Source organism: Ylistrum balloti, unplaced genomic scaffold, assembly GCF_031769215.1.
Source record: "Ylistrum balloti isolate Yb309-2 unplaced genomic scaffold, AGI_CSIRO_Ybal_v1 Utg370154, whole genome shotgun sequence".
In the NCBI taxonomy this organism is placed as follows: Eukaryota; Metazoa; Mollusca; class Bivalvia; order Pectinida; family Pectinidae; genus Ylistrum; species Ylistrum balloti.
Window position 1 is genome coordinate 59,689 of NW_026782153.1, and position 72,089 is coordinate 131,777.

Genomic DNA, 72,089 nt, shown 5'->3' on the forward strand with positions numbered 1-72,089 from the left:
TCCAGTAGTGGTTAGTTGTGACAGAAGTGTCCAGTAGTGGTTAGTTGTGACAGAAGTGTCCAGTAGTGGTTAGTTGTACAGACAGAAGTGTCCAGTAGTGGTTAGTTGTACAGACCTGACAGAAGTGTCCAGTAGTGGTTAGTTGTCCTGACAGAAGTGTCCAGTAGTGGTTAGTTGTACAGACAGAAGTGTCCAGTAGTGGTTAGTTGTACAGACAGAAGTGTCCAGTAGTGGTTAGTTGTACAGACAGAAGTGTCCAGTAGCGGTTAGTTGTACAGACAGTAGTGTTCCAGTAGTGGTTAGTTGTCCTGACAGAAGTGTCTAGTAGTGGTTAGTTGTCCTGACAGAAGTGTCCAGTAGTGGTTAGTTGTCCTGACAGAAGTGTCCAGTAGTGGTCAGTTGTACAGACAGATGTGTCCAGTAGTGGTTAGTTGTCCTGACAGAAGTGTCCAGTAGTGGTTAGTTGTCCTGACAGAAGTGTCCAGTAGTGGTTAGCTGTCCTGACAGAAGTGTTTCAGAAGTGTTGAAGTGTTATATAACCAGCTACTTTAACAATATACCATTTAAGTTATTTTACTAAACTTTTCAATTCAGAAATGGTAGCAGCATCTTTTTAATTTTGAAAAAAGTTTTATGGTTAAAATTTGAAGCCATAAAAAGCCATAAATAGCTTCATTTTGCAGAAATTCCGATCTAAACATTCTTTATAAACAGCTGAAAACCAGTGAACTGTGGCCACTATATTGGTTTTGGTTAATTGTGTTTATAGGCCATCACAGGAGACATACCCCAATCACATACCATGATAGTATATTTATGTGTTCAGAGACAATATTAAACATGGTTTTATACTTTCCACATCACTTCACAATAATGTTTGTTTGTAATGAGATGATCACCAAAGTGCATTGGAGACCCAGAATAGTGCCAAGAGTCCTGTAAATGTTTGATGGCTATGTATAATTGGTACTGTGAAAAGAATAGTATACCTATATTATAATTAGCTTGTTATTTCCATGAGGAATAACTAGTTCATAACTTCATCATTGGCGACAATATGACTAGATTTGTTTTGTTTTGCTGGACTTATTGCCCAGTGAACAGCCAGGGTCATTTTGAGACATGGTTGTTTTGTATTAGCTGGTTGCTTCCTCACTGAACAGCATATGGAAGAACCATTTTATGGTGTTCAGAGCAATTAGGGTAAAGTTTCTCGCCAAGGAAAGCGAACATTTTAACACAGATTGGTCATTTGCCTCAGGTAGTGAGCGTTGAGTTTAATAGCCACAACAGTAGGAAATGTTTCAAAACAAAATCAGCGAGAGTTCCATACAAAAATGAACATAACATACCTATATAAGGGAAAACAACATACTGATGATAGATCATGTCTGTTGGAAATGATGGCACTGCTTCATTGGTTTTAAATTTCATGGAAGATAAATCTTTCACAATCACAAGCATCAAATATTATGCAACATATTGCTTGATTCAAGGTTTTAGATCTGATGATGATTTTGAAATGAGATCTTTTATTAAATGGTCCGAGCGCTTCATGACTTTATACCAACTAATTTCTGACTTCCTACCAAAAGAAGGACACTATTTAGCAGTCACAGTAATAGGATTTGTACCAGAAATAGACATATACAGTGTTTTAATGAGGTCAGTGAACTTCACATAGCTCTAGTGAAAACTCTTGAGATAATTAATACTGTGTTATAAAGCATGTCATAAACGTCTTGTTTCAGACTGAAATCTGATTACCTTCAACCTTATAGAGCGTTGACATAATCAGATATCAGGCACCAGAGAGTCACTGGCAGAAATCTCTTTCACAGTTGGCTGTCTCAGACCATACTAAATGTTTAATTTTGTACAAAAACAAAAATTGAGTTTTGAAACTGTTTTTTACATTAAAAAGAAAATTATGTCCAAATGTTTCTTAAATTGGTCAATCCTTTTTTTATTGAAATACTTGAATAGTTATTAAATTTTCTTTACTCTCGGAATGATTTTTAGAAGAGCAAATGGACTATCTGCTGTCACATGGAGGGGTAATGCATATGTTATTTCAACTGTAAAGATCGGAATTTAAAGATTTAATTTCAAGCAAATTTCCTCTTGGAAATTCAAGGAATGAAATTTTTAGAATATTGTTTAATTGACAACAGAATTACATTGAATTGTGACACAGGATAAAAAAGGGAACACAGTGATGTTCCACCCTAGGTGTACCTGGATGACCTCTCTGGGGACCTAGACTGTATACCTCTTCTCCCTAATTAATACAGGTATTTTGATCCAGGTACATAATTCTTATCACCAGGTGACATTAGAGCTTGTATTACTTACCCAGCAAGGTTTCATTGACCCCTAGGAAAATTTGAAGGACATCCAAGGAGAAATTTGTTAAGAGCTGGCTCTGCTGCAGAAATAGAAATAGCTGAGTAGGCTGTTTTATCTTTGTGCTATAAACGATGAATAAATTTATCAAGGAATTTATCTGAATTCTGAATGTTGAGTTAAATCGTTTGCGCAAATAAGAGAATTTCACTGTCAAGTTAGCTATGGTTATGGTTAAAACCAAAAACACTGTTTTTTCTGTAGAATCAAAAATCATTTGTGATAAAATGGCCTTATAACCAACTTTTACGAAAGAAAATTAAACAAAAAATACAGTATGTTATGGTGTGTTTGGAATGCTTGGCAAACCTAGCATAAAACACACTGCTGATCTAACTAAGCCTTTGTTTCCCTACTTTTGGTGGTGAAATGTATTTAGTATGTTAAATTCCTCGGTCATTGTGAGATGTTTGAGAACTTGACAGCATGGTGTAAACCTGTCTGCAGATTTCATCATGTCCATATTTGTGTCCAGTTTTATGAAAGAGAAAATCTTATACACAGTGTCTCCGCACCTCAGCTGTCATTGTACAGTCAAAAAGAGTGCAGTGACACTGTCAGTGTTGAATCTTAATAGACAATAAATCTGAGTAACTCTGCCACTATGGATACCAAATCAGCAGTATTTCCAAGCCATCTGACAAACTGGTACAGGAAATTGTGTGATTGGCAATTCTTTGTTGATGAAGGCCTGAAATGGGGAGCAAGTGCTTGATTTTATGTTTAAACACAAATTCTCGGAAAGTTGAATTTCTTCTGAAACAACCGATTATAATTGATTTGATGATTCACTAGGTAAAATTTGTTTCTTAAAATTGAATTTTGAAGTTAAAATTATGAAATATTTATTGCCAGTTTTCGAGAGTTCGTTTTGAAAATTTCTTTTCTGTTTCATTCATTTTCTGTCCTTATTTCCACATAAATAAAATGGACTGTATTAACATCTAAAGAAAGGAAAGTTCATTACTAAGAGACAGGGGTGATAAGAGCTGTCAGAAGTGATATTAAATGTCACTAACAATATGTGTCCTTTCTATTTTTATCTCAGCTCCTCTCATTAAAAGTGAGGACTTCGGAGAGGTTAAATGTGGGGTCATCTATCCATGTAAAATAAAGCACGTTACACCCAGTTAGGACACATAGTTAAACTCTAAACATTTACAATAGTAAAATTCAGCAAGGAATTTAAAACTGACTTACAAATACTTAAACTGTTTCCAGATACATTTGATATGAATCTTGGAAAAGGATACCAGTGAATTTAAAACACCTGTCATTTTCATACCTGCCCTGGTACCATGGTTACGAGACTACCAGTATGTATAATGGACTACTATCTAGTATTGTAATCAGAGCCCTGCCTAGGATATCTTTCAGCAGCCAGTTAGGTAGGGTTTGTAGTACTGTAAAACCGGTCCCCTCCTCTCTATCATCATAGTAGATCACACAGGCATTAACATTGCATTGGTCTCAAAGGGGGACGCATACTCGTCTCATAAAGATGGATACCTCCGCCATTGTCTCATAAGGTACGTCTCATACCTGGACATTTGTCTCATAGAGATGCTTACCTGCACCCTCATTTCATAGAGATGCTTACCTCCACCCATATTTCTTAGGGAAATGAACCTGCACCAGTAGAATTCAGTGATTTACCTGAGTATGATTTACCTGTGGTAAACATTGATTACCGGTAAAATTTATTGATATAAGTGTGTACCTGATGATCAGCATCTTGTTCATATTTTGTGAATGTGATCTTGAGAAGAAGATTTTTCTGAATTTGACTCTGGATTACCTTGATATAAGGAGTAAATTTGTAGAGGATTTTGATAATCAGTGGACGAGTGAAAAAGTTGGGATATCTTTTTAGCAGGTAACATTCTGTAACACACTAACGCGTCACGTCTACCTAATCTTCCTAACCGTATCTAAAACATTACACTGAATACTCAGATCTTTCATTCAGAAATAGATTTAATTAAGGATTCTTAAAATATTTATATCACAAAATCAATTCACAAACTGTACCTGATATGAGTGAAATATGAAAGGACATTTATTACAGTTGGTTATAAAATTTCGGTGGAATGTGGGATTACTATAATATTTGTCAGATCAGCTGATCTGGTATTACAGATAAAATCTATTTTGATGAATTCCTTAGAAAAATAAACAAATTTAACGGATATACCAACCATTTAATGGCTGTTGATAGATATCAGAGGTATGGATCAGACACAAACCTCTAACTTAACAAGCTGGGCTTATTTGTGTGTGCGGGTAGTTCCACCCTGATAGAACATTATCCACACAGAACAACTATATTCTGTGTCATCTTAGTCAAATGCTATCTTATAGTGGACAACAGTTGATAATGATCCACAGATGTTATAAAATCTTACCAGCTTGAGCTCGAGGTAGTTACAAACTCTGTTTTTGAGGAACTTGTAGATTTACAAATTTTGATTTTTTGTGTGTGATATTTTGATGGTTATTGATGCATTCAGATTTATAGAATTCTGAACTTTAATGTATTTAGAAATAAATACAAAAATTAAACTTTTGAAATTTAAAATTTAAATTTTAAGCTTAATATGCTCAGGTAATACTCCAGGTGTGGTTTTCTGGGAGCAGAAATGTGGTTTAAATGTCATGTTTCTTTTCTTGCGTTCCATTGACGTGTTGTTTTAATTGGGGAGGTTTAATCAATATTCTTGTTATTCTTACAAATTTTGGATTGAATTATCAGTAATCCTGATCATGATAGTTAGATCTATGTATTGGTTTAGTGTGATTGGATATCTCTAGAGCATGTTGTCCTACACCAGTTATCTGATAGAAGGCTGTTTATACTATTGATGTGGGTTTGTGTTCACAAGTTTTCATATGGGTAGGAAATAAACAGACACAATGACGGTAAGTGAAATGATCAGAGCTATTTCTCAAATCATCAGAGCTATTTCTCTAATCATCAGAGCTAATTTTCAAATTATCTCAAATCATCAGAGCTAATTTTCAAATTATCTCAAATCATCAGAGCTAACTCTCAAATCATCAGAGCTAACTCTCAAATCACCAGAGCTAACTCTCAAATCATCAGAGCTAACTCTCAGATCATCAGAGCTAACTCTCAAATCACCAGAGCTAACTCTCAAATCACCAGAGCTAACTCTCAAATCATCAGAGCTAACTCTCAAATCACCAGAGCTAACTCTCAAATCATCAGAGCTAACTCTCAAATCATCAGAGCTAACTCTCAAATCACCAGAGCTAACTCTCAAATCATCAGAGCTAACTCTCAAATCATCAGAGCTAACTCTCAAATCATCAGAGCTAACTCTCAAATCATCAGAGCTAACTCTCAAATCATCAGAGCTAACTCTCAAATCACCAGAGCTAACTCTCAAATCATCAGAGCTAACTCTCAAATCATCAGAGCTAACTCTCAAATCATCAGAGCTAATTCTCCTGTTATATATTACAGCTAGGGTAGATCTATTTATATATTGAGTAAGATAAGATGGTCAGTTCTGGACATATCATTCTTTATCTGTGATAAACTCTTATAAGTCTTTGTTACTGTTTCTTGACCAAAGGATCAGGTTTGTACATTTCATTAATTTATTTTACAATGCGTGTGCTATGGATTTTGCCTGGAGCCTGTCATATTAAAAAACCGTATGTTTTTACTGCATGAGCTATAGAGAAATTCTCCCGAAGTAAGGAAGGGGCTAGATTTTTCTCAGGTTTGTGAGCAGTAGCATTTGCGACTTTTTCAGTATTTGAAAATTAAGGATGATTTTGAGATAATTTTCAGTCTGAACACCATGCTGACAGGCCTGTATCAGTAGACAGTGTGAATTGAACTTCAATACTAATTGTCCTAAGTTGGAGACCAATCAAGGGAGATAATTATTCTAGACTTTTGACAGTAAAACTTTAATCTTTTTCATTAGTGTAATCTATAGGTCACAATCTCCACACATCACCCTGTAATAGACACTGACTAATAGATTGGTTCATAATCTGACATTTTTGTGGAGAAAATTAAACTTTTTCAGCCATGACACATACAGTGATAACAATCTATAATGCCACTATGTTGGGATGCACACCTATAAACGGCATATCATCACTGTTATGAATGACATGAGGCCGACCGATGTTATCACAGTAGGAAAGTTCTCACGATTCACACTGTGATTTAACATTAGTCTTTAAACATTATATCACCTTCAGTGACATCTGGATTTAACGATGATACTACATGGCTTATCTGTGATAATGAACAGGGCACATTTACAACAATTTAATGTAAAATTAGGAAGAAACGAGCTGAAAATTAGAATTTGTGTTCATTGAATGTGAGATGCTTCAGTGGAAGTGATATGACTAAGTCAATCATGCAGAGGTGCAACATTTCATGAGAAATTAATATTTATGGATACAATTTACAGAAATGTGTCTTTTAAGAAATATTCACTTTTTCAATCACTACATTACAGTGTAAAAAGTTTGCATTATACTCTGGTCATGTTGAAATACTGAAAAATATCTTTTTTAATATCTTTTCTGTTAAAACATCTTTTGTTTTTTTGGAATATCTTTTCTGTCAAAATGTTTTTTCTGTAAAAGTATCTTTCTTTTTTTTAAGATATCTTTTCTGTAAAAATAAAATTTCTGAAATGAAAAGAAAATGATATTCCTGATCGTTTGATATTTATCTATGATCAGAAAAAGGATGAAACATGTTTTGAAGTTTTTATGTTGCATGATAACAATTTTCATCTAATGGGGACCATTTTCAAAATAAAAAAATCCATTCATTTTTAATACAGTGTACTTAAACTTCCATAAACTGTAGGAGAGTGAAAACAAAACTATTGTCTTAGAAACTTCAGGCATTCAAGTCCGATAGAAAACATTGCATAATAATTATCATGCTTTAACAATTACCCCTTCGAGAGCCTCACCATTGCTGCTACATACCTGAGAAGATGTGAAATATGAGCCTGTCCTATATAACAACACAAGTCTCTGCATTCCACATTCAAATCTCACTCAGACCAATGGCCTTGGACAAACAGAAGAATTCAAATAACACTGTAGCTATTGGTCCAAAACTATCAGATTGAGGTAGGTCATTTTCTAATTTGAATTCTGCATTGTTCTTCATCAGACAACAGGATGCTTGAGGTTTGGGAATGATATTCTGTAAAAAAGATTCCTACTTCAGTCAAAATAACTCGACACGAAAATACAACCATTACAGTTGTGATAATTTTATATTCTACAAGTCCCAAAATTTATCTTTACTTTTGGTCTCAGCTTTGTAAAGTTTGGTTTGAAATTTTTAAATTTCCAGTGTGGTTTTTTACATCATATATACAACACTGAATCTCCACGTGTGTTTCAATGGACCCTCTTGTTAGTGCTTTTAATCTGTTTGGGGAAGAAAAACACGATTCACCAACAAAGTTCATTAGATGTACTGTGAAGTCTTTTCTCCATATAAGGATGTGATTAGGGTTTCAATGGAAACAGTGTTATTGGGAAAGAAATGTCAATCACATTGCATGATATTTAAATAAGGATTTTTTTGCACCTGTCTTTGTGAATGGAAATGAGTTGTTCAATAGTTCCGTCGTGGTTATCAGCATTCCAGAAGGTGTGGCCGCACTTTTGATAAAGGACTCCTCCTATAGGGCATTCAGGTATACTGTATGTTGTCTGCAGTGTGTTGTCTGTTGGAGTTCAAATTTTTTCGGTGGAGGAATCAAGCACCTTTGGTCAGATTTGAGCTGATGACCATATAAGGACATATTTGACCATTCCTAATCAGGCCACAACATGGAAGATGACCATACACAGTTTTTGACCTGTTTTTATAAAAAAATGAATGCAGTGCATTGAATGATATTGATATGGTATTTGATGCAAGGAGTGTATACAGGTACCATCAAACTTTTGGACATATCTGTCTTCAAACTATTTATTTTCTGTGTGGATGATACTATTTATTTCTGAAGGTTGTTGTGATGTCATGTCTGTATCACTGGTGATTTAACATACTGTTACAACAGTGTTAAGACATTTAAAATGAATGGATTGCTTATGTTGCCAAAAATATGCAACTGTTGTCTGCGTCCAGTGAAATCCCACGTCTGTACTCCTGATAATAAGGTTTGTGCAATAATTATGAGTATATAAATGTTTTGAAAAGAAATCAAGAGAAAAAAATGTTTGAAAGATTTAAAATCATAATGACGTAACTAAAAAAAGCAATAAAGATTTCAAACGTACTAGATAAATGTTTTAAGATTTTGAAAAAAAAAAGAATAGAATTAATATCATTGTAGATATTTGTATATATGTTCATGAGAATGTTATCTTAAAAAAATTAACAAAACCATTGGAAATTTTATTTTTTCCCAAAATAAAGCATGTTTCAAGGGAGATAACTCTGACAGTAATGTGATAAAATGTTTGTTCTGTTTCCTGAAGACGTCGGGTCTTGGATAGTAGACAAACATTGATTATCTTTTTGTTTTATGTTCATAGCAAAAGCATTTACAAAACCAGGTTGGTTAACATTTGGAGTAAAGAACCTAAGTCAGTGTCTCTATAGAGTTTATCTGTCACATTTATCACTATATAATTATGTGTGACTTACATTACACTGAAGTGGTATTAATGTCTGCTTTTCATTATACACACCCAGGTAAACAGATAAGATATCATGTATGTAAAGGTCAGAGGTCATAAAGCTATACAGTGCACAGGACAAGGTTATTATAATGTGTCTTTATACATCTACTCTGAAATGCTTACAAGCTGAGTGTAATAATATTTAGAAATCAAGACCAAAATATCAGTTCATTTTTTTTTAAAAAAGAAGGAAATTTTTAATCAGTGTTATTTTATTGTATAACATATAACCCATCAGTTGAAAATTTGATACCCAGACTTTCTAGACTATTGTGTTCATATGATTGAATAACTGATTGAACAGTGTCATATCTGATCAGTCAGAGTTAAGGATGTATGCTAACAACAGATCAAGTTAAGGGTGCAAGCTACTGACTATAGTCAGAGTTAAGGGTACAAGCTACTGACTATAGTCAGAGTTAAGGGTGCAAGCTACTGACTATAGTCAGAGTTAAGGGTGCAAGCTACTGACCATAGTCAGAGTTAAGGGTGTATGCTACTGACCATAGTCAGAGTTAAGGGTGTATGCTACTGACCATAGTCAGACTTAAGGGTGTATGCTACTGACCATAGTCAGAGTTGAGGGTGTATGCTATTGACTGAAGTCAGAGTAAAGGGTGTATGCTACTGACCATAGTCAGAGTTAAGGGTGTATGCTACTGACTATAGTCAGAGTTAAGGGTGCAAGCTACTGACTGAAGTCAGAGTTACTGACTGAAGTCAGAGTTAAGGGTGTATGCTACTGACTGAAGTCAGAGTTAAGGGTGTATGCTACTGACTGAAGTCAGAGTTAAGGGTGTATTCTACTGACTGAAGTCAGAGTTGAGGGTGTATGCTACTGACTGAAGTCAGAGTTAAGGGTGCAAGCTACTGACTATAGTCAGAGTTAAGGGTGTATGCTACTGACTATAGTCAGAGTTAAGGGTGTATGCTACTGACCATAGTCAGAGTTAAGGGTGTATGCTACTGACTGAAGTCAGAGTTAAGGGTGTATGCTACTGACTGAAGTCAGAGTTAAGGGTGTATGCTACTGACCATAGTCAGAGTTAAGGGTGTATGCTACTGACTGAAGTCAGAGTTAAGGGTGTATGCTACTGACTGAAGTCAGAGTTAAGGGTGTATGCTACTGACTGAAGTCAGAGTTAAGGGTGCAAGCTACTGACTGAAGTCAGAGTTAAGGGTGTATGCTACTGACTATAGTCAGAGTTAAGGGTGCAAGCTACTGACTGAAGTCAGAGTTAAGGGTGAATGCTACTGACTGAAGTCAGCGTTAAGGGTGTATGCTACTAACTGAAGTCAGAGTTAAGGGTGTATGCTACTGACTGAAGTCAGAGTTAAGGGTGTATGCTACTGACTGAAGTCAGAGTTAAGGGTGTATGCTACTGACTATAGTCAGAGTTAAGGGTGTATGCTACTGACTATAGTCAGAGTTAAGGGTGCAAGCTACTGACTATAGTCAGAGTTAAGGGTGTATGCTACTGACTATAGTCAGAGTTAAGGGTGTATGCTACTGACTATAGTCAGAGTTAAGGGTGTATGCTACTGACTATAGTCAGAGTTAATGCTACTGACTATAGTCAGAGTTAAGGGTGTATGCTACTGACTATAGTCAGAGTTAAGGGTGTATGCTACTGACTATAGTCAGAGTTAAGGGTGCAAGCTACTGACTATAGTCAGAGTTAAGGGTGTATGCTACTGACTGAAGTCAGAGTTAAGGGTGTATGCTACTGACTGAAGTCAGAGTTAAGGGTGTATGCTACTGACTATAGTCAGAGTTAAGGGTGCAAGCTACTGACTGAAGTCAGAGTTAAGGGTGTATTCTACTGACCATAGTCAGAGTTAAGGGTGTATGCTACTGACTGAAGTCAGAGTTAAGGGTGCAAGCTACTGACTTAAGTCAGCGTTAAGGGTGCATGCTACTGACTGAAGTCAGAGTTAAGGGTGTATTCTACTGACCATAGTCAGAGTTTAGGGTGTATGCTACTGACTTAAGTCAGCGTTAAGGGTGTATGCTACTGACTGAAGTCAGAGTTAAGGGTGTATGCTACTGACTGAAGTCAGAGTTAAGGGTGTATGCTACTGACTGAAGTCAGAGTTAAGGGTGTATGCTACTGACTGAAGTCAGAGTTAAGGGTGTATGCTACTGACTGAAGTCAGAGTTAAGGGTGTATGCTACTGACTGAAGTCAGAGTTAAGGGTGTATGCTACTGACTGAAGTCAGAGTTAAGGGTGTATGCTACTGACTGAAGTCAGAGTTAAGGGTGTATGCTACTGACTGAAGTCAGAGTTAAGGGTGTATTCTATCAATACATTAGTTCATAATGTATTTTTATTTTAATGTTATTAGATGTATTATTGTAAGCATTTTTATATCACCTATGTCAAAGTGGAAAAAAGAAGACCGGAAGAGAAGAAGATACGTTAAAAAGTTACAGTATGAAGCATAAAACAAAGTTGTAGGTGAGGAATTGTAAAGTATTAGTATGTATGATGTATTGATGAGTACACAGATATACAACCTCTTAACATACCAGAGAGAATGCTGGGTTACAACCTGACTTCCCAGGTATCTGTGTCATGTTCATATTTTTAAAACACTGATAGTGTATATCTATGGAGCATTACAGGGCTCCTGGCATCTGTGTCATATAAATGTTTTAAATATTGACAGTGTCTGTGTACAGAGGGTAAAAAGGGTCTTAGCATCTGTGTCATGTAAATGTTTTAAATATGGACAGTGTCTGTGTACAGAGGGTAAAAAGGGTCTTAGCATCTGTATCATGTAAATGTTTTAAATATGGACAGTGTCTGTGTACAGAGGGTAAAAACGGTCTAAGCATCTGTGTCATGTAAATGTTTTAAATATGCACAGTGTCTGTGTACAGAGGGGAAAAGGGCTCCTGGTATCTGTGTCATGTAAATGTTTTAAAACAACGACAAAGTCAAAGAATAAGAAATAAATGCGGTTATATCACCCATGTATATATATGGTAGGATGCCATAACATAATGTACAGGTGAGACAGGATGATAGTACAGGTGAGACAGGATGATTAGTACAGGTGAGACAGGATGATTAGTACAGGTGAGACAGGTTGATAGAACAGGTGAGACAGGATGATAGTACAGGTGAGACAGGATGATACTACAGGTGAGACAGGATGATTAGTACAGGTGGACAGGATGACAGTACAGGTGAGACAGGATGATAGTACAGGTGAGACAGGATGACAGTACTGGTGAGACAGGATGATTAGTACAGGTGAGACAGGATGATAGTACAGGTGAGACAGGGTGATAGTACAGGTGAGACAGGATGATAGTACAGGTGAGACAGGATGATAGTACAGGTGAGACAGGAGGATTAGTACAGATGAGACAGGAGGATTAGTACAGGTGAGACAGGATGCTAGTACAGGTGAGACAGGATGATTGGTACAGGTGAGACAGGATGATAGTACAGGTGAGACAGGATGATAGTACAGGTGAGACAGGATGATTGGTACAGGTGAGACAGGATGATAGTACAGGTGAGACAGGATGATAGTACAGGTATATACTTACCTGTGAGTGGGCTAGGTATGGTTACTCGTCATACACTACTTTACCGCTAAATGTTAATGAGTTACAATTTTGATGTCAATTATATTTTTGGTGTTAGTTTTACTTGATCAAAAGTCATACTAAATATAGTATTTATTGAAAAACTGACCCAGTTTTCGTGGCAGTGGCAAATGGTGTCAGATCTCCAAAACAGTTTACAAGAAATTTAGGGTCGTTTCTTCATGAAAACTAAGTTTTGTCGTGGCCTTGTTGCCAATAATTGATCATTAAGTCACCGTTTAAATGTGATAAAGAAGACATTTTTACCTGTTATTCAGTCCTTCACTTCATGGAACTTTGCCACATGTATTTTCCCTCAGTGTACAACCTACTAAGTGTCTTGTTTTAAAGAAAGGATAAACGTGCCCTGGCTATTGGCCAGAATTTTCCACAAACTCCATAATTGACTTGATTCAGAGCCATTTTCTTTGGTGACCTGCTTTACAGTGGCACTTTGTGTGTTGTGAAATTATTCAGTTATTGTGACAAAGTTAATGTGTTTCACATGAAATAAGATATCTCATTCACACAACTTGGAAAGGGTTATAGGGGCTATATTGAGTTCGGACTTTATTAAATGGTTTGTCCCCAGAATTGTGGCCCCTAGGGAGCCCAGGACAGTTGATAACAGTTTAGGTATGCATCCCCTACCACAGCATCACTCTGATCTGTTTTACACTTCCAAGTCCTCCTGCTGAGCTCATCTTTGTCCCATCATTGTTCAGGGACCACCAAATATTTGACCACAGGTCAGTGTTGATGGTCATCCTATTTCTGTGGGACACATCCTGTCAAACCTTCACAAAGGGCCTACTCAAAATACTGGGATTTGATTGGTTCATTGTTTGATTAACAATGGGGATTGCTCTGATTTCTCCATCCTGATTGGTTCTGATTGTTCTATTTATAACTGTCCTTGGGAATTTCTCTGGAATGTCATTCTTTTTGGATGCTGTTCAACTTTGTTATGGTGGTTTGTGTCCGTATGGCATACACTCAAGGTTGGCCTTCCCTGTGTTCGTCAGATACACGACAGACACGTTGATTATCATTAACCAACAAGGTGTCAAATATGTCCTTTCTCCTTTTATTGCCAAAACTTGTGAAAATATATGACCTGATCATGTTTTACCTGGCACTATTTTATTGATTATGTCCTAAATCCAGTCGCAGTTGTTCGGATGGTCCAGTCTATGTTTTACATATTGCTGTCTGCAATATACCACACAGCCCTGCACCACTCTGTCTCAGAGCTGTAGCAACCACTGAGAGGAGGAGAGGGCTGTGTGTGTTTCGGATGGTGGAGAGATAGACTGACTGAAGATCCTCTCTAACTCAGGAGAAGGAAAGAAATCACAGAAAACGGGGATTTAAATTTTTCTTTCCATTCTTAAGAAGAAATAGAAAGGAAGAAATTTTCCTTCTGTCACAAACTGTCAGTTTTTTTTGTGAAATAACATCGCAATAGAAAGGAAGACATTTTCCTTCTGTCACAAACTGTCAGATTTTTTTGTGAAATAGTGTCACAAGAAAAAGGAGACTTAAGATTTTTAATTCAAGTGACAAAGGAGAATATTTTTTTCAGTCAGCATTTCATTGGATTGAGAAAGAATCACTCTCTTTCTCTCCATTTTGAGAAGGATATATGTCTTTCTCCTTAACATCAGTAAACTGTCTCTCCATCCAAGAGGAGTTGATGAAGTCACCAACATACCTGTTAAGGAACTGAGTTATCACTGTGGGAATACCAACATAACTGACCAAGATTTCGCTTAACATTGATAAAGGACTTAGTAACGCGTAACTAATTCTGTATCACCCCTTGTGATAGCAAATAAGTACTGACAATTTCTTGTGGAGATTTTTTTTTACGTGTGTGAATTTATTGAATTTTTTCGGTAGAATATTTAAGGAAACTGCAACTTTTTGAAAGAAATAATCTATTTATAGATGTGATGACATCACAGACAGATTTTGCAGAGCACTTTGATGTGTCACATTACATATCCCAATTAAACCGATGAATTTCCTTGAATTTATGTTTTGTTCAATTTTATGTAAATTGAATATTTACACACGACTTTTGAAAATGGAAATGGACTTTTACACTATATTTACATCAGTGTTGTACACCAATAATTAAAGCCAGTTTACACTGACTCCAGTGTAAAGTGGGAAAGCCATATACCAGTGTAACAGTTTACATTACCAAGTTTCGACATCTTGACAAGAAACATGAAGCTTCCAAGTAACTTGTTCCAACAGATCTGCAAGGTAAGGTTAAGGTCATCATACACTGTTCTATAGGAAAGGTCAAGGGTTTTAGGTCAAGGTCATAACAGATCTGTAAGAAAGGTCAAGGTTATGTCACATTTCAGAAAATTATGTTGAATAAACTTGATGTTTTAGAAATATTGCAAAAAATAATTTCAGAAGAGCAATTAAAGTGATAGAGTTAAGATATCTCTGTATAAAAAGAAACATTAATGTTAAGTTTTACACATGAGTGTTTAAATATAAGTCATTGTTAAAAGTGTTTTTCCAGTGTCTTTCAGTGGCAGTCAAAAATGAGATTTAATCAAACCAGCTTGTTCTTTTAAGTTTTATCCCTAGAAAGAAAAAGGAAATGAAAGATACCTGTAATCTAGATGCATATCTGTACTTATAAGTGTTGTCATGGTAACATTGTCCTTATTTGGCTGTGGTTGAATATTTCTGCAGTGCACACTGTATTTTTTCCAAGTTCTTGGCATGTATAACTTTTAAACCTTATCCTCTTGTGGTCACTCCTCCCTATGTGACTGCTTGACCAAAGCTGGTGCCATCACCCTTCCCAACATTGTTGTGATAATGGGAGGTGACAGGCCAAGCTAATGTCATAGTAAACAGGTTGTGATGTAACATCAAACACCACAGGAATTAAATCACTTGAAACAAAAATGAAATAATGTGGTTTTGGATTTTTGTTGTTCTAAGAGTAAATATTTCTTTCAAAACAAAATTATTTATATTGATATATATATATTATATATATATATATATATTATATTTGTTGTCAGCTATACTACTGACATAGATGTATTGTCTGTAAAGTCTCTAGCAGTAAGTGTATGGAAAAGATACAAAACTATATATAGACACTGTAAGTAAATAAAAACAACTGATGCTTAAAACTGGGTCAGATAAATCATTGTCAGTAAATAAAAACAACCTTAAAACTGGGTCAGATAAATAAAGCTCTGATGTATTGTGAGTCTGGACTGGGTCTATTGTGTCTGGACTGGGTCTGTTGTGTCTGGACTGGGCCTGTTGTGTGGACGGGTATTCTGATTGAGATCAGTTTCTGGAGCAAGATCTTGGGGGGAAAAGCCTCTGATTACAAAAGTATGTCACAAAATTAGACTGTTACAGACACAAATATATCTCTTTATCCCTTTACCAATGACACACACAAAACTAGACTGTTACAGACACAAATATACAAAAGTATGTCACATATAATTGACACACACAAAACTCTTACAGACACAAATATATCTCTTTATCCCTTTACCAATGACACACACAAAATGATTTTAAAGATTGATAAGTTATGCTCTGTCGCATATTAAAAAATATAGTATCAGTTAATTATTAAATAGAGCCAACACCGGTTCACTGTAGGTATGCTTCTTAGGTGGTACCAACACTGGATAATGGGGTATATACTAATAGTTGTAATAACAAAGATATAGGATAGGGCAGTGTTGATTATTAAACAATATCAGAACAAAGTAAAATTATATAATCCTGATAAAGTTTGATCAAATATGTCTTGTTTTCATAAATCAAATATTTGGGACAAAATGTGTTATTTTTGGTTGAATCATGGCTTTATCTGTTAAAATTCTAACCCTATGACAAGACAAACAGTTGAATACCTGACAATTTAGTATCCATAGTTCTGAGGAAAGAATGTCTTGGTGCAGGTGAATTTTATCATTTCTTATGAACACAGATTAGAGCTATGTTGTAAGACTTGACCGAGATTACATGATGACAGGTAAGGGATAATTAACATAGTCGTCTTTCATACCTCAGCTTATTATTAGACAGCGAAATTGATATCGTATTTACCCAAAAACTTGTTTTTCTTGATTTTTTGTATTCCAAAACATGCTTAGTATCTTCAACAGTTGTAATCCAACAATGTTAAGGTGTTATGGTAAAACCCCAACATGACTCTGGTGATTAATCTCAGACAAGAGGGGGAAATCCTGTTAAACAGTGTGGGTTAAAGACAGGTTTTACCCACAGAACCTGTCTCTAACAAACAATATAAGGAATTGTAGGCTTACAGCTATAGATGTAAACAAATACTTTTTATAAAAGTCTTTAAACAAACAAGGAGGAATTACCTGGATTTGGGAGATTTGCGATTTAAATCTTGATGTTTTCTGTGTAACGACTTGGTTCTGTTTCATTCCAGTCACACGCTGTGTCTGATTAACAGTAAATTTGAATGTTGAATATGTTTAGAATTAAACCTGAATTGTGTGAGGATAACATGAAAGGTGTTAAAATAGTGATCTTCTTACACAAATCTGCATTTTATTAATGTAGAAAAATGTTTACTGAAAAATTACTTTGTTTGTATTTAAAGGTTTGGACAGTTAGATTGTGAAGGGTTAAATCCTTGACAATAATGAAGTGTCGATTGGAAATGTTTAAACTACAAACACTGACACATTGAGTCGTTCTGGTGACAGTTGATATCTACAATTTATTCCTAAGTTTTTAGAAAATTAAGAAAAAAATAAAGAAGATGTAAAACATATCAGAAATAACTGATCCTATTTATAAAATCTTGCTGTTTTAGAAATAATAGAATTTTGGAAAATTTTAGTTGGAGGAATTCTATGTGATGGATATTAGTCATCAGAAATAACTGATTGAAGCCTGTTAACATAATTTTGTTCATTTGAAAAATAATGACACAAATTATGAATATTCTATATATGAATATTTTGTTTAAATATAAACAGTAACTATGGTAATTAACAAAATTCAATTTTCATTCTTTTTAAACAATTTATGTTTAAATTCATTTATTTCGAAAATTTCTTTTTCAAACAGTGGCCATGAAAATATTTTTACATAATTTAAAGTTTGAATGTCCTTCCAGTTCTTATAGAAACATTTAGTGACAAAGAGACAAATATTTAGAACGATTATTTAGTGACAAAGAGACAAATATTTAGAACGATTATTTAGTGACAAAGAGACAAATATTTAGAACGATTATTTAGTGACAAAGAGATAAATATTTAGAACGATTATTTAGTGACAAAGAGACAAATATTTAGAACGATTATTTAGTGACAAAGAGACAAATATTTAGAATGATTATTTAGTGACAAAGAGACAAATATTTAGAACGATTATTTAGTGACTAAACAGATGTATAATTCAAATATCTATTAATTTGTGTTAATTAATGAAATCCTTTATATCTATTTTTAACACATACTTAATATGCTTTACTACCTAGAGAAACTAAATGTGATGAATTTTACTTGAATTCATGAGAAAATGAACATCACACACATTGATTTCAATGTTTGTGTTATTTTGGCATGCTTTTAGAACAGGCTTGAGTAATAATCCGGAATTACAACTCAAAAGGATTGTCTGTGTTTATTTAGTATAAAGGATGTTTATTTGGCAATATAGATCAAATGTTTATGTGGCAATACAGATCAAATCTAGGAGAAGAGGATGTTGTTGTAGTTGGCATTTATTTCATATATTGGATCAGTGGCCATGTTTGTTTTATAATTAATTGATGACTTCTGGTTTTGACTCCTCCAGACGATTGGTGTTAGTACTCACATCCAAACAGCTGTACTCTTGTGTAACGACATCAGCTGATCAACCTAATTTCTGCTAATGTAATTGGATTAAGTCAAGGTCCAGACTGGCTCAGTATGGATGTGTCTTGATAAAACAGATTTATTTAATTTTCACCTGAACCTCTTTGATGTTTCTAATTAATTATCATGGTGTCTTAATCCATTGGTACTGGAACCAAAATCTTGGTCTGAGGTTAGAAATATTTTCAAGACTTGTGATCTACTGTCTGGACTTTTTCCTGTTCTGATTTGTGTCCTATCTTTGATCTTGTTGATAATTACCTGTAATTAATTGTACAGGTAATGTCTGGAGTTAGGTACAGGTGTATTATGATACCTGTGGTGAAAGATTTCACACCTGGGTTTACAGGTAAGTTAGGTACTCTACCCTATTTTCACTGGTCGCTTTGACTCAACTTGTGGGATTCGTACTTGAGGTGGTCATTTTCACACCTGGCCGAGCCGGACAGGTCAATCTCATTAGGTCTGCTTCAGTACATGTCTGTATCTGATAAGGCCTGTATTTAATTGTACATGGTGTTTGTACCGAGGTAAAATATGTTGCTGATTTTTCTACAAATAAATAAAAAACGATTGAAGGATTGCTTCACTTTAAATCAACAATTTTAAACTCTGAAAATAAGTAAAAAAAAAAAAAAGAAAGAGAGAGAGAAGAAAAAAAAACAGTTTTATAATATTATCAAAAAAACCAGGGACATGTAATCTGTATTATACATCCCTGAAAAAACCATAGAATTAAGTGTTTTCAAATTTTGGCAGTAAAATTGAAAATTTACAGAATTGATACATATTGTAGGAGGGTATGAATATTTTAGGAAAAAAATCTTTTATTTTAATTGATGTTTGTGAGTATAATGAAAACATTTGAGTATGCCATCATATTTGTTTACTTAAATTCAAATATGAATTTTAATGGTCTACCAGATCATGTATAGACCAATATGTCAGCCTGAAATTCAGCCTTTCTTCTGGATGTTTTAAATCAGATTTATGCAAAACTGTATAAAATAAAAATCTTTGCACTCAAAAAAAATTATAGTTGAAATAATTAAGACTACATATAAAATAAAGGGGGAAAATCACCTGCAAAAATTGACTAAATTTGATTTCAAGATAAATCTAGATATTTGACTTCCTGTAGAAAAAGACATGTTGATTGGCCATGTTGGCACACTTCTTTCTAGATTGGTTCAATTATATCAAACAAAAGTGTGTATATGTTTGTTACAAACTGACCCATTGCCCCCCTGTGGCCATTTGTTGACCACTGGGCAGTCCAGACAAGTGGATTAGCCTGACCACACCCCCAGTGCCCCAAGCCTTACCCTAATGAGCCAGGTATTGTTGTAATGGTCATTTACCTGTGAACATATCAACAGAAGCTGTTGAAGTACCAGACATATCTCCTCAAAATCTTGATGACTACAAGCTTCTACAGATCTACTGGGAAAACTGCTTCCTGTCTGACAGTTTCTCTCTCCTATAAAACTAACAACTTCACAAGAAATTGTCACATTCTAAAATTTTAAGCAAAACACTAAACTCTCTTTGCCATTGGTGACTTGTCTCAAAAATTATCAGTGATTGTCAGACATAACTAACTTATAGCAGAAGGAAGCAATTACGACTTTAAAGGAAAGCTGTGAGTCTGTGAAGAAATATCAGTTGGGTTTGATATTTTGGTGTAAGGAAGACTATATTCTATACAATAATAGTGCTATTGATATAAGTGTGCTACATACTACAGTGCTTGGAAGTTTTACAGAAACACCATGAAGATTCCGACTAATGTATTAAAGGCTTTGAATGTGGTAGGTACCGTAAACATTATTATCAGATATTATTGCAGTTTTACCAAAGTCATTTATTTTCTTAAAAATACAGATCTTATTCAATTTTCTTTTTCTTGACTTAAATATTTTGGAATTATCTCTAAAAAAATTAACCAACTTTATAATCTTTGATTCATCTTCTGGCTGAAAATTTCACTATTTTAAAATATTTCAACATTTTAGTTTAAAAAGCAAACATTACAGTTTTATAGTTGATCTGCAAAATTATCTTGAGAGATTTTAAAATTAATGTCCTTTGGAAGGTTTCTGGGTTGTTTGCAGTTCTGAAAATATGAAGTAATGCTACATAAGTGTCCAAATTTGTGATTCATCACATTTCAAAGATTATAATGTTCATGTTGAAAAAATTCCAATTTGGATGGATAATTTGCCAGAATCGAGAAAGGACAAAATGGGGTTTTTTTCAAAAAATATCATTTATAAGATCATTTTTCATTCTACTGTATATTTTAGAATATATTTCTGCAGATTTATTTTAATCCAGGAATGTAGCTAAGAGCATTTATTGGGGCTACAGACAGGGGTTATCAGATAAACACACATGTAATATGTTTGAGAATGTGATGAAAGTTAAACCTTGTTAAAGGAAGGTGTAAACTTGGAAACTGACCAAGAATCTCGGCCAGGTATAGTCTGGTGTTACACATGTATGTAGGTAGATCTGACCTGATGTTTGGCTGATCGGCCTGTGTCACTGAGACCCGGGAATGTAGATTCCACAGTATAGATACTGAACGTTGTTACAGTGATCCAGAAAATGACGTTATATGTCAATTATGGGAATATCGTGATGAGATTTTGGAGATATTTATTATTCAATCTCGTGACAGGATCAACAGAGGTGACACCGTTTCTAGATAATGAGATGTTAAAATGATTACATGGGTAAAGTCGAAGTGTTATTGAAGTTTATAAAAAGTTTTAGAAAGTTGGATGGATGTTTTATGGAAAACTTGCAGGATTTGCTCAGAATTGGACAGAAATACCAGAATTTGACCCAAATTGTCCCGAACTGACCAGTGGATACTTCTATGGCCATGTTGGTCAATGACAGACTTCTGTCACAGGTACAAAGTCGGTCACGGTACCAGTATTTTACAATTTATCTGTCATGACTTCATGAATCAATACAGTTTCATGTCATCATTTTTTAACCTGATTCTCTTATATTACTGGTAGATTTGAAAATGTTGGGTTCCATTCTAAAATTTTTCGTCAATAATGTCGCTCAAAATCAGAATCCTAGAGAGTATCACAGCATGGCATTGAGATTGATACTCAGAAAAAAGTATTTTTCTCCTATCTTAATTTTTTTTACTGAAAATGTTATGGAAAGTTGAAACTTTCTAAAAATCATAAAAAACTACTTTGATGTTAAAAGGTTTATATAAGAAAATCTGTTTAATGTTGTAAAAAAAAAGAAAGTAAATGATAATAAGGAAAATTTTAAAATATATCAAAAATAAGTGAAACTACACTGCGAGATGGCATTCATGAGCTCATGAACGTTCATGAATCATTCAATGAACTTTTAAGAATACTGGTAGATTTGATTCACTGGTTAAGTAGATATAAAACTTCTGTGCGATGGCGGAACAGAAAATGACTTGAGGTCTGATGGTTTCGCTGTTTCATATTTTTGTTCCTTTGTAAAAGAAACACATTAAGTGTCATTAGAGAAGGCTGTTGGTGATCTGGAGAGCTTGCAATTACCCTAGTATCTGAAAAAATATTGGATTTTAAAGACTTTAGACAAAAAAGAAATCTATTTCATGACAAATGACTTGTAAAGGAAATTTTTTACTTGTCAAATTGTCTATTTATCCCAAGCCAAAAAATCTAAATTTTCTCTAGATTGACGGATTACAATATGTTTGTATACATCTAGTGTAAAACTATGTACAAGTTATTTGAGGAATTTTGTGTTGTAATAAGCCATTGTGTGTAACTTCGCTTTCAGCTGTGTATAAGTAAAACATCAAATATTTAGAATATATACCTGGGATAGTTTATGTAAATTAGTGATTTACCTGAGCTTTATGTGTGATTTACTTGTACATGGTAGAAGCATTTTTTGTCCACTAGGCGAAGGTCCAGTCATGGCTTATGTTGTCTGGATTACTTAAATAAACCTGTTGATTGAGTACATCAAAGTTAGAAGGGTATAACTTTGTGCCAGAGAAAAATACCTGGCACTCCGTCTGACACAGGTGTACATGACCTAAACAGGTGAGCTGTTCAAATCTAAATCATATTTTTTGAAGCAAATTTTTGTTCATTTCTAAAATGTTCACAACTATTGCAGCCAAGGTGACGGTCGATGGTATGTAATGAAGTGTACATGTCAATCATATAGCTTTATGTAAAGACAAGTTTATCAAAAATCCGTCTAAATAATTTGTTTCATTCATGTAGATACAATCTGATGGAATGTAAATATGCTTTTATTTGAATTTCATTTTTGTTCAAATTCCTGAGTAATCCTTTAGTGATTTTCGGTGTAAAATATTTCCAAGCATTAATTTGACAAAATTTTGATACTATGTGAATGGTCAGGGTGTTTATACTAGACATGGTTATTTAAAGGGAGAAACAAACCCAGTTGTTTTATAGAGTATGGGCAGGTGTGTATTTTATGCTATTTTTACACACTGTTACAGTTGCCCTATAATAAATACCAGTTCCAGTATCAGAGTCTAGTGTTTAGACCAAGAGAGCATCTCGTCTGGTCTTCATTCACTATGAAATTACAAAAATCTGGTTTATATATTTTCAAAGCTGTAGAATGCTCTAACTGAAAACTAAGTATAGACAAAGTCCCATTTGTACTGATCAGCTTAACATCAAGGTTTACACCTTTCTTGTTCGTAAAATTATTAAAAATCAAGAATTTAAATCATGGTCTCAGTAATGGGTTATTGTCCAAGTCTTTTTTAGTTACTTAGATACTTAAAGAAAAAAAAAACTCACTTTTCACAGTTGTTATTACAAAATGTAGATTAATCTATTCAAAAACCTTTGAAATTTCAACTATTTGCTAAATATTAGAGAAAAAAATAAAAGAGAGATTGCAGATTTTATACTGTTTCATACAAGGCCGACTTTACGTATTCAATTCACTATATAATGATATTATGTAATATTTATGTGACGCTCGATACTGTTAAAAATGCAGTTCTAAAGCGCTTTGCAAGCCATGTTTTAAAAACTTATCTTTACTATAAATATATACAATATACATCACATATCTTTGATGATACAAATAAGTGTTAAAACACAGTTAAAACACTATTTACACATCCAATGTACGTTTGAAGAGATGTGTTTTCAGTCAGGATTTATGTACTGTGATTGTGAGTATAATGACAGGTGTTATAGGACTAAGTGTATACCAAAGCTGTTGGAGACTTCATTGGAACAACACTTGATTACATATTCATCTTGACAAATTTCAGGGATGTATTTTCCATCAACACTTGTCCTTCTAAGTGAGGTTTTGGTGCAGGGTTTACTGCACTGGGTCTTCACTGGTTTTGTCATGCTTTGCGAACTATTTATGAAATGTAAAGTTTACTTATGGTATGTGAAGTTTACCTATGGTATATAAAGTTTACCTATGGTATGTGAAGTTTACTTATGGTATATAAAGTTTACCTATGGTATATAAAGTTTACCTATGGTATGTAAAGTTTACCAATTCTATGTAAAGATCCACATTATATTTAATGTTGATGGTCTATTACAAATTAGGTAGGAAATTACTTTATCTAAAGGTAAGCAACTGTAGGTATATTATCATCATTTTTTCAAGATAGGTAGGTTGTATAAGGCAGGGGTAAAGGGGGAGAGGGGGTAGGTAGTATAAGGAAGTGGAGAGAGGGTGTAGGTTGTATAAGGTAGGGGTAAGGGGAGAGAGGGGGTAGGTTGTATAAGGTAGGGGTAAGTGGGGAGAGGGGGTAGGTTGTATAAGGCAGGGGTAAGTGGAGAGAGGGGGTAGGTTGTATAAGGCAGGGGTAAGGGGGGAGAGGGGGTAGGTTGTATAAGGTAGAGGTAAGTGGAGAGAGGGGGTAGGTTGTATAAGGCAGGGGTAAGTGGAGAGAGGGGGTAGGTTGTAGAAGGCAGGGGTAAGGGGAGAGTGGGGGTTTGTTGGTAAGGTAGTGAGGTAGAGAATGGTGTAATATGAGTGATGGCATGCTCCTCTAATGAACTCCCCCACCCCAACCCCTCTATAGTACCAGACACCTCTACTTCAAGATTTAATTTACATCAGCTTTCAGTTAAGTGTATTCTGTAATAAATCTTCGTGGTCCTGACACAGACACCACTACAAAGTGTTGAGATTTATACAGCCCAAGTCCAGTTCTCACCAATCAGCCCTGTTTTACCCTGTGTAGGGCTTGTTTAGGCCAATAAATCTTCCCCATTAATGGGTGGGGACACAGACTTTGGGAAAATTAAGGGCTGTTTTTATTGGATATTGGACAGAACCACAAGTTACATATAAACAGTGGTGAAGCTTCTGCAGTCAAGTGTATGAAGTCAAGCACATCTAGAATTGTTTTAAACTTTCATCTTATATGTTTTTAACAAAATTGAAATTTCAAACTTTCGAAATTTAAAAAAAGTGGAAAATTATCAAGTGTTTTCCAGTTGGCTTCCTGTAGTCTCTTAAATGCACATTAAGGGCTAGTTTTGAAGTTTTAGATCAGTAAAGTGTACCTGTTAACCCTATGACATCTTGATGACTGATGACATCTTTGATATCACAGACTGGGAACAGTCCATTGGTCAAATTTGTCCTGAAAAGGGGTGACAGGTGTGACTTATAACGTATTGGGAGAAAAGTCCTTTTTGACTTTTTATCTTTGATGAAAGAGAACAAGAATAGGATTGGTGATTCCTGTTGTACACTGCTCTGATGAAATACATTAGGGAAAGAAAAATGATCAAAATCTTGTAGATTGATTGTACATTCAAAGAAATATTTACTTTACAAAATTGTCTTCTTTCCACATATCAGTCATTTTACTTCGACGTGTGTGTGAAGACTTTTTCTGAATCAGCAAACCTTGTAAGAGACATCACTGAAAAAAGGGGCAAAAATCCTTTCAGTGAGTTGATGGGTATGTGATGATATTTTTTCATTATGACGAAACTTTACAGAATCGGTTTAGAGATTTTAATGAACAATGTTTTTTATCGTTACAGGTTGGTGACAACGTCGTTTGGGAGACACACAAAGTGACACTTTCCCGCGTGCCGAGGTTCGGCTTTGGTATTGCGGTCAGTGGAGGACGGGATAACCCGCACTTTGCTAACGGTGACCCTTCTATAGCTATATCAGATGTTCTCAAGGCAGGACCGGCTGAGGGCAAACTTCTGTAAGTAACAATAATTTATCACCAATTTACCTCTAATTTATCATCAATTTACCACTGTATACCTTGGCAGTGTGACTTTCGAACTTTACCACTGATTTAACACTGACTGTATGACAATCAGACTTCTTACACTGATAGAACACTTCTATCTACTTACGATACATTAGATTGATGCCAGTACACAGTTTGGTCAATATTACAACAAACACATCCCTCTTGTATGATAATTAGGTCAATATTACAACAAACGCATCCCTTTTGTATGATAATTAGGTCAATATTACAACAAACACATCCCTCTTGTATGATAATTAGGTCAATATTACAACAAACACATCCCTCTTGTATGATAATTAGGTCAATATTACAACAAACACATCCCTCTTGTATGATAATTAGGTCAATATTACAACAAACACATCCCTCTTGTATGATAATTAGGTCAATATTACAACATCCCTCTTGTATGACAGACCACACATGATGAAGCAGACATTTGATAATTGATGACAAATCACTTAAAAGTTGGAATTTGTGTTGTAAATTTGTAGTGTAGTATTTATCAGTATAAATGTTTAATGATATTATCAAAAACATCATACAGACTGCAGTGTGTTTTGAAACATATAAGATACAAGTAATACATGATGATTTTTCAAAAGATATTCTTGGTTCAAATTCTTTCACAAAAACAATTTTAGTAAGGAACTTGAATTCTTAAGATTTTTCTCAGAGAAAATCGGGGTCATCATACATTAGTGAGTAATTCTTGTAAAAATGTGCAGACAATAACCATCGCAGAAATTCTGGAATAAAGACACATGTTGCTGTGTTATTGTGTATTACTGACAAAACAGTAGGTTCATGGCTACACATACAATACTTGTGTAAACAGATATATATCCCCTTCGGAGGGCCAGGCTGTCATAGAGGTGGGGGGGGGGGTGGGGGAACTGCTATTTCACTGTGTACTGTAAGGACGCTCAGAATATTACACTGCTATGTAATGCATTGTGCAGAAATGCTGTGATGTTCTGAAAGTGACACATGTGTCTATAAATAGATACACACAAATATTCTCATGTTTTATCTACTTGCAGATAATCTGAAATTTTTTCTTCTTTTTTTCTTAATTGAAAAGAAAACCAAACCTTTAGATGAATTTATGATTCAAATTTTGAGATAAATTACAACATGATTTACTAAGAAATTAAATATTTGTATGTAATTCAAGCATGTCAATATAGTATGACCAGGTTGGGTGTCAGGAATTCTTAGTTTTGACAGTTCAGTGTGATAGCACTATAAGTTAAGATGTCCATTATTGGCCCACCATATGTTTTCATATGACGCAAAGAAGCAAAATCCCATGCCATTAAAGATTATATGCAAAATGAAACATTTCTGACATTTGTTATCTTTGTTTAGTTAGAAACTTTTTAATGTCTTCGGTCTGCGCAAGATATATCAAATTTTCTATACAACACAGAATGGCATCGATCAATTTTGTCTGAAGAGATAACAGTTTGGCTATCATAGCTGTACGCTGAGAGATCAATTCTAGCTTTTAGACTAAAAATATATTTAGAGGAGGAAACTCCACTCTCGTAACGTTATTACATTATCGTCTTTTAAACACAAGTACATTGCGTTCCACTCGGACTGATCTTGTCCCTTATCACTACAGAAAATTGATGCCTGTTTTTAGATATGTAGGGATGGAAACTATTGTTACATGTTGTTCTGCATTTCAATGGTGAAACTGTTGATGATAAGGGATACAAGATGGAATTTCAATGTACACACACTGTAGTTGTATAATTGTGGTATGTAAAAAAGCTGTAGTTCTTTGTTGTTGAAATCATTTGTCATTTCAATGTAGTATCTTTAATTTGATGCCTTGATCTCAACATTAAAGTGATTAGCACTGATTTACACACATTAGAGAACTACATCAGACAGCTGTTTCATCCATCTCCTTAGACTTGTTGGAGATTCAAATTACCTCAAGTACCAAAATTTAGATAGTTATAAAAAATAAAAATGTAGTAAAAAGAGATGTACACCACCATAGTTCAATATTATTCGCTATTTTTTGATATTGGATATTTTTAGTGTCATATTTAATTTTCTAATTAAAAATAATGTTGTTCCCTCAGCAATAGGAATTAAAGTTTCATCAGAACACCTTCAAATAAAAAATCATGATTATCTCCCTTGATGATATACATATGTTAATACATTTTTTTATATTCATTCAAAATAATGAAAAAAAGAATGATACAACTTCACCTATTCCAAAGTCAGTAATCTAGAGTGGGATTGGGAGAAATATATCAAACTTCAAAATTCTTTAAAGAAAAATGAAATGAAAGGATCCAGCCTAGGGGGAGGGGGGTTGGGAACTTGTCAACACCTTTGAGCGGTAGTTTCTAGGGAGGTGATGTTGGCCTTATTTGTGATTACAGCTGTGTTTTGTGACTAAGATATTGGACATTTGGCTGCAGACAGTCCACAGCTGATCCATACATTCCTGGCATGGCTCCTTCATGATAGACACTACGTGTGTCACCTGTGTATTATTTACATAACAATGTATTTACATATTTAACGATTAATAAAAATATTTCAGGTAATAATGTTTGCTGTTACCTGTCAGAATTAAAAAAGTTATTTGCTATTTTTGAGTTACATGAAAATTTAATGTTATAAACTCAAAAATTTGGCTTTTCTTTCAATATTGCTGTGTTTTCCAAAAGTGATGACAAGATAAAATTTTGATTAATTCAGAATAGGAACGACAATGAAATGTCATGTGTTATTAATTCAGAATTTATGTGACGTTTTGAAAATGAAAGTAATTTGTTAATTTGCTATATTAATAATGATTTAACAAAGAAAAAAAGATTTAAAGACTTTGCAAACTTTTTAAGATGAAATCTAATTTAAAGCTGGTAGTTCAAACTGGAGATGATGTAATCCATTAGGTAATGAATTATAAAGGATGGAGGACACTTAGTACAAACATCTAACATTGTAGGCCAACTAATGAAATAGTTCTGTTTCCTGTCCCCTAAAATCTAACGGGAATAATCTACATACCAACAGGCCATACCATAAAACCATTTTCTTTTCTAAACCGCAACAATGAACTTTCAATTTGAGTAAGACAACTTCTTCTTCAAAGATATAAAACTTACTGTCATGTGTAACTTTCCGATCTTTTAACTTGTTGTTTTTGAATTGGTCGGAATCATAACAGAGGTGGGATAAATTGGATAGCAGAGTTTAATATTTTGGACAAAATCCTGTTTTTGCCAAAATACAATCATAGGGCTTCAGAGAAACCATGTTTTCTTCCCATTTCTTTTTGTAATATCTCTGTAGATCACAGATATGTTGAACTGCAGCTTGGAAAGGTTCAGTGATACATTTTAATCTCGGATAAATGAAGGGAATTGGTGAAGAAACACAACATTTGTTCCCCATATCCTCACAATGTTTTAATGTTACTGACTCAGTTGTTGAAGATAGCTGTAACGTTTCTTTGTTTTTATTACACAGCTCCAGCCTTCGTTATATACAGCTTCCATTAGTCTTTGTACACGAGATTGAATTTCCAAAACACACAGGAACAATTTGTAAAGATGAAAGGCATGCTACATATTTACCAATATTGTTACTTAACAGGCACCAGGCTCATCTTTTCTTCCTTGGTTAAGGGGCCTCGAAAAAAATGTATAATTTCATACAAATGAAAATCTCCTATAAAATTTGACTGAAATTCATTCAGTGCAAGAAGAATGAAAGTGACCATCAAACTTTTAGAAAAATCATTTGTTAAAATCTTTAGATTTAAAAACATTTCATAAGAAAATTCTAAGAGTAAGTATTTCATTAATTCTCCATAAATATTTGCGGATGTCTTCTTTTTAAATGTCCACAAAATAAATAGAAATGCAAATTACTTGTCAGTTTTGTCCAGTTTTTTTATTCGGTTTCAGTCTTGTAAATATCTAGCCAGCAAGCGATATCTCGTGGGTTCTCCCCAACACAATGCTCACATACTGTAGGTGTTTACTGAAGATTGTTTGATGTTGTAATGGACACAAACTTCGTTAGGGAGGTAAAGAAAGACCAAGACTTTTAACAGCAGCATCACGTTTGTTGTAGCTTAAAAAATACCTCTATCATAGGAAATTGTAGCATAGTGAACGGAAACATGCCATTAATGAAAGTTGTTTGTTAGACGAGAAAAATAGGATAGCATGGGATCGAAAATATCTTAGTCAATCTATTACGGTAGATGTGATAGAAATATCTTGGTCAAAAGCATTACGGTAGATGTAATAGAAATATCTCGGTCAAAAGCGTTACGGTAGATGTGATAAAATACCTTGGTGAAAGCATTACGATAGATGTGATAGAAATATCTCAGTCAAAAGCATTACGGTAGATGTGATAGAAATATCTCGGTCAAAAGCATTACGGTAGATGTGATAAAATATCTTGGTGATAGCATTATGGTAGATGTGATAAAATACCTTGGTCAAAAGCGTTACGGTAGATGTGATAAAATATCTCGGTCAAAAGCCTACAGTAAATGTGATTTTCTAGATGGCTGAAATTTATTTGACAAATATGTAATACAGTGAAAACCACTTAATGTCACATCTGTTAATATCACTTTCTGGTTAATATCACATACCATAATGAATTTTAAAACTGTTGAATGTTTCTTTAAGAGCGTTGTCAAATTGATGCAGATTGTAGAACATTTTCCAACATGAGATCAGGTAATTTCAAAATAGTTTCAATTTTTGTTTTTGCCTGTTAGGAGACAAAATCAGATGCTGCTTTCGTGTGGAATATTTTTCGTGCTTTATTTTTAGCTGAGTTAAAAGCTGAAGCCGAAGCCATGTCATTTGTTTCATTCTGTTTGTGATTATACACCCTAGTCGGTGATGTATGTGTCACGCCACAGGAAGGTTTGGTGAGGATTGACACAAATATCAGGCAGATGCGGGAAGGACCTGCCAGATAACGTAACAAAGTTCAAGATTAAAGTTTCTCGTATTGATTGTGTCGGAGGAACATGTCAGAAACCTTATTCCTACCTCATCTGCTTAATTTGGTTTGAAATTTAATTAGTGGCAGCTGGGCTGGGTACACTTCGATTAGAGCTGAATATTTTGTGAAAAATTCATTAGTTTTATCTTGAAGGCATATGATTGGGGTACGTAGAAGACGTCAGCCATTGTCTTGTATGTAGAAGAAAATTGGAAAGATTTCTGTGATTTCTATAAAAATTTCTATTTTTAGAACTACATTCATTTTGAAATCAGTCTGAAACCGTTAATTATACAGGTATTTTGAGGTAAATCAAACACCACTAGTTTACTAAATAATCCAAGTTTTGTGAAGCTATGGTCACAGAAATACATAATATGTCAGATTGTTGAAATTGGAAGCTTTTCTTAGACATCGTCGGATTCAAAATGCTACACATAAAGAGATTTCATAACTCTAAATAGCCTTTATAGTCATACCTGGTTTAAAATTTTGAATGCAAAAAATTCTACACAATTTTATAATTGAAAGTTAACGAAACTTTACAGACAATTTTGTGGCAAAGTTTTTCTTATTACTCTGTCAACATTAGCTGAGAAATTCACTTCATTTCAGAAACAAATTTATCAACCAAATCATCAATTCACTAAAAGTTAATGAATGAGCAGATTGTTATACATTTGATTATGTAGCTCTGTAATGTTGTCTATTACCATACACCAGCCTAATTAAGTTCTTCGTCAGTGATAAATTATGATAATTTTCAGGACATGGTATTTCTTAATTAAACTCGTGTAATTTCACCAGCGTCTACAGGTAATGTAAAGATAATAATGTTGATCTGTTGTGAATGTTTGCCGTCCTGGTCGGCCAGCGAGGTCTCGCCTTGATGAGTATTTCACAGTAATATGGATTGTTTCGGAATTTATTGTAGGGGCTCTGAAAAGTAAGTTACTGAAATATAGACTGAAAAAATTAAGAGAATCAAAGATTTTCTTTCAGGCCATAAAAACACTAAATTTTCTTTAAAACGTCACCATGTCTGATAGTTTGTAAAGTTGGAGAAATCACTGACACTTGTGCCTATGTATCATCTTCAACCATTTTTGTTCAATGATGATTTTCATGATGATGACTTTTAAGGGGAGAAATTTCATTAAGAATTTTACCTTCATCATTGAATTACAATTTCTCTCGTGAAAACTGTGATAGTGGACAGTTATTTGTATAACAAAAACTTGATTTTGTGTTTTTCAGAATCAATGATAGAGTGACCACAGTGAATGGAATACCACTTGATAACGTAGAACACTCAGCTGCTATCGCTGTCCTTAAGGAAAGTGGTAACACTGTCACATTGGTGAGTTCATGCACACAGTATTTTCTATTTATATTCCTTCAAAAATTTTTAAAAGGAATTCTGGGAGAATTTTTCCAACAAGGAATCCGTACATCATAAAAAGCTAGCCCACTAGTACACAGCTTTACAAAAAAATGTACTGCTTTAAAGAAGGGTAACAGCCAGCTTCCTGACTTTGAGGCGGTTGTAATGTTTGAAACTCTGGGCTCATATCCCCCTCGTCTGTAATAGGTCAGTGTGTTGTCTGGGTACATCATATCCCCCTTGTCTGTAATAGGTCAGTGTGTTGTCTGGGTACATCATATCCCCCTCGTCTGTAATAGGTCAGTGTGTTGTCTGGGTACATCATATCCCCCTTGTCTGTAATAGGTCAGTGTGTTGTCTGGGTACATCATATCCCCCTCGTCTGTAATAGGTCAGTGTGTTGTCTGGGTACATCATATCCCCCTCGTCTGTAATAGGTCAGTGTGTTGTCTGGGTACATCATATCCCCCTTGTCTGTAATAGGTCAGTGTGTTATCTGGGTACATCATATCCCCCTCGTCTGTAATAGGTCAGTGTGTTGTCTGGGTACATCATATCCCCCTTGTCTGTAATAGGTCAGTGTGTTGTCTGGGTACATCATATCCCCCTCGTTTTTGTTGTAGGTAATTCGTCGGAGAGTGGTATTACCTACACCAATGGAGACAGATAGTAACACACCCCTCAAAATAACGCTGTCCAAGCACAACAGGAAAGACGGTAAGGACTTATCCAAATCACACAATTCACACAAAACTGCAAACGACAAAGGTCATTCTATTTCATTTTAAAGATATTCACAAGTATTGCACCTCCTAGATATGACCAGGTCTACTGTGTACTATATCAGGTGGCACTTCTTAGTGATATTTGTATTTAATCTTAATGTAAGGATGTTTTAATTTAAAATTTTAATGAGATATACAATGTTTTTAAAAGGAATTCACATTTCATGACTCCAGTAAGAATTTTTTTCAAATTTCAGATTATGGTGTCGTGCTTGGATGTCAATACTTTATCAAGGAGATTGTTGGGCAGAGCCTTGCGGCCCAGGACGGTACCATCAAAGAGGGAGACTTTGTACTTAAGGTGAGACTACTGTAATATGTCAATGTAGTTTGTAGTGTAGTGTAGTGCCATTAGTTTCTGAGAAGTTACAAATAGTTAGGCGTGGACGTTTAAATTATGTGTTATTGTTGTAAGCCATGTTTTATAAACATTTTACTGTTGTAGTTTTATTGTAAATCATCGGAAATTTAAAATGAAGAAATAATCAGAAAGATTTTAAGTAAAATGCACCCAATGGGTATTGTGTTCAACTCAATAACAGTTGCAGAGAATAGATATTTTAATGGTGATAGTTTACTGGTGGAAATTTTGGGTCATTTTTGCGTGATTGATGAGATACATTAATTTCTTAGTACAGTCTAACTGATATTATATTATTTTTGACGAGTCTTTCTAATCCTGCGTCAAATAATATGTGCAAATCTTTAATTGTCATTGTTTAAACTTCAGTCAGTGTCAAGTTTTCGGTTCAGGCATGACTTCACACCGTTTTTTTATTTTACTAGATAAACAACACATCTGTTGAGAATTTGTCACTTGTGGAGGCAAAACGACTGATAGACAAAACTAAAGACAAGCTACAGCTCTGTGTGACAAAGAAACGATCGGAGGAGAAACTACACATTCGCCAGGGCAGTAAAACTGACGATGGTATGGTGGAGATTTAAATCTATCAAAATCTTCAGTCTCATCAAAATTAGTCTGTTAGGAAGTTAACTTTTTAATTTAAAGAGAAAAATTATTTAAAAAAACAAAAAACAGATAATAAATGTTACGGAATATGTATTTGAATATTTGTTTAAAGGGAGATAATTATTTAAATTTAAACAAGATTTTTTTTTTTTTTTTCAGAATACTCGCTAGGTTACGGCACTTTACAGGGAACTCTTCAATCCAAAAAGCAAGAAATAAACGACGTGAACTTTTACCGTTCACCGAGTCAAAACGACAATGATTTATACAAGGGAAACTACGACCCAAACAGCCTTCCTACAGGGGCGTATCCTTCTTCTGAGCATGCTCGGTATGACGGGAGATATGTCTATGATAATGAGGCACCACCAAGGCCTCCTCTTCCACAGGACACAGGTAGGTTGTAAACAGTTTAAGTAATCATGTGTTATTTTGTACGCTCTTAGCAAACGTCATCAAAAAGAGTCAATATATTTTGATTGTATCCTGTAGTGAAAACATACTTCAGCATTCATAGTAATTAGCATATACATCATATTTAGATGCTCCACCCCGACCCCCAAGTCCCGGTAAGGAGCTTCTCCGCCCTGATGACTTCTACGGCCAACCAAAGTCACCGACCCATGACCAGGACGGATATCTTAGTGACTCACAACGCAGACCTCCAATGTCACCGAAACTCCAAGACATGACGGATGTAGGAATGAAACGACGCCCACACGAAGAAAGATATGTTGGAAAACGGAAAGACATAACGTAAGTATTATTAAACTCTTGTGGAATTTGCAGCCATGGAAACATTTTATAATCTACATACTATTTGTATTATTTAATTTTGGAATAGATATCTAAGGATACTCTTGGAAAATTTTTTAAAATTTCATCCATTAAGAAGTTCTTGGTTTTTTATTTATGAAATAAATATTGAAACAGATTCTGTTAATTTTAGTCACTTTTTGTCACAGAAATCAACAGACTTGTCTTTTGTATTTTAGATTGGAGGCAGCATTTTATGTGTTATATTTTCACTCTTGGAAAAACAATTTTAAATTTCATCCAGATAGAAATTCTTGTTTTATTAGCATTCCCTGCTGAAGAAAAATTAATGAAATAACAATATTGAAACAGCTTTCAGTATTTTAGTTAATTTTTGTCCCAGATATCTACAGGCTTGTCTTTCGTATTTTAGGTTGGAGCCCCGTCATGTATATTTTGAGAAAGAGCCAGAGCTTGGACTTGGTCTGCGACTGGCTGGTGGCAACGCAACAGGGATATTTATAGCATCTGTACAGCCTGGTAGCGGGGCCGAAGTTGTGGGGCTCACTGAGGGGGATCAAATACTCATTGTAAGTTGGGTCCAAACAGGGAAATATTTGAGAATGTATGATTAATCATTCTCCTCATCTCAAATCTTCATCAACATCGAAATAGTTTGAATGGGGATCAGTTCAAGGAACTGTAAACTGATACCATTATTACAAGGAACTGAGCTAAATTCATGATAATGATTTCTACCGCTGATGGAAAAAAACCAAGGAACCAGATTACAATATCAATTTTTCCATTATAATCCAGTGCTTGATATTAAGCCCGCCCGTATATGTCACTGTTCAACACAACTGTTTTTTATCAATGATAAGCCCACTGCCTAATTTTGAGTCAGGTATATTTTGGTCCCCCGGGCCTGCGTGGAAACTTCAGGTATACAATATAATCTATATATAATCTCAATTACCTGATTATAAATATGTGTTTAATTGACAGGCTAACAACAAAGATATCCCAGGCTTGTCCAGGGAGGAGGCAGTTAGTTATCTGACTAGTCTAGAGGGGCGTGTCAACATGGTTGTTCAGTATCAGAAGGAGGGTAAGTGTGACCTTGTCCACCACGACAACCTGTCCTAAAAATTTTCACGTCCCAGTCAGTGATAATTATTCACAGCGGATATCGTGAACAGTGGTGTAAAATTCCATCGTTGGATTCAGTCTTTATGGGACCTTGCAGTGAAACAGTTCACTATTTACCTGTAAAATATAAACAATATCTGTACTGTTTGTTTACCTATAGGTTGTATACAATATCTTCGTTTGTGTACTGTGTACCTTTATGTTATATACAATATCTTCGTTTGTTTACCTGTACCTTGTAAACAATATCTTCGTTTGTTTACCTGTACCTTGTAAACAATATCTTCGTTTGTTTACCTGTACCTTGTGAACAATATCTTCGTTTGTTTACCTGTACCTTGTAAACAATATCTTCGTTTGTTTACCTGTACCTTGTGAACAATATCTTCGTTTGTTTACCTGTACCTTGTAAACAATATCTTCGTTTGTTTACCTGTACCTTGTGAACAATATCTTCGTTTGTTTACCTGTACCTTGTGTACAATATGTTTGTTTGTTTACCTGTACCTTGTAAACAATATCTTCGTTTGTTTACCTGTACCTTGTAAACAATATCTTCGTTTGTTTACCTGTACCTTGTGAACAATATCTTCGTTTGTTTACCTGTACCTTGTAAACAATATCTTCGTTTGTTTACCTGTACCTTGTGTACAATATGTTTGTTTGTTTACCTGTACCTTGTAAACAATATCTTCGTTTGTTTACCTGTACCTTGTGTACAATATGTTTGTTTGTTTACCTGTACCTTGTGTACAATATGTTTGTTTACCTGTACCTTGTGTACAATATGTTTGTTTGTTTACCTGTACCTTGTGTACAATATCTTCGTTTGTTTACCTGTACCTTGTGTACAATATGTTTGTTTGTTTACCTGTACCTTGTGTACAATATGTTTGTTTGTTTACCTGTACCTTGTGTACAATATGTTTGTTTGTTTACCTGTACCTTGTGTACAATATGTTTGTTTGTTTACCTGTACCTGTTCCTTTTGTACAATATGTTTGTTTACCTGTACCTTGTGTACAATATGTTTGTTTGTTTACCTGTACCTTGTGTACAATATCTTTGTTTGTTTACCTGTACCTTGTGTACAATATGTTTGTTTGTTTACCTGTACCTTGTGTACAATATGTTTGTTTGTTTACCTGTACCTTGTGTACAATATGTTTGTTTGTTATTTACAGAGTACGACAGGATTATGACTAGTCAGGAGGCTGGAGATTCTTTCTATATCAAGTAAGTAACTACAGACTTTCAAAAAATAACTGATCTTTAATTTTACCTGTCGTATTTGAGATTTTTCTCTAGCTTAAATCTCTTCAAATTTTATTGTATTGTAATGTTGTTTCACTTTCCAGAACACATTTTGCCTATGAACAACGAGAACAGGGAGAACTGTCTTTTACAACAGGCGATATATTCCACGTCAAGGACACTCTGTTTAGAGGTGTGGTCGGCTCCTGGCTAGTGACGAGAGTTGGACGCAACAACCAGGAAACACAGAAAGGCATAATACCAAATAAAAATAGGTAGGACAGTGGCCTAAAGATTTCATGTGTTTAGAGGAAATGTGGACATATGATAGCAACTTAGATATACAACACGACTGAGATATCAACTCTCTCTAGATATACAACACGACTGAGATATCAACTCTCTCTAGATATACAACACGACTGAGATATCAACTCTCTCTAGATATACAACACGACTGAGATATCAACTCTCTCTAGATATACAACACGACTGAGATATCAACTCTCTCTAGATATACAACACGACTGAGATATCAACTCTCTCTAGATATACAACACGACTGAGATATCAACTCTCTCTAGATATACAACACGACTGAGATATCAACTCTCTCTAGATATACAACACGACTGAGATATCAACTCTCTCTAGATATACAACACGACTGAGATATCAACTCTCTCTAGATATACAACACGACTGAGATATCAACTCTCTCTAGATATACAACACGACTGAGATATCAACTCTCTCTAGATATACAACACGACTGAGATATCAAGTTACAAACAATCTTGTTACTATATCTCTTCACACAACTTTCTCCATGAACTGATTTTACAAATTATACTTAGATAAAGTATAGCTATTCCTGACTTTGAGAAAACTTTTGATCCAAACTGATAACCAATGACGTGTAACCATGGTAACCGTGTACACATTCTTTGTCCTTCAGAGCCGAACAATTAGCTGTAGCTAAACAACAGTGCGAGGAAGAGAAAGAAAATTCACCGTCCAAGAGTCGTAGTCTCCTTTTCAAACGTAAAGCAGCACGCCGATCGAAGTCCCTCGGCAAGGATCATTGGGAGGATGTGATATTTTGTACGTATATTTTATAATTGTCCTTCACACATCAGTGTCACATCACAGATTACACCAATAGATTCTGTATCTTAATTCTGTAAATTCAAGACCAGGCAACTTTTTTTTTATTATTATTTCAATAGAAATATGAAATATTTTGCTAACAATGAATACTTTGAAGTGAAAATTTTATTTTCAATCAAAAGATGTGTAAGCTATGGGGGATTATTACCTTAACACACGATGTTATATACGAAAAAAAAATCACAAAACATCCACATTTTAGTTTTCAATTTTTGGCACTTTTCAACATTTAGATACCAAAGGTTTTATAGAAACACTTAAACAATCTTATCAAAACCTCACAATTCCACTATCTTTACATTTTAGCTGAAAACGGTGGTAAGTCTTTTTTGTCGGTACCTATTTGTCCATAGCAACATGTATTTGACCTTTGTACCTGCATATCATTTGCATCGTCATGTATATATATATCTTTGACCTTTGACATTGCCTTTTATTTCACCTTTGAACCTGTATTTTAAACCAATAGGAACCTTCATTTTTATTTATTTTTTATTTTGAAAGGTCTATGCTGCTGCTGTTCCTCTTTTGCACTTTATTTCATGCGTGCCTGCACAGCAATCTGCTAACTTTGGCCACCTTCATCAGTTCAGATTTGAAAAAAAGTCTCATTTTCTTTTAGTACTCTGATAAGATGAACCACTCCATTAGTTGTTAAAACTAGGTCTTATTTCATTACACATATTTCAAGATAAGACAAGTATGAAGCCTGATATTTAAGTCTGTCAGGAAGCTTACAATTTGTATACAATCTACTGTAATAAAACACTGAGTAAACATGTGTTCATAGTATTTAAACAAAAATAGAAACTGCATAGGCCTGCTATACCTTACAACAAATTAAAGGTGGGAATTTGAAGTAAACACCCCAAACCCCCCAAACTCCCCAACCCCAACCTCCCAACCCCCTGCAAATTTACAAAACAGGGCAAGTTAGTAAAGCAGTAATGGGAGTGCGATAACTAAGTAGTATGGGAAGGGAGACAACTCCAGAATTTTCCTCTTTTACATGATATTTGATTGTTTATGATTTTTACACTTTCATTATAGCAATGATAATAATTATTTTTCAGGTGATGAATAAATCTATACTAAACTCACGTTTGATAAACATATCTACACTTAATACTTAATAAATAACCCCCACTGTGACCTGTATAGACCATCACGGTTAACTCCATTCTTCATTTCTTCCATTCCATCATTAATTCTTTTCTTCATTCAGTCCTTTTAATGCTTATTCGTTGGATTTTACCTCTGCTGCCAGCTCCCTCTGTCGTCGCCCTGTTTCATTTTTGCAGTCTGTTTGTAATTTAGTAAAATTTTCAGCTAATCTTGTCATTTCAGACTGTCAGTAATTTCTGCAGCTTATAGATAGACATGCTAGCCAGTGTTAGAGGATAGTATGCTCGTTGTTATGCGTATACTAGAGATCAGATCAGGAATTTTGGTGATAACAGGAGACAAAATTGTCAGTACCTTAAGACAGAGGTTAGGATTTATCCGTCATTCTTTATAGAATTATCCACTAAAGTTAGGAGTGATATGATTCACCAGTAAGTGGTGATGCTATTAACTGAAGTTGATCCCTGAATTGAGAATATTGTCTACTATAACACTTATCGTCTTATCAACATTCTGATTACCGACAAACGCACTGGAAGAAAAGTAGAGTGCACTGGAATATGTCACAAAATTCATCATTGTCGTACTCTCTACTTCACATTTTGATGACACATTTAGGTATGTTGCTGTAATAAATTTCTCCGAAGTCAATGTCGATCATCTGGTCCAACTGCAAAGATGTTCACCATATTTAGGCTAGAATTAGAATTCATGAATATATCAGGGATTAGATCATGAAAATTACCCAATCAAAAAATGTGTTACATAACCATTGTTTTAGAATAGTGTTTAGTTGGTACACTAGTGTTAGTTAATACATATATATTGATTTATCAACATATGTTTGGTAATGTGATATACATCTCTGCTGTCCTCTGTCATCTGTTTATATCGCCGTTAAGCATCAGTACATATGGTGTTACTACTGTACGCAGCACAAAAATCTGATTTTTCACATCTGTTATCTACTCTGTCTGTAAAATTATGTTGAAACTTTTATTAATGTAATGAACTTGGAGAAAAGTGTCTAGAAATTCATTTCTTGTCGTATTTCTATAATCAAATTTCAAGCATTGTTTTCCTTCCTTCCTTTCTTCTTTGTCAATATATTCTATTACACTCTTAAGGGATACAGATCTGGGTCCATTTATTGTGACTTCAAGTCAGTATTAAGATTTTGGAAAAAATCACAGAAATCTATTTTTATTTTCATTCTCATAAATGAAATATATCCAGTGAAACGATCAGCATATATAGATAAAATATGATCTAAAAGTGAATCTAAATATAGCATCATCATCAGAATTCATCAGGTGGTGTTGTGCTTTCTTGATCCAAGATTTGAGATTAAAATATAGCTAGTTGTGGGAGTACAAAGCTGTATGAACAGTTTTAATAAAAAGAAAATGTTGAAATGTTCAACACGTTTATATGAGAATTTTTGGACACATTTCATAATACAGCGTTTTATTCGAGCTTGGTACATGTTTTACATACACTATAATGCACGTCACCTGAACACAATACATGTTTATATGCCTTGTTTGTACTGGGATTGATAGGGCTATATTTATCTACTGAAGCATGATTTGTGAAGGATATTATGGCATATATGGTCACATGTGTTGTCCAACATCCAAGCCTTGTCTGATTTATTCTCTGTGTGTGTTGTCAGTTACCATGTGGGGTTTTGTCTCGGGTTTACAGCCTCAAATACAACTTATAGAATTTTAAAGGGTCAAAGGTTTATTTCAAAATTTCAAAAAAAATTGTTTTAAAATTATATTTTATATGATACTGTCAAATTAACACTTTTGGTCTATAGAAATTTGGAGAAGTTAATGGATTTTAAAGCTTTTAGAAATTTAGAACAAATGGTCAGAATTGACACTTTATACAAGAAATCAGCCTGAAAATTTGTTAAAATGATTCGATATTCAGACCAGAAAAAGGATGAGGGAGGTTTTCTGCAGATGGGTTGCTTGATAGGTCAAATGTGTTAATTATATTTGTGAATTTTTTCCACACATTTTAACAATATGCTTGGAAATAGTTCTAATTCAACCAGTCATCCCTGTGCTATGAAGTAATATATTTTGATGGCATATATTGACAGTATTTTTCTCTGTTTACAGCGAGCCTGTCTACAAAGTTCCCAGCCTATGAACGAGTTGTCCTCAAAGACTGTAAGTACAGTAAAGAAATCACTTCAGTTTTGTTCATTTTATAGAACGAACCCAAGTGGTCAAATGTTGTGAACATTAATATTTTAATTGGTCAAACTATTCCACAAGAAAAACAAAAATCATTCCAACTTTTAAAGTTTAGACGTGTTTCAATTAATGGGAGGCAACTCTATTGACTGTTAAGAAAAATATGTAAATCTACTTTGAATCAGTTTAGTCTATGAATATCGAATAATATTTCATTTCCTCTAACCCTTCAATTAGACATGCCAGATTTTGTTTATTCGTTTATTGAAAGATACAGATATACAGAGATATATTATAAACTGCTTCCTGTTTTCAGGTGGATTTCAGCGGCCTGTTGTGATTTTCGGTGCTCTCTCAGACGTAGCGCGAGACAAACTTCTGAAAGAATATCCTGATAGATTTGAGTCACCACGTATGTTCTGATGTCATTTATACTGTGTGTACAAACCGATAATATTTCATAATTTTATGTAGTAAAATATTAAAAGTTTTTAAGAATTACAATTGTAATGATCTCAAGATGTTTTTAATTAAAGACTTTGCATAGTAATGAGGAAATTAAATGTTAATTTTGTTTTCTTTACAGAAAATGATACAAGTACTTTGAACGACGACAAGAAATCTAATAGATCAGGAATTATACGACTTGGTGCAATAAAGGATATAATAGCAAAGGTAAAATCTAAACCTGGTACCTTAAACAATGTTTTATAGATCAAGGCTTTTATAAATAACAACAATGTGTACAAAATATTGCTTTTGTGAGAAAATTAAATGTGTAAAAACAAAACAAAAAAAATGGAAAACAAATTGTATATTTACTATAAGACCTACTTAAAAACAACTTAACAACTTTCAAATCCCAATTTTTTTTATTTTTTTTTTTTACCAATCACATTTTCAGTGTTTGTAACAAAGAGGAAGATATTTTTATGCCCCCATGATTGTTTATCTGTCAAGTTCACTGTAACAAATGGAGCTGTCTATTTCAGAGAAAGCATTGTTTACTGGACGTAACACCACACAATGTTGACCGTTTAAACTACGCCCAGTATTATCCGGTCGTTGTCTTCCTGAAAGCCGAAAATAAAAATGTTGTTAAGGAAAGCCGTGCAAGGTTTGCTAAAGGTTCTAGCAAAAACCCAAAGAAACTTTTCGACCAGAGTGGGAAACTGGAGAAAATGTACCATCATCTTTTTACTGGTAGGTTTTCAATTTGTGTCAGTTTTTCAAATAAACCATCAGTTTCTATAATGATGTGCTTTTCAGGATTAATATATCATTAATAAAACATGAAATAATTTGATGTTTAAAAAAATCTTGTTTCCAATATAAAATAACAAACACTGATTATGAAAATTTATCATTATGTGCTTCGTATAAGTTTGTTTGTAATTGAAGTGAAATAATTGAGAAACATTTGTAAAAAAATAGTTATTTTCATTAAAATCCTTGAAACGATTCAAGTTTGTAAGAATAAGTCTTTGAAAAATTAAAATGATAACGTGTCCTTTCAAATGTGTTAAAATTACCTTACTTAAATTTTGAATTTATTTGACAATCCAATATAGAAATATTTAGGACTGAAGCAATAAGGATTTTAAAGTTTGAAACAATTCCGGAAATTCTGGTTAAACCAAATATACCTATCTAACCATTTTTCTACTTCCAGCTACGATAAGTCACAATGCTACTGATATTTGGTATCGTCGCCTGCTGGAGATGGTTGATTTACAACAGAAACAAAACATTTGGATGTCCGAACGCAAGGTATGTCTCGTCAAAGTCTTCATAGGGAATGTCATCAGACTCTTTATCATAGATCCATGTGTAGTGTGTATAATTACTTACTGGACGCAATCTGGAAGTTTAGATCCAAGTTTTGTTTGCGACTTTAAAATTTTATTCCCTTAAGAATTATGATATCAAAAGTTGGGAAAAAACAAGACTTTGTATTTAAAAATTTGTAACTGAAGTTAGAAAAAGTATAGAACTTTTTCTAGATTTCTCAAATACCATAATCATTGTGTTATGTTTATGTGCACTATCTTAGAATGAAACTTTGTTGAATAGATCAGGACAATATATAAGATGAAAGAAACAGAGAGAAAATTGAAATACCAACATTTTGTATGGTTTTATCGTAGAATTTATTTAACTGAATAAAATTAGATGTAGACAATTTTTCTCATATGTTATTACATTGTGTCACCTGTCTCTACACAGCCGGAAGATGATATCAGCGATGACTACTTGTTCCCAATGTCCAATCGCCTTAGCTTTGCACCATCCCAGCAGAGCGAACTCGACCTCAGTCGACCAGTAGATGACTTTGACCTTTCACCTATGCATAAGAAACGACTAGTGAGGTCATCCTCTGATCCCAGTGTAAACACAACGGACAGAATTCCTGGCATTCCTCCATACCCTGCACCTCCTGCATATCACAAAACGCCCGGGGTAGGTATAAATTAACGACCGATATTACTGTAACACCGTTCACCAGATCCTGGATACAAGATTTTTTATAACCAGCAGCTAGACCAAGGAGAGAAGACATTTATTTTTTCTATGTGTTACTGGAGTTTATTTACCTAAACAAAGTTGTCACATGAATTCATCTTTATAACATCTGTTAAATAAAAACAATAAAACACAATCTATAATGAAATTATCAACTTTGTACTGAATAAATAGCCTCATATCACACGTAGTTAGACAAGGTATGAACATGTCACCCTCATCAGAACACCTACTCTGCACCGAAAACCCAAAGAGAAAAAATTATATACCTTACAAACCTAAGAATATTATTCAAGGTATAATTATATAGTTTGTATGAAATTTCAGATGTTATACTTTTTTCAAAGTATTTAATTTAACTTTATGTATGTACAACTTATTGTATTTTTTTAATTAAGGTACAGAGAAACCCGGGTATGCTTGACGACAGAAGATATGTAGAGTGTAAGTATACTTTTGAGATAGATTAACATCAGTATAATGTCTCTATCAAGAACATCATTGTTTCAGGAATTCAGTTTGTTCCTAGTTCTCAGTGAATTATATCTGAATTTTGACTGATTTGAAATTTTTTTGGAGATGAAAAGTTATTTATTACATCTGAATATGATAACATGACAGAGTAAGTGAAAAGTGAAAAAAGATTTGTGGTAGAAATTTGATATAACAATACAACATATAACAACATGACATATAACAATATGACATGCACTATTTACAGTAGATGGCCTTCCAGAAGATCGGTATTATGCATCATATTATGCATCAGAGAACCGACATCACCCAAGCAGATCTCAGATAGACCCATATGCCACCATCACTCCCCATGAACGCATGTACCCCCGAGCACCACAGGATGGTATGTCTGTCACCTTGAACAATGAATATTTGATGAAATTTGAACCTTGCTGGTTAAGAATGCTTTATGAAACCTGGTAAACATAACCTAGAACTGAAAAGTTTGACAAAAATTATTTTGAACAAATATAATGGGTAAAATTGTTAATTTCTGTTGACCAGGAAACACTGGTATAGATTTCATTGTTTTTATTGGATTTCCTAAAACAACTTCAATGATTTGTTTGTCCTTATTTCTCCAGAGCGTTGGTTCAACCCTGCGTATGATGACCAAGACCACCAGGGAAATCGTTACGGTCACAGTAATCACCGGCGGTCTGAATCAGATCTCGCACATACATCTCGACCATCTACTTCATCCCTCCCTCCTCCACAGCCCCATCATAATGATCAACAGCATCAGCATCACCACAGGGTAAGCTCTAGAAAAGTGCTGTCAGATTTCTGAGAATTTACTGGAGTGTACTAAAGATTTCAACGATTGTTGTGTGAGACAAGAAGTTTTTCTATAAGTGTCATTTTCAAAGTGAAAATTCACAAAGGGAGATAAGATTATAAGCACAGATTTGACTGTAGTTTGAATAAAAATCAAATTTGTAAAAGATCTGAAAAAAATGGTGTGCTGTAAAAGTAATGAATTTAGCACAGTTGTCTTTTTGCACTTTGGTAATTTTTTGCAAATTAGCGCGATGATGAATTAACATTTTGCAAATCCATAATTTTTGCTACATACAGAAACTGCGATAAACACCATTTTAGGGTAATATTTTCAGCACTGGAAGTCCTTAAATAAGATTACAGCTAAATTGTGTAGTTTTTTGGCATTTATCTTTGCTCTGTATTTGACAGCTACCACAAGTTTTAATTTTCAGTTTCAAAACTTTTGAGTAGATTTGAAGAAAATTTTATTTCGAATTATCAATATAGTCTGTTTCGTTTGAATTGTTGCTTGTTTTACAATAATTTTTTTTTTTTTTTTTTTAGCCATACAATGATAACTCGTCATACAGCAGTGATTCCTACACAAAGTACACGTCACACCCGGCCAACAAACACGATGATTCCAAACTCCGAGAGAAACTTGGCGCCAAGGGATCACATGACCCATACCGCTTCACAAGGAGTACAGCCCATCCTGTCAGTACGGCTCATGTCGACAAATCAAAACTCTCCGATCTGTCTGCCAGATACAGGTATGACCAATCAAAATTGTTCGAGCTGTTGACGGAGGATTTGCCATAAAATCAAATTCGCATTTATAATTTCTTTTTTTTTTTACGGCCAGTGAAAAGAAATTTTAACTAAAGAATTATTTATTGAACTCGTGTTTCACCCCGATATATTCCACATTTCTAATCTAAAGTTTGTTCAAGTGAAAGTTAAATCATCGTAATGGTGAATTCTATTTATAGAAAAGATGACCAGGGTCAAGGAAGGAGTAAATCTGTGCCGTCCCTTCGGCCAGGGACAGCACCTCCAGAGGTCGGAGGTCACCAGCGCGACCCCAATACCAAGAAGGAACCCCCACCAGTGCCAGTGAAGACCTATAACCTGAAGGATCGAGGTATCGAACCTGACGATCAAAAAATCAGGAATTACGAAAATACTAACAGGTATGTCATGTGTGCTAAGTTTGTCTGTTTACTCCGTAAAATTATGAAAATAAAAGATTTATGAGAACCTCCTTATTTTTCATGTGTTTAGACACTGTATTGATAAATACAGGAAATGATTATAGCATAGGATTAATCAAATTTTTCATGAACAAAAATCATTCATTGTTAAGATATCGTACGTTTTTCATGTACTCCATGTACATTGTAGCTTAACAATTACTAAGATGCTTGTAAACACAGCTCAATAATCAATGTTATTTGTAAGTAAATTTGTTTATTTGAAAAATTCTGCCAATGGTTATTTTAAAAACACTTGAATGTGATCAAGTTTAATTGAGATTTACATTTAAATGTTTTATATGACGAGACAATACTATGAAATTCTAGTCAATCTGAAAAGTATGACACTATTATAACATATGACATTGAATTACATTATAATATTGTGTGATATTATATGACATGTGTCACTTAAAATTTTGGTATTATGACAGGTCAAAATATCATTTAGCATGACATGATATCATGATGACATTTATGACAGTAAGATATGATTGTAGTTTTGTTGACATTAGTCTGACATTGTTGTCGGCAGGGGCTACAACTACACCGATTCCAGTAACTACGCCGTAGTCAACAAAATCAAAACTGGCAACATGCGCAGTCCGCCATCACAGGATTATCATGATTCAAATGAGAATCCATACGATTATGTTGCGCCACGATCGACGTACCAACGGCAGCCACAAGGAAACGAGAGAATAATGACAAGCCATTATGCTCGACCCTATGTTGCCCAGGACCCGAACAATCCAGAGCCTCACACTGATCGAGGTCAAAGGTCAGGAGGACCTGGATCTCAGCGAATGTTTGTTAATCAAATGTACATGGACCACCAGGAATTACAGCGACTAAAGGCACAGCAAGATGGTGGCACTAATGGTCACCCTGGAAACATGGACGGCTATTCTCGAGATCCTGGGTATCCCAGCGCAGCGGATCGCCCGAGGTAAAGATGAAGCCTTGTTCTGATTGGCCGTTAGGTTTGATTGATCACCTGTGTGTTCCTAGTGCTAAAAATTATCATTCTTGTTTTGGTGCATTTTTGAACTTTGACTCTTGGAATGCCTGTAACCTAATAAGTCATTTTGATTTCAACTCTGACCCAGAATGCTGTAATCTAATTGGTCCTTGTGATTTGAACTTTTACCTGAATGCTGTTATCTAGTTGGTCATTTTGATTTTGACCTTTTGACCCCGATTGCTGTAATGCATCTATATTAGCAACTGACATCTTACATTTTTTCTTACAGCTTTTAAAAAAATTCTATAAATTAAAATTTATCATAATCTTGAAAGCATTTTGAAGATTTTTGTTTTGTTTATTTTTTTAACCTAGATGATGTATTTAAATTTTGTATAAATAAATAATTTGTTTATAAATAGAACAGAAATCTCCAAACCTTCTACAGCTGTTATTTTGATATTGACTTCTACTGGCCAGTATATGCCAAAGTATCAAAATAATGTTTTTATATTGTTAGTCCACTGTTGTTTTTTAAAACATTTTTTTTATTATTTTTTCACCTTTTAAACATATCGTAAGGGGAGATAACCCCCGTCTTTGTATTGCACAATTAGCTGTTAGCTGATGTAGTGTTCACTACTGATATCCTTATTATATAGGTTTGTAAACGGGAACAGTTTTAGCATCCAGCATGTCATATCCATGTATCCTCCAATAAGCCCGGTAATAAGCCCACCCATATCAACTGCTGTATAATCACCAACACTGTTGTTCCTTGTCCTGCAATAAGCCGCCATCTGACTTTCAGCAATAAATTTTGTATAAGGCTACGGGCTTATTGCCGGATAACATGACATAAGCCCAGCATGACAAATAAGCCCAGCATGCCAATCCTCGTTACTATACATTTCTTCTTAAAAGGTTTCATTTTATTATATATATATGTGGAATGTTTCTATTTTAAATTTGTACATGAATTTGATATCAAAAGCTTATCCAGGATGTCAAAATTATTTAGATTTATTTTTTGATGGTATTTTTGTAGTCAGGGTACACAGAGTGGAAAGGAAATGAGACTCTAGGATCAAAGCGAAACCTAAAAACCTAAAAACTCCCAAACTTGATAGATCAGATTTAAAGATGTGTTTTTAAATCAATCTGGTTTAACTGGAAATTAAAGAAGCATATAAATTAGGTCTTTCTTGATCCTTCAGCTTGTCATTCGAAATAAAAATTATCCACATCTGTATAGTTTATGTCAAGTATATCCAAAGAGAGGACAGAAAAGTGAGTTAATTATTTACTGAAATTAGCAGGAAAAAAATTCATTTATCAAAAGCTATTAAAGGTAGTTATATTTTTTTTATAAAATATATATAAGGATGGAAGATATAAGTTTAAATATGCAAAAATAAAGAGTTTATACTTAAAAATCAGCCATTTTCCGATACAGCAGATTCATATTTAATCCTTCAAAGTAAGACACGATATTGATAGACATCTATTTGTCTTGTTTAAAAATCTTCATAAATCAGTGTTAGACAAAAGAAACACCTTATCCTGTTATTGACGTATATCTTTACTGTTTACTTAACAGAAATATCTCGGTAATCATTTTTCTTAACTTTATGAAGACTTAACCGTTTCATGAGATCTAGAATTTGCAATAATTATCTCTTGTTCATGTTTTCTAATATTGTTTTGAATCTAAAAAATCAAGTTGATGAGATTCGTTAATTTAACGTAGTGTCAGATTTGTGATTTGTTCTCGTATCTTGGGAAAATCTTAAGAGGAGATCCAATATGTTACATGAGTGCACCTTCATCAGTCTTATCTGTATTAATCTCAAAAACTTACCAAATGTGTTCCAAACATCTGTACTCACAAAAAATGTGTTTAACTATTTGTTTATAAAATCATTCTCATTCATTGTATAATTTTTTTTTTTTGTGATCTTTATCGGAAATTCAAAAACTAATATGGAAATACTTCTGAACTGATAATCAAAGCTTTAGACACTTTTTTTTTAATTGAAATAATTTCAAATTGTGAAAAAGAATTCTTATTTGAACTGAAAGGTTTAAGAAAGAACATGAGAATAGATTCATTAAATATATTGTTTAATTCTGGAGAAAACTTTCTGAATCAACGAGGCTGATGTTGCTAAAACTTTCTGAATCAACGAGGCTAATGTTGCTAAAACTTTCTGAATCAACAAGGCTGATGTTGCTAAAACTTTCTCAATCAATGAGGCTAATGTTGCTAAAACTTTCTGAATCAACGAGGCTGATGTTGCTAAAACTTTCTTAATCAACGAGGCTGATGTTGCTAAAACTTTCTTAATCAACAAGGCTAATGTTGCTAAAACTTTCTTAATCAACAAGGCTAATGTTGCTAAAACTTTCTTAATCAACAAGGCTAATGTTGCTAAAACTTTCTTAATCAACAAGGCTAATGTTGCTAAAACTTTCTTAATCAACAAGGCTAATGTTGCTAAAACTTTCTGAATCAACGAGGCTAATGTTGCTAAAACTTTCTGAATCAATGAGGCTAATGTTGCTAAAACTTTCTTAATCAACAAGGCTAATGTTGCTAAAACTTTCTTAATCAACGAGGCTGATGTTGCTAAAACTTTCTTAATCAACAACTTTCTTAATCAACAAGGCTAATGTTGCTAAAACTTTCTTAATCAACAAGGCTGATGTTGCTAAAACTTTCTGAATCAACGAGGCTGATGTTGCTAAAACTTTCTGAATCAACGAGGCTAATGTTGCTAAAACTTTCTGAATCAACGAGGCTGATGTTGCTAAAACTTTCTGAATCAACGAGGCTGATGTTGCTAAAACTTTTTGAATCAACGAGGCTAATGTTGCTAAAACTTTCTGAATCAACGAGGCTAATATTGCTATTTATTGTAATTATTTTTAACAAGTAGAGATGTTAGTTGTTGTCTGCTAACCTCACTAACCGATACAGGACTCAGAAATGGAGAAATTAGAATGAATGAAAACCTTTGTAACCTTCTACAAGATACATGTCCTTTGTACTATTTTGTGTTTGGTTTTCTGTCTTCATTAATACATGTAGTGACGTTGACTTTTCTTTCTTGTGTTTTTAACCTGTTGTTGTCTAGGTAACTTACCTGGATTTGCACTGTTTACACCTGTAATCAACCCCTCTTTCATTTTGGACAATTTCAATAATTCAAATCTTAAAATTTTCAAAATCAGTCTCTGAGATACAAAAGTAGACCTTTCCACTAAGTCCTTCTGGAGAAACATATTTTACTTGTGACAAGTTGAAAGCTTTTTGGTTCAGTAGTTATTGTTAATAAATTCAAATCTATGATAAAAAAAATCTTCAAATTTAAAACTATTTTAGCACAGAAGCATGTATCTGAGGAGGATTTAATCTGTAAACTTTGTTTTATTTTGCTTTTTTTTAGATATTGACATATCATTTGTTTTATTGTAATTTTTTCTCTTTTCTTCTTCTTTTTCATTTTTTGTAAGAACTTAATTGTTTTGAAAAAAAAATCACAAGAAAAAAATTCATTGCTTAATCATACATGTATGATTGATATTTTAGGACAAAATGATTTTTTTCTCATTTGTAAAGATCAGTAGCACTATTAATATGCTTATAAATGACAGTTTTTGTAAAATTTACAAACAAAATTGTGTTCAGAAATATTTAGTATATTTACTTGGTCATGAAAATAAAAATAAAAATATATATTTATTTTTATGAATGAGTTGGACTTATTTGTTTGAACCAAAAAGCTTACAACTGAATTGCATGTGTATATGAGCTCTTGTGATTGATATTCTTCATTCCCTGTCACTTTCTCATTAGCATAACCACACCTACTTCATTAGCATAATCATTATCTCTGCATTGTTATTACCTCTCATTAGCATAACCACACCTACCTCATAAGCATAATCATAATATCTCAACATTGTCATCACATAAGCTAACCACACCTTCCTCATAAGTAGTCATTATCTCTCAGCATTGTCACTATCTCATTAGTATAACCACACCTACTTCATTAGCATAATCATTATCACTCAAATATGTCACTATATCATTAGCATAACTGCACCTACTTCATTAGCATAATCATTATCTCTGAGCATTGTCACCATTTCATTAGCATAGCCACACCTACTTTAGTAGCATAATTATTATCTCTCAGCATTGTCACTATCTCATTAGCATAATCACACCTACCTTATTAGCATTATCATTATCTCTCAACAATGTCACTATCTCATTAGCATAACTGCACCTACTTCATCAGCATAATCATTATCTCTCAGCATTGTCACTATCTCATTAGCATAATTGCACCTACTTCATTAGCATACTCAGTATCTCTTAGCATTATTATTATCTTTCATTAGCATAATCATTACCTCTCAACATTGTCACTATCTCATTAGCATAACCACACCTACCACATTAGCATAATCTTTATATCTCATTAGTATAATTATAATCTCTCATTAGCATAACCTCACCTTTGTCATATACAAGGAATTTGGAATTCCATGGGGGTGATTATGCGTGTTTAAATGTATTTGTACTTGTTTTATTAGAATTTTATAAATTTTTGTCCAAAACTGAAACTAAAAATTTCCATCCTACAAGTTGGCAAAGAAATATGCATGAGTATAGCCACACTTGTGTCATTAGCATAATCCCTTCCTGCATTAGCATAACGTGGCAAGGACAAAAGACTTTACCCTGATTGCTCAGGAAGATGTGATGGGCCTTCTGTATGTTGTTCAGTGAGGTCGCCACCAGCTAATACAAAGAGACTGTCGTTAAATGACAGTGGCTGTTCACAGGGCAATAAACCTGAAACATAACATGTCAGTTTCAGACTCCGATATACCATTTTGATTTGAAATTTTAGGTCATACTCATTACACAAAATATTCTGTCATAATTCACCTCCAGGAAAAATGTGAATTAGAAACACGGAAATTATTCAGCTTTTTGTCCAGTTGTTGACCTGTGTTTTATTGATGACGTCATTAGTTTGAAGATCATATTTGAGATGCTAACTTGTGGTTTCCTTTTTTTTTTAAATCTTTAACCCCAGTATGTTGAATGACCTTTGACGTCAGCATGTCAGATGACCTTTGACTTCAGCATGTCAGATGACCTTTGACTTCAGCATGTGGGATGAACTTTGACTTAAGCATGTCAGATGACCTTTGACTTCAGCATGTTGGATGAACTTTGACTTCAGCATATCAGATTAATATATTTCAATTCTGTCTTAAAATCTTGTCAAAACAAAGATCTAATGTCGATCGTTATCTTTCACAAAGAGAAAATAAAAATGAAAAAAACAGGAATGATATCTTATATCAAAAATCATGTAAACAATTTGTATAATTGTGAAGAAAAATCATAAATGAAAATCCCTGTTATCAATAGATATATAAAAACGGTATAGATTCTGTATAGAAAACTCTTTGGTCATAGGGATCGGACGAATGCAGATTCCACGGACACAGACGAGAGAGGCAGCGCATTTGAAGCTTACAAGAAGCCAGTTATGTCAACTTTTGGAAAATCTGATATGAATGGTCCATCATCACCCAAACCTCTACTGCAGCCTGGCAGGCAGTACAGGTACAGTATAGTTTCAGTGTGTTTTCAGTGTGTATTCAGTGTGTTTTCAGCATACATTCAGCGTGTTTTCTGTGTATGTGTGTTTTAAGTGTGTTTTCTGTATACCTTGTAGAATTACTCTCAGTGTAGTTGTACCGTACTTACAGAGTTTTCAGTATAGTTGTAGTGGCTTTCAGCACTATTTGTAGTGTACTTTCAGAAGGTACAGTGAATGTATAAACTTTAGTAGTGGGATCTAAGCTTGCTAACAGTTTGAGGCCTGGTAATTTGACACATTATAGGAAGTACGTACTGATTACTTACTTCTGATATGTAGTGTAAACTTCATACATGGATGTCTCATCGCAATTGTTGTGACTCAAATACATTTTTAAAAATTTAAATCCCTTGTGTTTTATGTATAGTATGAAAATTGTACAAAATACTGTCAGAAGTGCTAAACACTGGCATTAGTGACCTGTCATGATAAGGATACCGTAGTAAATCATTGTAATCATGGAAAAAGGATCAAAATATAGATAATGACAATCTCCAAATATGGAAATGAATGTTTGTTAAAGATTTTGATATGAAACAAGAAAATACAGAACTATAGATAGTTGTGAATTTACTTGAAAGTTCAAAGTTCATTTGAAGATATACCTGGTATATTGTACATGTATTGTAAGGATTTTAAAATCAAGGGATTATTTTTGGAATGATTATTATTGTGAGGCATTCAGAAACGTCCATGTGTGAATAATTTACGATGCTTTCTTTGACATAATTTGCATGAAGAAATTAATATTTTTCTCATGTTTTCACTAATATTTTTCTTTTCAGTCTGTTTCTCATTGAATCAACAGAATTCAATTGTTCATAATGTTAAAACATTTCCTAAAATAAAATTTATGTGAAAATATTCCATGAAAAAAATTGACTTTGATAGATCTCTAATTTTATCATTTAAATATAATTTAAGATAAGGTGGCTAGGTGGTTGTGTTGGCTAAGTTGTGATGGCTAAGTTGTTATCGTGGCTCAGTGGTTGTGATGGCTAAGTTGTGATGGCTAAGTGGTTGTGATGGCTAAGTGGTTGTGGTGGCTAAGTTGTGATGGCTAAGTGGTTGTGGTGGCTAAGTTGTGATGGCTAAGTGGTTGTGGTGGCTCAGTGGTTGTGGTGGCTAAGTGGTTGTGATGGCTAAGTGCTTGTGGTGGCTAAGTCGTGATGGCTAAGTGGTTGAGGCTGTGGTAGCTAAGTGGTTGTGGCTGTGGTGGCTAAGTGTTGAGGCTGTGGTAGCTAAGTGCTTGTGGCTGTGGTGGTTAAGTGGTTGTGGCTGTGGTGGCTAAGTGTTGAGGTGTCTGACCGTCTTTATCACTAGGCTCTCCACCTCTTGGTCACAAGTTGAAGGCCTACATGGGCTAGTTTCCAGGTCATTGATTTTTCTCTTGGAACTCTTTCATCCACTACCCAAACTTGACACATCCTTAAATGATCCTGGCAGTTAATCAACAATATAACAAATACAAGTTGTATAACCATATCTTAATGTTAACACTATCATCTGTGAAAGTTATCTCCCTTGACATCGGCAAATCGTCCAAGGTGTATTGATTCAGATCATATGTTACAATGTTGTGAAAGAAAATCTCTATATTTGTCAGCTGCCCAGCTTAATATACACTTTGTAAAATTAAAAACAGTAGGTAGAAAAGTTGTTTGACTTTTTGATGACATAAGAACCTTGAAGAGTTCCGTTGTCATTTGAGGAGCAGACTGAAGAGTTCCATTGTCATTTGAGGAGCAGACTGTTTAATGTATCTGATCTGTTGTAACTTATTTTTATCACTTTTTAACTGCTTGCACGACATATTCTAACATTTTTATGTACAAATTCTGATTGATCTCACAATTCTATGATTGCCTTTACTTTGTTGTATTGCAAATTCTGAAAGATAAAATGTATAATATGTATATATCTGAAGACAAGTAGTATATACTCATTTAGAGATAAAATTTTATTTGATTTAGTGATAAAAGATATAAAATTTTTCAAATGTAAATCATGGAAATCAAAATCACAGAAGTCTTCCTTGATGATGAAAAGACTTCTGGGCTTGTCTGTGTAAGGCTCCTGTGATTTGTGTGAGATCTGATGTTTAAGGCTCCTGTGATTTGTGTGAGATCTGATGTTTAAGGCTCCTGTGATTTGTGTGAGATCTGATGTTTAAGGCTCCTGTGATTTGTATGAGATCTGATCAGAATTTGACACTTTGTTTGGTGTTGGTTTTTCTTTGTTGATGTCCTGTGATTCTGGTCTTGTGTGTAGCCCTTTACCTAACCAAGCAGTGTACAACGATGAAACTAACCAGGTCATCTATGAACCACAACCTCACTCTGACCTCGGTGAGAGTGAGGCTCGATCTGACAGGTCAGGTGATGTGTCAGGTGACAGGTCAGCTGACCAAGAAGAGCGACAACTGTTTAATAGCGACAGTAGTGGGTAAGGTTTACTAATACCAGCACTTGTGTGGAGAATGGATTTGAGCTGTGCTTTTTCAACTTTATTTATATGTATGAGTTTTTAGATCTATTGGGAAAAGAGTACATACAATAAATTGTACAATATAGAAGATAACAAGTTGCAATATATTACTTGGACTAATAAGCAAAAACTTGGCTTGTGTTCAGTTCATCTTGAAGGAACTGATAAAGATTCAATAAAGTACAATAAGAGTTCTCTTGTAATGTTATCAGACCCAACCCAATGAAGCTGTGCCCTGTCGTCACTGACCCAATGAACCCTGTCTACTGTTGTCACTGACCCCATGAACCCTGTATACTGTTGTCACTGACCCCATGAACCCTGTATACTGTTGTCATTGACCCCATGAACCCTGTCTACTGTTGTCATTGACCCCATGAACCCTGTATACTGTTGTCATTGACCCCATGAACCCTGTATACTGTTGTCACTGACACCATGAACCCTGTATACTGTTGTCATTGACCCCATGAACCCTGTATACTGTTATCACTGTCCCCATGAACCCTATACTGTTGTCACTGACACCATGAACCCTGTATACTGTTGCCATTGACCCCATGAACCCTGTATACTGTTGTCATTGATCCCATGAACCCTGTATACTGTTGTCACTGACACCATGAACCCTGTATACTGTTATCACTGTCCCCATGAACCCTATACTGTGTCACTGACACCATGAACCCTGTATACTGTTGTCACTGACCTCATGAACCCTGTATACTGTTGTCACTGACCCCATGAACCCTGTATACTGTTGTCACTGACCTCATGAACCCTGTATACTGTTGTCACTGACCCCATGAACCCTGTATACTGTTGTCACTGACACCATGAACCCTGTATACTGTTGTCACTGACCCCATGAACCCTGTATACTGTTGTCACTGACACCATGAACCCTGTATACTGTTGTCACTGACCTCATGAACCCTGTATACTGTTGTCACTGACCCCATGAACCCTATACTGTTGTCACTGACCCCATGAACCCTGTATACTGTTGTCACTGACACCATGAACCCTGTATACTGTTATCACTGTCCTCATGAACCCTATACTGTGTCACTGACACCATGAACCCTGTATACTGTTGTCACTGACCCGGTGAACCCTGTATACTGTTGTCACTGACACCATGAACCCTGTATACTGTTATCACTGTCCCCATGAACCCTATACTGTTGTCACTGACACCATGAACCCTGTATACTGTTGTCACTGACCTCATGAACCCTGTATACTGTTGTCATTGACCCCATGAACCCTATACTGTGTCACTGACCCCATGAACCCTATACTGTGTCACTGACCCCATGAACCCTGTATACTGTGTCACTGACCCCATGAACCCTGTATACTGTTCTCACTGTCCCCATGAACCCTGTATATTTTTGTCTCTGACCCCATGAACCCTGTATACTGTTGTCACTGACCCCATGAACCACAGTTTAACTCTGACATCTCTGTACTGCAGGTTAGACAGTGGAAAGTCTATAGAAGAAGGTCATACAGTGGTTGCAACTGCCAGAGGAATTTTCGACCACAAAGGTGGTGTGTTAGAATCAAAGGAAACAGGTGAGTGAGATGTTTCACCCTATATACATGGCCTGATAGATATTTGATAAACAGGTATATCTTTTTTGCAAACTTCATTATTTGATCTAGATTTCATTATTTGACATATTTTGTCTCTCCAACAGGTGTGAGTATTGTCATTCCACTAGGTGCTATCCCTGAGGGCGTGCAACAGGAGATATACTTTAAAGTGTGCAAGGACAACAACATCCTACCACCACTGGACAGAGAGAAAGGTCAGTGCTGGTCAATCAGCCTACTCCCTGACCATAACATTCCAAATCTGATGTAGAGCTGACCAACTTATTCATGATTCTGTTTTCCATGGAACTTCAAAAAACTTCTTCTTCATAACCATAACACCTACAGTCATTATCTCTAAAGAGGGACTTACAAGTTTGTTTATCCATGTATAGTGTGTATTTGAATCATGTCTTAATTTGTACCAACATAAGCAGGTGTTGTATTGCAGTAAGGAGATATTCTATTTTTACCTGTACAGGTGAGACGTTGCTGAGCCCCTTAGTGATGTGTGGGCCCCACGGACTGAAGTTCCTCCACCCAGTGGAGCTACGTCTTCCTCACTGTGCCTCGGTCAATCCAGACAGCTGGTCCTTTGCCCTGAAATCCAGTGACTCTCCTTCAGGTAAGTTTAAGCTTAAAACTTTGGTAAACCCTTGAAAATCTGAACATAAAAATGAAAACTTGAATGGTATTGATGAATATCTGTAAGATGTTAATCACTTTTTAATGGTATTGATGAATATCTGTAGGATGTTCATGACTCTGTTTTGTGTTGTAGGACACCCCACACAGTGGCAGAACATGAACCTGGCCGGCATGGATCAAAGTTCACAGGGTAAAGTAGGCAAGAGTAGTGTGTCCGTCCTTGTGGATCACTTCTGATCCACGCACTGATTCACCTGAACGAACACCAAAAAGTCCACTCATTACACCAAAAAATCCACACAGTCCGTGGACTTTTCTCCACAAGACTAGTATTGTGAATATAGCTGACAGTGGACGTTCTAAATGGAAAGGAGGCTGATGTTCCATTGAAAGTGGATAAAAATGCTGTGCAGCCCCACTGAATGTGGATTGTATCAACCAGCATTGGATACCATAAGGAATTCCACACCGTGGATAACTTATAAAGTACACTGTTGATAAGACAGCAGGATATGTGTACCATACAGATCCCTCTGTTGATATTGGCTAATTTACTTTCTAGATGAACGCACAAGTGAACTACGAGGATGTAATACACTACACACAACTGATACAAAATACTGCATGGATGTTACTAGTCCAAAAATCACTTCACATCTTAGTTCAACCAATCGTGTGGATTTATTTCCTCATCCACAACAACTACGTAACTTATTTTATTGTCCACTCAGGAAATTCAATTTGTGGATGTATCGGCCAAAGACGATAAATTGTTACGCACTTTAGAGATTGTTTACAGGTCTTAACAAACAACAACTCAGTTCGATGGTAAAACAGACAGACCAGGCTTGTTGTTGTTGTAGAGTGCGGAAACAAGCGTGGCAGCAAAACGGACAACTGCAGTTTATATGTCTTTTCTGTAAATACAGTTATTCGATATTAAAGAAACCAACTGCTTTTAAAGTGAATTTAATTTTGCTGAATTTAGTTTGATAATTCAGGTAAGTTTATATACAAATATTATCAGTGAAGGATGGGCTTATTAATGAGCATGGTACAATGTGATATACGCACAGAACATATCATGTGATGTTGTAGGCCTGAACATCACAAGGTGATACTAGGGATAAAGGTCAGTCTGAACAAGTCTATACGATAAATAACCCAGACGTATCACTTTAAAACCAATTATGATGAAAAACATGAGGTATGTAGTTGGTAGAACAAGTTCTTAGAGATCTCATTCAAAACATTTGTTATATATGACTGTCAGCAATAGTTCTTGTATGGTTTGCCTTTATTTTTATCAAGCAATCTGACTGTCAGCAATATTTCTTGAATGGTTTGCCTTTATTTTTATCAAGCAGTTATATTATATTGCAATATATTTACACTGGAATTTGTACCATTGCTACCCTATTGGTATACATACAGTTGATCAGACCTAGCTGATGAAGGGAAGGCCATCCATTCTATCATACAAGTTTTATTATCGAAGTACTCAGCTAAAACGGCAGCAGATTTAAAGACTTAAACATAAATATGAGCCATTTATTTTTCTTGATGTGAAATTATAGACAATATATTAAAATTTGCATGATTGCAGTTGTTTTTAACAAGTTGAATAAAAAATTTTTTACTATAAAGTAGTATATATTTGGACATAATCATATTGTTATGATGCCTGGAGTTATTAAGTGTATAGCAGAGAATATATTTTTGCCGTTCTTTGAAGTTTCTGAAAATCCATAACAATAATAATTACACTTGTTTATTGATTGCAATTTTTTGTGGTTTTTTTTTTTTTTTTGTTTACACCTGTCAATCTTTTTGTGTTTGAAAAATGAATAGTAATTGATATAAGCTTTCAGCCTGTTTTCCGGTTATTATTTTATCGTCAATATTAAAAATCCTGATATGAATTTCTTTAAAAATGAAAATATCATTTCAACTAAAGATCTCTCAAATCTGAACTGATGACTGTTTGGTGTTTATCTGTTGTGATGAGGTTCATGTGTTATGAACTAGCTTCATAGTGTTGTGAACAACATGTTAGTTTAATCTCTTTGGTTGTGATTGATATTAAAGAGATGGTATGAATTGTGTGAGTTGGAATCACCATGATATTAATACAATACAGTGATCGGGTGTGATTATAACCATCTACAATACAGTGATCGGGTATGATTATGATCATTAGCATAAAAATAGAAAGGATTATTGTGTTTTTGTAAAGGGGTGTGGTTATCTTCTATAAAATGGTTTGATGTATAGTTATTCTTAATTCAAATTGGGGGGGGGGGGGGGATTCAGGGGAAGTAACTCTTATCAAAGACAGAATATAGTCTATGTGATATTGAAATGATCTGCAGTGTATGTTGAACAAGAGAGATATTTTAAAGTTTTGTTTATTTTGATGTTTTTCTGAACTAGTCTGTTTGATCTGTTAGGTATTCTCTTTCATATACAGCAAGTCTTACAACAATAAGCATCATAGCACCAGAGTTATGGGCCCTGGCTATGTATACAGTCAAAGGATTGTATGTGTAGTCAGTGGCCCTAATCATGTATATGTTTGAGTGTTACATGTGGCCCTGATCATAAATATATAAAGTTGGTATGCAGTTGTTTCCCTAAACTATGTATTTATACAAAGTTTGTCTCCATTGGCCCTGGATTATGTATATTTTTAAGAGTTGTGTACAGATTTATTGGCCCTGGATCTGTATTCAAGAAACTTTTGCTAATCATACTTTTCTAGGACCTACACAATGAAGATAAAGACAGCCCTGTGTTATGTATAATAGATATTACCTTAAGAGGCCCTGTGTTCTGTATACTTTTCTGCAGAAGACTTAACAAAGTATATTACAGTCCTGTGATAAAAATGATATTTTATAGTAAAAGTCATAAAATTATGAAAGTGAATGTATAAAAATGGACCTCCCTGTTGGAAACATTCATATTTTCATTGGTCCATAGAAAATATTTTCAGGTGTTCTTTTTTTTTTTTTTCAGTCAAGACATATATACAAAGTGTAACAATAAAATGAAAATTATCAATTTAATTTGTACAACAGATTTAATGATGAGGAGATATAGTTTTCTGACTTTTATTTGGCTGACAGGTTGTGAGAATTCTTTTAAGAATGTTTATGTGAGGTTGTGTTTTCTAATTTTCATGTGTTGTTGTGGCCTTATTTTACAGATGTACCATTTTGTAATGTTAGTACTTGAAACACAAGTAATGGTTTGGATGTGAATTTCTACAACTATCGATTTATTATTACAACCTGAAAATGTTTCATATTCTAAAAAAGAACATTGCAATTTACATAGGAAAAAATTAGAACAAAGGGAAGTAACTCTTATATTAAATGTCTTTCTATTTGTGATATTAAATGTCTTGTTAAAATTGTATTATCCTTTGTAATATAATGAGAATTGGCAGAAAAATAATTCATCTGTCTATGTCTATTTGTATATCATTACAGTTATAATATTTTCTATATATTGTTAATTCTTTCTAAAAATTGGATCTTGCCTTCAATAAACCTATATTTATTATATTAAATGCCCTAGTTCTAGATCATGGACTACTACAGTGTAGTAAAAATCGATCAAGCTGAACAATTTAAGAATCCAGGGTGTTTGATACATTAAATACGATTTTTTGTGACAGTGCTGAGAGCGTTAACTTTGAAAAGAATGTTAAGTATTTTAGTGATTTTTGTAAAAACACTATAACAGAGCTATGTTACTTAAAGTGCTGAAGTATGCTTACCATTGTTATGGTCACACCTCATAGTTCTGAAAAGATTTGATCTGATTTATAGTAAATATGGAGATGTTTATTCTATTGTAGATCAAACTGGTTTTACAGAACCAGCCATTGAAATGTTATATTTTACTGTACATTTGTGTCACTGTACTGCAGGCTTCAATTATTTCAAGTCTGTGATTGTAGTTTTTACTGATAATCTGAATATTCTATTTTGGAATATGTTGATTCAACCAGATCAACCAACCGAATGGTATAACCTTGTAACCTACACTTATAAAATGCAACACTGATTTGTAAAAAGAAATAACATTTTTATTTTGATATTGCAATAAAACTGAGAGAACAGAGAGAATAAATAAATCAGAATTGTCACATCTATGCAGCATTTCATATATTCAGTTGTGGGGCCTATATATTTTAAGTAGCTTCATGCTGGATGGGGCCCTACAGATGTATAGAACACAATTCTTGCCATTGTTAGGGGGCACCCAAGGGGAATTAATTACACACTTTAAGAGGCCCAAGCAGGGATAATCATGTGGAAAGCAATAAAATCATTTTTCATGTAAGTAATAAAGAAACAGTATTTTATATGTGCTGTTTAATCATACATGTCATGTAAATAATATGTACAGGGAGATAACTCCTTGTGATTTATACTGAAGAGAATAAAATATACAAATATCTCTGTTAGTCTGAGTTTTATATCTTCTCTATACATTATGATCTGACTGAAGGATAGAGACGACCATATCTGTCAACTTTTGTCCACGACATTTTCGACACTACACATTAATTGAGCAATTTAGTGTCACCAACTTGTCCAATTTTGTGCTGTCAACCTGATATCGTCCATCTTCTCAAATCATCAAAAGTGCTAGAATCACCTGTTATTTCATGACTTTTGATCAGAATTTGAAAATTTTCAAAATCAATATTATGAGTAATGTCACAAGTACATGGGAGTTATAGTGTTATGAGGGTATATTCACAAAGACCAAAACCGAGAAAGTTCATAGGAATTTGGGTCAAGTATAACAAATATCTGTAAAAACAATGTATTTCATACACAGAATACTTTGAAACATCATCACTATTCACATATTCTGCTTTAAAAATGCATTCAATACCATTATTTAGATAATAACCAATTTGCTTTAACTGAGGAAATTAGTCTCAAATGTTTTGTTGTCAAGAAATCTAACAAGGGAATATGGCATAGCAATACAACTTTGTCTCTTAAAATGTGTATCAGGAAAATTCAGTTTTATTTGAGAGATTGACAAACATACAGAGAGATGAAGGTGACTGTGTATTCATTGAGGCATCAAGCTCTAGTTTTTTACTAGTCACTTTTAAAGTTGGATCTTTTCCCTTCTTTCCTCTCCTTCGTTTCTGTTGTAAATTACATAAAATTTGAAAATTTCTCTTAAGAAATAGTGAAATTAATCTTTTAATGCCAAATCCAAGATGATTGCCTGTCAGACATTTTGTTTTTTCTGATCAGTCAAACGGGCACAACTAGGGACAAAGAAGAGAACTTGAGAGGGATCCATACCGTACTTCTAAAGAAATACTGATAACAATCGTTCAATGTAGAAATTTAAGATGGCCACCTGTCAGCCATTTTGTTCTTTTGATCCCTCTTAAAATTAGGGGCCAAGTGGAACCTACATAAGAAATTTGAGATCCATCTTGTGCTTTTCAAGAAATAGATAAAATTGTTTGTGGACAGAAAAATGTGAATAGTTAACCATGATGATGGAGGGATAATGTTGAGCTAAAAATTCTGTTTCCATTTTTCCTATAGCTCCCTACATTGGAAATATAACCGGAACCTGTTAATAAGATAATAAAATATGTTTTATTTCCATAATTTCATCATATTTGACATAATTGAACAGGAGGTAAAACATCAGTTTCCTCTAAATCTGTCATCTTTGTTCGATTCCTAATCACCAGTAGTAACATACATAACTTGTCATAATTAAATATTTGTGTAGTTTCACATTTTAGCAAATCATCACAGTGGTGAATCGGACACCCTGCAGTCATTGTTAAGTAAACATGGAATAGAAACTGTAATAGATCAATGCAGTCATATATCCATGTAATACTTTTTAACACAGAAAACCCTGACATTATCAGTACCCCAGGGAGGACCTCAATCATAACGAGACTATAGTCCTTGTACTCAATAAAACTACATTCAGGTCCAGTAAGGTGACCTGTACTCCTCTCTGTACAATTATCTTTGTGTATAAAGATCTCAATACAATCACATGTACTGTAATAAACCCAAATTTAGGAATAAAATCCATCACAAGTATGGACGAAAATGTTAATCCTTCATTACATTACTGTACAATGTATTTACTACATCATATCAACAACAGAATAAAGCCTTGTCTTCCTGTAATACATTACAACGAAAGAATTTGTTTGGTGATTGGGATCAATTTACCTCAGCCAAGGACCGACTCTACGTACCTCGGCCAAGGACAGACACTCCATACCTCAGCCGAGGACAGACACTCCATACCTCAGCCGAGGACTGACATTCCATACCTCAGCCGAGGACAGACACTCCAGACCTCAGCCGAGGACTGACACTCCATATCTCAGCCGAGGACAGACACTCCATACCTCAGCCATTAATCTCTTTTCATTTTATACTTCAGAAAGACAACTGAATATAACTATGTTTTAATCATTGTGTCACTTTGCACCAAATGTCATGAATATGTACCACACAAATCCGACAAGACAGGAAAATCTCTCACTGGGAAGTGTATTGTCTTGTGTATAAGAAACTGATGCACGTAATCAATTAAGAGAAAGATCTCATCTACACACTCTTCTGACTACATAAAGATCAAATAAAACCCTAAAGTATCAACAGTGAATGATCACCATGGTAACATTACATCAAGCTAGATTCTGATTCCAACAATTTTGTGTGGTTCTTTCGTTTTCTTTTTTTTTCCTAATTAGATTTTTAATTAAGATGTGTTGACCATCAAGATGATAAAGACTCCATGACACTGTTGGCTTGTTTTAATTCTGAAATAAAAACAAGAAAAAGGCTCTAAGGTTATATACAACCCGACATTAAAAGTTAAATTATCTCCCTTATCTACATATACAAAAATAATCTAGAACAAATCATTTTGTTAGTTACTGCATTAAAGACATATGGAAGTAGTTATTGATAAATGAAAGTGATAAATATAGGTCACTGTTACCAAATTATGGTTCATGTTACATGTCCACTTATGAAGTACTAACACAAGATGTTTAGCGAATCTGTGTGAAATTTTAATAATCTTAGGTCCTAAATTTCCTCTAGTTTGGTGAAATGCATAAAATATGAAGAAACATTGGTGTGACCATAATTCTCTGATTCAAAAACTAGAAAAAAGCAAAGGTCACTGTGACCTACTTTTATTGTATAGCATGCCTTCAAGGGCAAGAATTGCTGAGTACCTTCCTATGATGAAGCAATTTCAGCCTGTAACAGTTGTTACTATTTTTAGATGAAATGCTAAAGAAATATGGTTAAAATGCATTTAGAAAGTTGCTTTTCTGCTGAGTAAAATGTAAAACTTCCCCACAGGGGTAACTTACCGCTGAGTAGGACACGGAACTTCTCTGTTGATACTGTGAAGGAGATTGGTGATGTTGCACCAGTGTCTGGGTTCTTAGTGGTCAACTGTAACTGGACACAGGGAGAATTTACGTCCTGACAGAGAAAAAAAAATATCATGCAGTCCACTGCCTACTCTCCAATTGAACATGTTAACTCAAAAAACCTCAGGACATTGTCTACCTTCAGATAAAACAATACAGAATGTCTCTGATACAACTTCTATCATAATACATACCATGGATTTGAGGATCACGACATTGTCCACCTTCAGATAAAACAATACAGAATGTCTCTGATACAACTTCTATCATAATACATACCATGGATTTGAGGATCACGACATTGTCCACCTTCAGATAAAACAATACAGAATGTCTCTGATACAACTTCTATCATAATACATACCATGGATTTGAGGATCACGACATTGTCCACCTTCTGATAAAACAATACAGAATGTCTCTGATACAACTTCTATCATAATACATACCATGGATTTAAGGGTTGTTTATAAGGTTTACGTGCTGTAAGTAATATTTGACTTTCTTGAAGGAGATACAAAACAAATAGGGTACAACGAGATGGAATCAGAACTAGACACCAATGTCAAGTGAATAGAAAAAAACAAGCAAAGATTACTCATAAACATATAACTTACAATTTAATAAGATCAGCAGTTTACACATAGAAAACAGGACATGATAACTCATGTTTAACCTGCTAGAACTGACGACATTTTCCACTCTCCACCTTAATGAGATTACATGGAAACTCAACCTTTAACACCCAGAAAAGATGTCATAGTTCTCTCCCTCATGAACTGAGTCAACATGTACTCACCTTTAACTCACTAGAACTGACAACATAGTTATCTCCCTAATGAACTGAGTCAATATGTACTCACCTTTAACTCACTAGAACTGACGACATAGTTGTTTCCCTAATGAACTGAGCCAATATGTACTCACCTTTAACTCACTAGAACTGACAACATAGTTATCTCCCTAATGAACTGAGTCAATATGTACTCACCTTTAACTCACTAGAACTGACGACATAGTTGTTTCCCTAATGAACTGAGCCAATATGTACTCACCTTTAACTCACTAGAACTGAGGACATAGTTCACTCCCTAATGAACTGCATCAATATGTACTCACCTTTAACTCACTAGAACTGAGGACATAGTCAACTCTCCATCGCACCGAGTCAACATGGGATACTATAGAAAAACAACAAACACAAGTTGTGATCATCATTTTCATATCTGTATCTTCAATAAACTACCGATAATGTCCCTCTGACCCATTACATACTTCAAGTAGACCAAACTCACATTAAAGACTGTGAACACAAGATGTTCCTTATTACACCAAACAAAACTGGTCAGCTTCTCTCCAGGAACATTTCATTCAAATTCTAGCCATAATTATTGTTCCTACTCCCTTTTAATAAGTATCAACAGTGACCTTGACCTTGATTTATAACTGTCGTTCAATAAAGAGTACTGGTTTCTTTTCACATTTGAAATATCTGCCTTATTCATGTAATGTGAAAATTATGTTTTTGACCTAGAAATGTTTTTTTTCCAGGTGGTGGCCATGACAGCCCTCTTGGATTTCAGACCAACCTAAAAATAACAACACTTGATCAGAACCATTTTAGATAAGTTTTAGCTCATTCACACTGTTGAAACTTGAGAAGAAGTTTGAAATAGGTGTTGCAAAGGAAACAAAGATTACGCAATTATGTTACAAAATGACGTCCCTGGCTGCAGTGTCAAAGTCTTGACAAGATCAAAAAATAACAACACTTTGTTTGGCTACCTTTCCTCAACGGCACCAGTGGAACTGGAGAAGAAGTTTAAGATATCTTTTCCAAGATCGCAGCCATGGTGGCCATCTTGGATTTCAGACAGAACTGAAAAGTATTAACACTTTGATCAGGACCATCTCAGGATCATTTCATGCAAATTTTAGCTCAATCCCACTGGTGGAACTTGAGAAGAAGTTTAAAATGTCAAAAGTTTATGCATGGTGTATGGCGCACGTCGGATGAAGACTGACAAAGCATGATGGCTATAGGTCACCATGTGACTTTGTCTTAGGTGACCTGAATGTGTATTCATTTAGCAAATATCAGCCTGTAAACAACTTTGTATTGATTTTAATTTCAACAAAAACACATTGAGGATTTTCCCAACAGTTGACATGAATACACAAACTTGATTTTCAAACTTTCATCAGCGAGACTATGAAACTATGAAATCGAAAAAAAATGGAAAACTATGGATGTTTTCCACGTGAAACAACACAAAATGAAATAAAACAAACAGCAGGATACTCACATCGCAGACTAGTCTTTCTAAAATGAGTTTGTAGTTTATCTACACCATCACTGTAGGATTTACATAATGCTGCAGTATGTTCTGAAATCAGATGATACAATGTGATGAATAAAACTGCAAAAATAAGTGGCACTAGAGTAGTTGGTAAATTTGAGTTATTTCCCCTGATAACACTTTATATCAGAGAAGACAACCCAGCAGTTTCAATATGTATTTCAACATTTTTTTACAAAGGGGTGATAACTCAATATTTTGAGCTTAATTCAGATGTAGAAAAAGGAGGAGGGTAACACAGTTTTCACATCATATTTTAAGGCAAATTTCATCCTGAAGCCTGTCCTAGTTTCATAAGGGGAGGTAACTTGGTATTCTCACTTTGATTCTTTAGGGAAGGGGAGATAATTCTGTTTCATTGTTACTATTTTAGGAAGATAATACAACAGTTTGATATTACTGCACCAGCTAAGGAAGACACCATATATTCTTATCATTCTAAAAGTGATGTTTCCCAATAATTATCTCTCTTTGCTTTGGGAGATCAGCTTACCTTTTGGGAGACCTAACTGCTGAAGTTCATTAGAGAGGGATTCTCCGTCAATGCCATATTTAGCAGCACTGGAAAGCACGAAACTGAGGGCCGCTAAACTTGCCTTCACATCACCAATTTCTAAACCAAACATTACGTATTCAAAAGTGTGCAGTTTTCAATGGGTGGACTAGCATTTAACTGCAATCAAAAATCCCAACCCTAATACCTAAAAAGGTAACAGCCTAATAAATAATTAATTTTTCATCAAAAAATTTGCTTCATTGAATAAGTTTTAAGCTTAAAAACCTTTAATCTAATTTTTTAATTAAATGTCCTTATAAAACTCCCAAGAACATCGGGTCAGTTTTAGCTTTGCCTTATTGATGAATTGATTTTTAGCTCAACTAAATGACATTATATGAGTTAACAGGAAAATCTTTAACAGGGGACCTTACACCATATAGACAGTTTTACTTCTACAATATAAAGGAGTATGTTCAAGGTTCATAGAAAGTACTATTATACACTTGGGATAACTCACCAAACTTAGCATCGGACGTCAGTTTGTAGACTTTCTCATACTGCAATAAAGAAAACAAGGATTTCAATTTGATACAAAAACTTCAAATATGTTTTAACAAATGGAGCGAGGAGTTTATAGTGCAACCTGGCTTCACAGAAATTGCTTAATCTAAACTGAAATGAAAAGCCTTGTATCTTCCTACTTGGCCCCAACCTTCTGTCCCATAGGTTCATCATTTATACAAAATCAATTTCCCTTCACCAATGGATGCTTCAGACCAATATTCAATAATTCCAAAAGAATAAGAACAATTTATAAAACTTTGCTCACTCCATTTCCCCTATTGAGTCCCCTCAGAATCCAGAAACAGACTGAGTCCACTACCACTGAGCCACACAACAATGATACAATTTCCGCTTGGATAATAATAACTTAAACTTTATTTGTTTTAAAAAAAATTATTTCAACTTATACTAATCACTCTTGTTGGCCCAAATGTAAGCGCACAAGAAGTCTTATTGTGAGAGGAAACCAGAGTACCTGGGGAAAAACCCAAGTGGTCGCTGACCCTTACCTTTCAGGAATTGAACCCCGAACGGCTAGGTGAAAGGCAAGTGTATTATCACTGCGCCACCCGACCACCCATTCACTGGGATGATCGACAGTACCAAGAAAAATGGCAAACAAGAGGCCCCAGGGGCCTTAACTGTCATTTGAGTCATAATAGTTCTTGTAACATGTCATAGAAATTATTTTGTTGAAAAACGTAATAAAACTTGAAAACTTTGTACACAATGCAAATGTTAATTGTGTATACATTAACTGCTGTTCCATGCTAAGGTTTCTAACCAAGCTTGAATTAAAAAAATACTCTCAAGATTTTAACTTTCTTTTATAAGATCTTCCATCCAGGAACAGTAGAACATCTTTGAAATTTCAGTCAATTTGACCAATTTTTGGCCTCGCCATCAGCCCCTAGGAGTCAGTCAAGTTCAATAGGAGCAGCTCATCAAACAGTCAGCTTATACAAATTAAAAATTCTTACCAAATTTGAACAATTTCTAGAAGAAAACAAACAAATTATAGTCAAAAATGTAATTTTCCTATCTAATATATAGTCAATTTTACCCCCTCCCCAATGGGAAATGTGAGACCCTGGGGTCATGAAATTTACTAGTTTTATAAAGCACTGTAAGACACTTCTATCCAAGATGAGTATTTGGTTATGCATTATCTGGGTATTGAGAAGAAGATTATGAAGCTTCAATCAATTTGACCCTTTTTGGCCCTACCTCTCAGGCACCTGGAGGTTGAGGACCATATAATTAAAAACTTTTGTGCACCTTTAGCCATGGAAGGTATTTGTGAAATTTCATTGAAATCTGTTCAAAAGTTTTCCAGAAGGAGTAAAAAATGTTAAAAGTTTATAACGAACGTCGCTGGACAACATGAGATCACAATCAGTAAAAACTTACATCGATTCCTTCATCAAGTAGATCCTTTATGACTTGTATACAAAGTAATTTCATCTTCACTGATGTCTGAAAAATAAACACCATACAATAAGTAAAAGACATATACATGGTTATCAACATAGACTGGAAACTGTTGATAAATCTTATTGGCTTGATGTACTACAATTTGAATTTTAGTTTTCTGGGGTTGTCTTACCATTCGTGACAGAATGCTGATTTCAGCCAGAACCCAGTCCGGGCAATCTAAGTCTCCACAAAATCTGAATCTCTGTAAAACAATTTAATATCACAAATAAAATAATAATAAATGAAACTGAATAAATTGGTTTACAAAAAGAATATTTCATTCATAGGAAGTGAAAGTGACTTGTACAGTTAAATGTACTGCAAGTGAAATTTTTTCTCCAAGATTCCATGCAGATTTATATTATCTTATCTGTGAAGGATCTGATGGGTGTGACAAGTGTTAAATTCAGTGTCTGTCACTCAGAGCATGCTTCTTTGGCTCAGTTGGTAGAGCCATGGATCATCACACTGGAGAAACTGTTGGGAATGCATAGTTCTATTACACATTAATATCAAGTCAATTTCATAACTCGAACCACAATAACTTAACAAATCAGAAAAAAACTCTCTTTTGAATTATATTTTAAGGCATTTTTTACCTTTTTGTGTGCAAAAGGAAGTCTTACCAACAAAATCAATTTATTATGTAAGACACGATAATCAAAATTCTTATGACACTCTATCAACTTTCATATATCAGCTTGGAGTTACTGAACAGTACTTTGGAACATGACACGGTATCATCTGGTCAATGAGGAACAGACCTTTTGATTCGTATGCGTTTTCTTTCCACTTCATTTGAATACTTATCCGTGACCCATTTCCTCCCAACTTTTTATAGAGACATGATGTTATGACTTAAATAAAAGTCTATAACTATGTCACAATTAATTTTATTTAAGACAAGTTAGTGTGCATTTACTCTAACCTACGGTTACCAAAATGTCCCTGCACGCTCGTGCTGGATTCTTGAATTAATAATAATTTCATTTTTAGTTTCATCTGAACTCAAAACATATCAATTTGCCATAAATATATTCATTGTAACGACACTACAATCCAAAAATTTGCTTTGAAGGTATATGAAAAATCAATGTGTTCTCAGAGATCACCCAATTAATATTTGAAACAGTTCAAACTTAATGGCACATACATTTTCCACATATTCGATTTTAGTATAAAGCTACATTGTCTTTTCATAAGCTGTAGGGAGAGATGGGTGTATACAGTATGAATGTAAATGTATGTATGATTATTTCTGATGTAACTGAAACGATCTGATCACATGCAGGTAGTTTTAGGAAACACCCACTACCTACCATCTTTGTTTTGGTTTGTCGAATAAACTACAACGAACGATTTTGATTGGATAAAATAACAAACACTGTCGGTGAATCATCTTAGTCTTTCGTATGTTTATTTCCAGAGGCAATATAATGACCAACAAGAGTGTTTTATTGATAACGATGCTGGATTGAACTTGACCGTACCCTCACGTTTGTTGTAGAAGAATTTTTT

At 34.4% G+C, this 72,089-nt stretch overlaps 3 protein-coding genes across 3 annotated transcripts in view; 2 read left to right on the forward strand and 1 right to left on the reverse strand.

Moving 5' to 3' along the window:
• Positions 1–13,981: 13,981 nt before the first annotated feature.
• Positions 13,982–60,496, forward strand: LOC132550873 (tight junction protein ZO-1-like). The gene is made up of 32 exons (XM_060214962.1): positions 13,982–14,993; positions 25,693–25,865; positions 32,193–32,295; positions 32,943–33,036; positions 33,302–33,405; positions 33,891–34,035; positions 34,237–34,473; positions 34,620–34,833; positions 35,267–35,423; positions 35,842–35,944; positions 37,170–37,221; positions 37,344–37,514; positions 38,198–38,343; positions 38,716–38,727; positions 41,670–41,720; positions 42,064–42,159; positions 42,334–42,422; positions 42,740–42,950; positions 43,420–43,517; positions 43,974–44,207; positions 44,669–44,714; positions 44,992–45,129; positions 45,371–45,543; positions 46,113–46,321; positions 46,541–46,741; positions 47,340–47,753; positions 53,275–53,424; positions 55,733–55,906; positions 57,429–57,529; positions 57,655–57,765; positions 58,032–58,175; positions 58,332–60,496. Exons 1-32 carry the CDS (start codon positions 14,955–14,957, stop codon positions 58,433–58,435), a joined length of 4,494 nt encoding a protein of 1,497 aa, XP_060070945.1. The 5' UTR covers positions 13,982–14,954; the 3' UTR covers positions 58,436–60,496.
• Positions 60,497–63,827: 3,331 nt separating this feature from the next.
• LOC132550872 (COMM domain-containing protein 4-like) lies at positions 63,828–70,767 on the reverse strand. Its single transcript, XM_060214961.1, has 8 exons — positions 70,702–70,767; positions 70,506–70,571; positions 69,049–69,088; positions 68,526–68,645; positions 67,979–68,059; positions 66,792–66,853; positions 65,610–65,724; positions 63,828–65,045 (listed from the first exon to the last, which is right to left on the reverse strand). The coding sequence occupies exons 1-8, from the start codon at positions 70,702–70,704 to the stop codon at positions 65,002–65,004; spliced, it is 531 nt and encodes a 176-aa protein (XP_060070944.1). The 5' UTR covers positions 70,705–70,767; the 3' UTR covers positions 63,828–65,001.
• Positions 70,768–72,044: 1,277 nt separating this feature from the next.
• Positions 72,045–72,089, forward strand: part of LOC132550871 (large ribosomal subunit protein bL9m-like) — a 12,376-nt gene continuing 12,331 nt past the window's right edge. Inside the window, exon 1 of the mRNA XM_060214960.1 lies at positions 72,045–72,089. This exon is cut by the window's right edge and continues 46 nt beyond it. The gene's annotated coding sequence lies outside the window, so the exon portion shown is untranslated.

Bases quoted from the DNA above. Each gene is read 5' to 3' on its own strand.
- LOC132550872 (XM_060214961.1), bottom strand. The intron at 69,089-70,505 runs GTAAGTTTTTAC...TCTTTATTGCAG, and splicing joins TACTTGATGAAGGAATCGAT to TATGAGAAAGTCTACAAACT. The intron at 65,046-65,609 runs GTAAGTTACCCC...TTTTTATTTCAG, and splicing joins GTTCCGTGTCCTACTCAGCG to AATTAAAACAAGCCAACAGT.
- LOC132550873 (XM_060214962.1), top strand. From the start codon at position 14,955: ATGAAGCTTCCAAGTAACTTGTTCCAACAGATCTGCAAG. The intron at 33,406-33,890 runs GTGAGACTACTG...TTATTTTACTAG, and splicing joins AGGGAGACTTTGTACTTAAG to ATAAACAACACATCTGTTGA. The intron at 57,530-57,654 runs GTGAGTGAGATG...TCTCTCCAACAG, and splicing joins GTTAGAATCAAAGGAAACAG to GTGTGAGTATTGTCATTCCA.